Source organism: Erinaceus europaeus, chromosome 8, assembly GCF_950295315.1.
Source record: "Erinaceus europaeus chromosome 8, mEriEur2.1, whole genome shotgun sequence".
Taxonomy (NCBI): Eukaryota; Metazoa; Chordata; class Mammalia; order Eulipotyphla; family Erinaceidae; genus Erinaceus; species Erinaceus europaeus.
Window position 1 is genome coordinate 53,777,172 of NC_080169.1, and position 72,089 is coordinate 53,849,260.

Sequence of the window (72,089 nt, forward strand, 5' to 3'; positions counted from 1 at the left end):
TCTCAAATAGGTAGAATTTAATTTTTTAAAAGTTGACTATTGTCACTCTCACTCAAATAATTATTTGCCTGACCCTAAAAGCTTATCTGAGAAAAGATTACTCCCATGCAATCTGGCAGTGGGTAGGCCCTACAGTACTAGCCTATAGATCTGTTATCAAAACATCACTTTATAGGGAAATGTAAAATTACAAGAATATCGTTATCACGGTTGTACAGTTTGATATTTCCTCATGATAGATAATACACAACCCACTCCCCCACCACCACCAAGTTGTTATTGCTTTCCACTAAAGAATACTAAACTCTTTTTCTTTTTCTTCCTGGTAATAGTAACCTGGTAGCCCATCCACTCGGAGCCTATCATGGCCTCTCTGTAGAGCACGTGTGGACAACAAATTGCTACCTGTTGTACCTCTAAATCCGCCCCCTTCAATCCCCTCCAGGGCCCCCACTTCAGAGTCTTTGGATGTGCTGCAGTAGATCACACCAAATTAAAGTTTCATCTGACACTTTCCTTTGTTTCTCAAGTCCTACCTATGAATGAAATCATCCAGTATTAACATTTACTGGGAGTTTAAAAAAATCCTGAAGGCCATTCCTTTATATTTAAGAAAACAAAGATGAATGATTAATTTACCATGAAAGACCTACAAAATATCAAAATAAACAATTTGACTAGATACCAGAATGGCTCACTGACAACAAAGAACAAGGCTGCTCCCAAGGGAGCCATTCAGACGACAGTAGAACTTGTCTATGATCCCTTGTTTGAAGATTCTCTGCAGCCCTCAGAAAATTCTGAAAGAGCCAAAATTAAGCCTGAAGATTTTAACCAAGTAAGCCAGAAGGTGGCAGAATACTGACTGATAAAAATAGCACTTCAGAGAGTAAAAGCTCTTTTGTAAACCCCGTTCTAGGAAAACGAAACTAAAGTCTAGCCTGCAAACTTCCTTCATCCTCTCAGCCTCCCACCTGCCAGTTTTTCCGGCACACCCTTTTCTGAGACACACCCTGAAGTTTCTGAGCCAAGTACTGCCTGGAGTGAGATTGAAGCAGAAATAATTTTTCATAAAAGCTGGTATGAAGAAAATATTTTTCTTTGTCATCATTAAAGGAAGAGAAAACAGAGGCCGGATGTTTTCTACCATGAATTATCATAATTTCTTCTTATTTAAGTAGAAGAAAATTGCAAGACAACTTGGGTAAGTACACTAAATATCATTAGTGCTATTACTACTCTCTGTACCAGTATTTCATTGAATAGAAAGGAATCTTTTCAACTGAGAGTTGAAATATATCACAAAGCAAAGAATATTATTTTAAGACTTATTTCTAGACTGTTCGTGCTTTGCCAGGAGTCTACTATATATTGATTGAAAAGGGGATTTATAACAACCTTTAAAATTTATAATTGATAAAATTCCCCAGGGCATTAGCAGCATCTTCAGAAAGTGCATATAGTAAATAAATAAGTAAGCATAAGTTTTACATTAACCAGATATATTTTCTAACATCTACTGTAAGAAACTTCAAAATAATAAAACTCCCAAATAGTTTCTAAGATATTAATATCAGGTGATAAATAGTAACAGACACAGAGAGACAAAAAGAAACAGAAGACTACTACAGGAAGTCCTTGAAATATGAAAGCTTTATTACTTTTTCCTAGCAAAATGTTGATTGTGTGCCTGAGTTTTCCCCCAAAGCAAGAAAGAAGACAGTACAAGGCAGTGGGAGGTTATAATTCTGAATAAAACCTTGCTCTTCAGTTTCCTTTTCACAAACTGAAAAATATTAGAGTTAATACGTGTTTGTGAGCTCCATCCTGTATTAAATCGCTTCCCTTTTTATACTGATTATTAAGAAAATCAGAACAAATTTACCATATAGGCCACTTTCAAGTAAAGTACATGGAATTGAAAACAATTATCAAATTTTAGCTACAAGCTTTATTATATGGGTCATCATTTGTTCTTGTTCCTCTTATTTATTCTTCTGTGTATGATTGTGTTTCACTTTTTAAATTGCCAAAAAAATATTTTAACATAAAGGAGAGTATAAAGAAATCATTACTATGTGACTTCTTTATAAATAATAGGGAAGCAGAGATGTTAGATAGCAGTCATCCTTCTAGGATATGTTCTCCAAGCCTGACACTTTTTAATAAGATTTTTTGTTTGTTTGTTTTTAGAAATTATATTCATGTAATAATAAGCTAATCATTATTTTCCTAGTGAAATGACAGAGATAAAGAAATGAGTCCATTTTTTTCATTCTTTCTTTTTGAGGGAGAGAAAGAGTAAAGAGAGGGAAAGAGAGGAGAGACAGCACAGCATTGCTTTACCATCCACGGAGTTCCCCCTGTTCTAGCCATGGTGCTCTGACATGATCATTGGGCTCATACATGGTAAGACATACTTGCTACTGGGTGAGCTTCCCTCCAACCCCTCAATCTAATTTTTTACCTATGTCTTTTTTTTTTTCATTGCATATGTTAATTCAACTGTGCAGTGCCTTTTGTGGAATAGGTTGACCTTTTTTTTCTAAATTCTTTTGTCAAAAAATCAGCTTGACATCTGTTATAAAATGAGTTTTCTTTATGTGTGAAAATGTCATTCTAGTCTATTGTATTTCATACAATTGTTACTTTTATTTTTGGTCAGTGCTACCCTATTTCCACTTCTTTTTTATTTCTTTTTTTATTCCCTTTTTTTTTTCCCTTTTGTTTATTCCCTTTTGTTGCCCTTGTCATTTTATTGTTGTAGTTATTATTGATGTCATTGTTGTTGGATAGAACAGAAAGAAATGGAGAGAGGAGGAGAAGACAGAGAGAGGGAGAGAAAGATAGACACCTGAAGACCTGCTTCACAGCTTGTGAAGCAACTTCCCTGCAGGTGGGGAACCCAGGGTTCGAACCAGGATCCTTTCGCCAGTCTTTGTGCTTTGCACCACCTGCACTTAAGCTGCTGCACTACCGCTCAACTCCCCTTTTTTATTTCTTTATTGGGGAATTAATGGCTAATAGTTGACAACAAAACACAATAATTTGTACATGCATAACATTTCCCAGTTTTCCACATAACATTTTCCCAGTTTTCACCCCCCACTAAATCCTCCTCTGCCATCATGTTCCAGGACCAGAACCCTCCCCATCCCATCCTAGCATCTTTTCTTTTGGTGTAATAGACCAACTCCAATCCAAGTTCTGCTTAGTGTTTTCCCTTCTAATCTTGTTTTTCAACTTCTATAAGTGAGATCATTCCACATTCATCCTTCTCTTTCTGCCGTATTTCACTTAACATGATTTGTTCGAGCTCCACTCAAGATAGGCTGAAAATGGTGAAATCGCCATTTTTAATGCCTGAGTAGTATTCCTTTGTGTATTTAGACCACAACTTACTCAGCCACTCATCTGCTGTTAGACACTTGGGTTGCTGCCGGGTTTTGGCTATTACAAATTGTGTTGCTAAGAACATATGCATACACAGATCTTTTTGGATGGGTGTGTTTGGTTCCTTAGATATATCCCCAGGAGAGGAATTGCAGGATCATAGGGTAGGTCCACTTTTAGCCTTCTGAAGAGTTCTCCAGACTGCTCTCCCCAGGAGAGCTAAGCCAATTTACATTCTCACCAGCAGTGAAGGAGGGTTCCTTTGTCCCCATAACCTCTCCCGTTTCCATTTCTAAAGTACATCTTGAAATCTTTTCCATATTAACATGTCATTCCCCATATTATTATCACTAAATGATGCGACTGTTTGACCTAGAAGACTTGGAGCCTTTTATAGACAGGATTATCTCAATGTGGTTTTAATTTACATATCTCTAGTTATGAGTGAATTAGAGCATTTTTGCATATGTCTGTGAGCCATGTGTATCTCTTCTTTAGAGAACTGTCTATTCATATCTTCTCTCCACTTTTATATTGGGTTATTCTTTTTCTTATGAGCTGTATGGGTTCTTTATAAATGTTTAATATCAACCATTTGTCTGAAGTATGGTGTGCGAATATATTCTCCCAGTTGCTAGGTTTCCTGTTTATTCTACGGAGTTTTCTTTTGATGTATAGAAGCTTTTTAATTTGATATAGTCCCATTTTTTTCAGTCTTGTTTCTGTTTCCCTTGCTTATGGAGTGAAGTCTCCAAATAAATCTTTGTGTTAATGCCATGAAATGTTTCACCACTATGTTCTAAGTATTTTATACTTTCAGCTCTAATATCCATATCTTTTATCGATTTTGAGTTAATTGTAGTGTATGGTGTTTATTGGTGGTCTAGTTTCATTTTCTGCATGTGGTTGTCTAATTCTTCCAAGACCATTTGTTAAAGAAAACTTCTTTTCCCCAATGGGCAGATTTGGACCCTTTGTCATATATGAGGTATCTATATATGTGTGGGTTGAGTTCTGGACTATGTATCCTATTCCATTGGTCCATATGACTATTTTTGTTCCAATACCACACTGTTTTGATTACTACTGCTTTGTTGTATAACCTAAAGACAGATACTGTGACGCCTCCATTGTTCTTCTTTTTCCTTAGGAGTACTTTCAGTATTCATGTTTTTTTTTAATGTTCCACATAACGTTTTGAATAATCTGTTCAAATTTCCTTGAAATATGTCATTGGCATTTTAATAGGGATTGCGTTGAATCTATAGATTGCTTTTGGCAGAATTGCCATTTTAATGATATTTATTCTTCCAATGCATGAACAGAGGATGTTCTTCCATCTCTTTGTGACATCCTCTATTTCTTTTAGCAATGTCTTATAGTTTTCCTTGAAAAGCTCCTTTACATCATTTGTTAGATTTATTCCTAGGTATTTAATCTTTTGGGATTCAATTATAAATGGGATAGTTTCTTCCAGTGTCATTTCCTCTGACCCATATTTTACATAGAGAAATGCCTCAGACTTGTGGGTATTGATTTTGTAGCCTGCTACTTTACTGAATTTATTAATAATTTCCACTAATTTCTTGGCAGAGTTTCCAGGGTCCTCTAGGTATACCAACATATCATCTGCAAATAGTAAGAGTTTAACTTCAAACTTTCCAATTTGGATTTCTTTGATATCTCTTTCTTGTCTGATTGTGATGGCAAGGACTTCTAGGACTATGTTGAATAAAAGTGGTTAGGGTCGGCATCATTGTCTAGTTCCTGATTTCAATGGAAAAGTTTTCAATTTTTCCCCCACTGACTATGTTGTTAGCCATGGATTTATCATAGATAGCCTTTAGATGTTAAGAAGTTTTCCTTCCACCCTCAAGTTTCTTAAGGGTCTTTATCATAAGTGAATGTTGAACTTTGTTGAATGTTTTTTCTGCATCAATTGATAAAATCATGTGATTTTTTATCTTTCTTTTTGTTAATACAATGGGCTATATTAATTGATTTTCAGATGTTGAACCATCCCTGTTTCCTAGAGATGAATCCCACTTGATCTTGGTGGATTATTCTCCTAATATATTGTTGGATTCGATTAGCCAAGATTTTGTTGAGGATCTTTGCATCAGTGTTCATCAGGAATATAGGTCTTTAATTTCCTTTTTTGGTGGAGTCCTTTTCTGCTTTGGGGATCAGGACAAACTGACTTTTTGCTCTTGGTTTCATTAATCTTCCTAATGGTCTTTTCGTTTTCTATTTCATTGGTTTCTGCTTTGATTTTAACTATTTTCTGCCTCCTGCTGACTGGGGTATTTTTGTTGCTCCATTTCTAATTGGTTCAGGTGGGTTGTTAGGTGGTTTACTAGTGATTTATCCTGTTTATTAATGTGAGCCTGTATTGCTATGAACTACCCTCTCAGAACTAATTTTGCTGAATCCCACAGGGTCTGGTAACTGGCTTCTTCATTTACATTCGTATTGAGGCAGTTCTTAACTTATTTTTTGGTCTCTTCAATGACCCATATATTGTTCAGAAGTATAGTGTTTAATCTACGGGATTTGAGAAATTTCTTTTTTTTTTTTCCTTTTTTGGTTGATTTCTAGTTTCATGCCTTAATGGTTGGTCTAAGAGGATGAATTTTATAATTTTAATATTTACATATTTTGTTTAGACTGTCTTTGTGGCCCAGCATATGGTCAATCCTTGTGAATATTTCATGTGTACTTAAGAAGAATTTGTATGCATTACTTTTGTTATGAAAAGTTCTGTATCTATCTATTAGGTTCATTTCATCTATGGTTTCATTTAAGATCAGTATTTCTCTATTGATTTTATTTTTGTCCAGATGTTCTGTCTCTTGCTGTGAGTGGCATGTTAAAATATCCTACTAAAATTGTGTTGCTGTCAATATCTCCATTAAATTCAATAAGTGTTTGTTTTATATATTTGGATGCTTCTGAATTTGGGACATATATATTTATGATGGTTATATCTTTTTATTGAATTAATCCTTTAACCATTATGTAGTGTCTATCTCTGTCTCTGATTGCTTTCTTTACCTGAAAGTCTGTTTTATCAGAGAACGGAATAACTGTCTCCGCCCTTTTTTGTGAGTTACTAGCTTGGAACATCTTGCTCCAGCCTCTTATACTCAGTTTCTGTTAGTCTTTCCTTTGGATGTGTGTTTTCTGAAGACATATAATAGATGGACCCTGTTCTTTAATTCATTTAGCTATTCTGAATCTTTTGACAGGTGAATTTAGGTCATTCACATTTACAGTGATTCTTGATATATATATGGTTTACTTATGTCTATTCTGATTTTTGTTTTATTTTAAATTGTTGAATCTTTGTCCATTTGTTTCTGTCTGACCTTTTGCATGGATGAGTTTCTGTGATGACTTCCTCTCTGATTTTTCTTGTGCTTTCTGTAAATCTGTTTCCTGTTTTGTTTTGTGGTTACCATATGTGTAATAACTGGCATTGCATATCTAGAAAAGTCTTCTTTAAGTTGATCTTGATTAACAAACATTTGATAGAGCTTCTTTGCCCTTTAATTCCATCTCCCTATTTGCTTGTTGTTCATTCCTATTTTATTGTGTTCTTATTTTCAGTCTACTGCTATTAACTTCACTTAGAATGTATATTCCTCTACTCCTCCTTTCTTGTGGAATTCTATTCAGCAATTCTTGTAAGGTGGGGTTGGTTATGGCAAATTCCTTTAGTTTTTGAATATTTGAGAAAATTTTTATTTCTCCCTCATATCTGAAGCCACAAAAATTGTGGCTGGAATTCCCTCTCCTTTAGTACTTTGAATAAATATGTCATTACATTCTCACCTTGCCTCTAGGGTTTGTGAAAAGAAATCTGATGAAACTTTGATAACTCTGTTTTGTATATGACTTCTTTCCTTTCCTAGAAGCCTGCAAATTTTTTTCCTTGCCACTGAGTTTTGATAGTTTTACAATAATGTGCCTTGCTATTGGTCATTTTGAATTTATGAAACTGGGTGATCAGTCTGCCTCTTGAATAAGTATATTCTGAGGATTGCCTAGGTGAGGCAAATTCTCAGATAAAGTTTCTCTGAAAATTATCTCAGGTCCTTTGACCCAGTCTTCATCCTCAGATATTCCTAGCACTCTTACATTCAATCTTTTGATGAATTCTGTAATTTCACAGAGAGTCACTTCATTCTTTCTAAACCTTTCTTTTCAGTCATCTTTGAATTGAAATAGTGGATTAACTATATCTTCTAGATTGGATATTCTTTCTTCTGCATGTGTGAGTCTACTTCCTATGCCTTCCACCTGAGTTTGAATTGCACTCAAAGTATCTTTCACCCCCTGAAGTCCTGCTTGAAGTTTTTCTTTCATACTTCCTAGCTGCTCAGTGAACTCTGATTGAAGTTCTGCTTTCAAGCTTTTTAGTTTCTCGGCAAATTCTGTTCTGAGTTCCTCTTTGGTGTGTCTTAATTCCAAAGTAAAATTCTCTTTCAATTCTTGCTTAGATGGGTGGAGGGTAGATAGCATAATGGTAGATAGCATAAACACAGACTCTCATGCCTGAGGCTCCAAAATCCTAGGTTCAATCCCCCGCATCACCATAAGCCAGAACTGAACAGTGCTCTGGTTAAAAAATAAAAAAAGCTCTTGCTTAGATGCTTGGAGAATTCTTATATTGAGCTTTCTATAATCTGTCTCTGATAATCTCTCTTTATATGGAATTTCTTGGAGTTCCTTTCTTCTTACTTATAGTGGTGCCAGGGATTATCCTGGGACCTAGGTGCCAAAGGCATGAAAGTCTTTTTCATAACCATGGTGCTGTTTCCCTACCCTTTAATGATCTCGATGCTTTTTTTTTTCCTTCCTGTGCTGTTACAGCTCAAAACATTTCTTGTAAAATGGGTTTTAAAAGTGGTGATGAACTGCCATGGGTTATTTATTTGTTTGTTTGGTATAGGACCATACAAAGTTTATTGAATTATTTCACTCTATTTACAAATAAGATCACATAAATTAATTAAAAACACAATGGATACATTATACCTCTCCTTTAAAAACAAACTAGCTTTGATGAAAAGTCAATGTTTTCAAAAGTCTGTGTGGTTTTGTTTTTAACCCTCTGTTTAATCTCTTCAGAATACTCCCTTCTCTTTCTTTTTTATTGATTTATCATGGTTCAGAATTTCACAAATTATGTGTTATGGCTATGGTTTCATACCTATATATGTGTTCTTCTTCTAGCGTTTGCCCTTCTTCCGTAGCCAGTCAACAGCATCAGGTTGAGCCTGATGTAAAGTTTCGAGACCTCCTTTGAATCTGGAGAGGTGGCAGTCGTTGACTATGTGGGTCATAGTCTGTCTGTAGCCACAGGGGCAGTTCGGGTCGTCTCTGGCTCCCCAGTGATGGAACATAGCGGCGCACTGGCCATGGCCTGTTCGATAGCGATTGAGAGCCCAATCATAACGTGCTAGGTCAAAGCCGGGTTGTCTTGTAGGCAGATAACATCTGCATGATGCTGAATCGCCAATTGACCAATAAGAACGCGTTTGGCAAAGGACAGCCCCTCAACATTAAGTTGGAGGACTCGAAGAGCAGGACCAACAGCTTGAAAGCTGGCAGGAGCTGCTTGTTGCTGGCTTTGAAAGTGACTGGGATCCATGTGGATTCAGTCGGCTAGTTTCCCCAATGAATGGGTACTCATGAGATGCACCACGGGAAGGTCAATCCAATGCATCCCACTGGTTGAGGGAGAGCTCACTCAGGGAGTGAACCTTGTCATCTGCAAGGACCAGACTTGAAGCTGTCATAATCAAATGAGCACCACAGCTTTGGGGAAAGATCCATAGCTGTGATGTCGCTTGCTCTTTCTGTTTTTTGTTTCATCTGAAGAAAAAAAAAGGCACACTATCAGCATTTTAAATGACCAAATGGTTTCAAATGGTTTCCCGTTGAGTATATATCCCACAACAACCTCTTCTTCTCCTTCTTCTTCTTTTCCTGCTCCATCTCCTCCTCCTCCTCGTCCTTCTTTTTTTCCTCCAGGGTTATCACTGGGGATGAGTGCCAAACACTACAAGTCCACTGCTCCTGATAGCCATCTTTCTTCCTTCCTTCCTTCCTTCCTTTCTTCCTTCCTTCCTTCCTTTCTTTCTTTCTTTCTTTCTTTCTCTTTCTTTTTCTTTCTTTCATTCTTTCTTTCTTCTCTTCTGTTTCGGATAGAACAGAGAAAAATTGAGAGATGAGGGGGAGATAGAGAGGGAGAGAGACAGAGAGACACCTTAAGACTTGCTTCACTGCTTGTGAAGCAACCCCCTTGCAGGTGGGGAGTTGGGGGCCCAAACTGGGATCCTTGCACTTGATACTATGTATGCTTTAGCCCAGTGTGCCGCCGCTCAACCCCCTATCCCACAACTTCTTTAACCAGCACAAAGATCATTACAATTTTGTTCATGATAAATATTGTTTAACAATCTATTTTTAGTAATTTTGAATAGTTGCTATCTAATTAGATACAATTTATTAACAAGAGAGAAAGAGATTGAGAAACAAAACTATGTATCACTATAGTATATGTGCTACTCAGAATCGAACTCTGGACCTCATGCTTTAAGGTCCAATGTTTTATCCACTATGCCACCTCCTGGACCACCAGTATTTATATATATGACATTAACAAGGGAGCAACATTTTGTATTACTTTTCAACTCAGGAATGGTTGTTCATTCATTGCTTTACCATTTTCATTTGATTGCTTGTGTTTTCTTGTAGTTCATTGAACGTCTTCAAGAGGATCATTCTTCATTCTTTGCCATACAGTTCATAGATCTCCACATAGGGTTAGTTACTAGAGCCTCAAGTAGTCATCATTCAGTAGTTTTGTGTTCTTGTCTGTGCACCTGACAATGCAGATATTTTTTGCAGTCTTCACAGACTGACTTTGACAAAGAAAGCCCTCCATCAGTCAGTTTGTTCAAAAAGTCCATGTAGGCTGCCTGGTAGAGTCTGGAGTTTAGTTTTTTACTCGAGTCCCCAGATATATTTGCTATATTCTTGGGCCCATAGGACAAGCTGGCAACTAGGTTCATGAATTAGTCCAAGTCATAACATCATAGTGATGAATCTGAGACACATTGTATGCATGTGGGCAAACCTGGAACTTATCACCATCAGAGTTAGCCTATAGCCTGGGCCGACAGGTGAAGACCTAAAGGCTGGATCTTTGGGCTGAAGTCTGGTCCAGTGGTGGGTGAGCCATCTACCAGGGTTCCTGGAAATCACCCTAGAAATTGGGGCAGGACAGAGTCTGGAAAAATGAAAGCCAATCTTAAATCTAGGTCCACTGGGCAGGAGCGCAGTAGGTTAAGCTCAGGTGGCACAAAACACAAAACCAGCATAAGGATCTTAGTTTGAGCCCCTGGCTCCCCACCTGTAGGGGAGTCTCTTCACAAGCAGTGAAGCAAATCTGCAAGTGTCTATCTATCTTTTTCTCCCCCTCTCTGTCTTCCCCTCCTCTCTCCATTTCTCTCTGTCCTATCCAACAATGACGACATCAATAACAACAATAAAACAACAAGGGCAACAAAAATGGAATAAATATTTAAAAAATGAAAGGAAAAAAATTAAAAATCTAGGCCCACTGATCTTACTTAAGAAAAAAATTTTATATGTTAAAAGTGCTTATCATTTTTTTCTTTATTGGAGGAGTTAAATGATTCAAATTACAGTTGTTGTCACTTAGGTACAGTATCTCATCTCCTCATGATAGGTGTCTAATTGTCTGCAAGACATTCTCCACCAGCCTGGGTCCCCTTTCATCATCATAACCCAGAATCCCAATACCCCTGTGTCCCACCCCTTTCCTTCCCCAGAGTCCTTTGCTTTGGTGGTCATACTCAGTCCAAGTTTTACATTATGTTTTCCATTACTGTCTTTGTTTTTTAAGTTTCACCTATAAATGTGATCATCCACTATCTGTCCTTCTTTTTCTGACTCATCTCAATGTGATATCCTTGAGGTCCATCCACAATGTTACAAAGAAGATGACTTCATAGTTTTTATCAGCTGCATAATATTCCATTGTGTACATATACCATATGTTTCTTGTTCACTCATTTGTTGGGGGGCATCTGGGTTGCTTCCAGGTTTGGGTTATAAAAAATTGTACTGATATGAACATAGATGTGCATGGGTCTCTTTGGATGAATAAATCATTTCTTAAATAAATCTTTTTTAAAAATATCTATTTATTCTTTTAGAACAGAGAAAAATTGAGAGGGGAACAGAAGATAAAGAACAAGAGAGAAAAAGAGACATCTACAGCACTATTTCACTACGTTGGGAAACTTCATCCTACAGGTGGGCACCGTAGACTTGAACTTGGGTTACTGAATATGGTAAAATGTGTTCTCCTGGGTGTGCCACCACCAGACCCTGGAACAGAAAGCCTGGGTATATGGAGGTAGTCAGCACTGGAGAGTAGCAGAATACTGGGCTGCAAAGCCTTGCCTGAAGTTTGGGTCCTAGGGTCTGACTTGGCAGTAAGCCAGAGTAGGAGTCTAGGTCTTAAGGGCTTGGTCCATGGAAGAGTTGTTATTAGCATAATACTAGTTTCATAAATTAAACTATGAATTTTCCACCTTTTCCTGGTGTATAGAAGAAATAATATAGAATCAGTGTCAACTCTTCAGACATTAAGTAGAATTCACTACTGAATCTGTTTATGTATGGATATTTTTCTCTAGGGGAAGATTTTTTTCAAAATGGGCAAAAAAAGAAAGAAATCTCTGAAACACAGATAACATTTTTAAAATTCAATTTTCCTTTTTTCTTTTTTTTTTAATTAGGAGATTAATGGTTTATACTACTACTGTTAGCTCATGGGTACAATTTTTTATTTCACCAAGATAGGTATCTGCAAAACACTCACCCCAAAATTAGGGTCAATCATCATGTATCAGGACCTGAAAGCCACCACCTCCCCTCCCCCAGAGTTCTTTTATTTATTTATTTATTTAAGAAAGGAGACATTAACAAAATCATAGGATGGGGGCTACAACTCCACACAATTCCTGCCACCCAGTCTCTATATCCTGTCCCCTCCCCACTAGCTTTCCTATTCTCTATCCCTTTGGGAGCATGTACCCTGGGTCATTGTGGGTTGCAGAAGGTGGAAGGTCTGGCTTCTGTAATTGCTTCCCCGCTCAACATGTGTGTTGACTGGTCGGTCCATACTCCCAGTCTGCCTCTCTCTTTCCCTAGTAGGGCGGATCTCTGGGGAAGTGGAGCACCAGGACGCATTGGTGGGGTCTTCAGTCCAGGGAAGCCTAGCCGGCATCCTCGTGGCATCTGGAACCTGATGGCTGAAAAGAGAGTTAACATACAAAGTCAAACAAATTGTTGAAGAATCATGGACCCAAAGGATGGAATAGTGGAGATAAAGTGTTAGGGGGGTACTCAGTGCAAATTCTAGTGTACTTCTGCTTTCAGGTATATATTTGCCCTGGTTTATGGATACGTGTGGACATATGCTCTGTCTCCTGGAACCTGGTCTATATCTAGGTTTTGGGACTTTGTTAGGAAGTGAACCACCGGGGATGGAGTTAGAGAATACTATGAAAGGAAAGGTCTCACCCAAGTGATGAAGCTGAAGGGTTGTCATTCCACACCTGAAGTCTCTGGACACAGTCTGAAGTGAAGCATGCTGGGGTGGCACTCGTTGTGTTGATTAGGTTGCAATCAGCGAATGCAATATTATTTGATAAAAATTGGGAGAAACATATGGGAAAGTGGGCCCTACCCTAGGGTCCCAGAACTGGGGGAAGTTTAGGCTCTATAGTGGAAATGTGAGGTTCCTGCTGTCTTGGGGTTCAAGAAGACAATGGATAGTTATTGTTAACATCACATTATTTGGTAATTGGGTTAACTTTGAAAAGTCCCTTTGTTAGACATACAATCAATTTTCCCCCCTCATATTAATTAAATAGTGATATATATTGTTGTTTTCAACGGGTTAGGTTGTTTTCGCCGGGCTGGCTTCATGGGCGGGTAACAGACGACCAGGGATTCATGGTTGAGCTGTAGGCAGTATCTCTTTATTCATGCAGGACGCAGCACAATCTAAGACGAGCTAAGTTAAACTCAAAGTACAGTACAGTACTCTAAAACTCACAATGCTGTCTTTATATATACTTCCCAAGTAGGGTGGAAACAGGATGTGACATAGAGAGGGTGGAGAGAAAAGTGACTGGTGAAAATCAGGGTGTGACAAAGAAGGGATCAGGGTGTGACAAGGAGGGGGGGTGGAGCAAAAACATATCATGAAACAGTGGGGATTGAACCAATGCCCTGGAGAGAGGTGCTTTTTAACAGCGGTTATGTAAATAAAATGAAGTGGTTATGTAAATTGAATAGTGTTAAGCAGGGGGGATTTAAACCAAATGAAACAGAAGGGGTCTCATGCATACCAACAATATATGACTACAATTTAATAGGTGTGTACATAAACACCATTTCCACCACCAAAAGACTGTGTCCTATCTCACCCACCCACCCCCACCTCCCTGCTGGCCCAGGAAGCCGCAAGTCCATCCTTCCCCTCACCACAGGGTTTTTACTTTGGTGCCCTACTCTAGATTTAGTCAGATCCTGCTTTTAGTTTCCCTTTCTGATCTTCTTTCTCAACTTCTGTTGATGAGTGGGATCATCCTATACTCATCTTTATCTTTCTGACTTAGCTCACTTAACATAATTCCTTCTAGCTCCATCCAAGATGGGTCAGAGAAGTTGAGTTCATTGTTCTTAGTAGCTGCATAGTATTCCTCCCCCAGAGTTCTTTATTTGGTGTAGTACTCCAAAGGAGTCCAAGTTTTTCTTTGTTTTCCCTTTCTCTGTTTTTGTTTCTCAAGTTTTGCCCATGAGTGAGATCATCCCATACTCATCCTTCTCTTTCTGGCTTATCTCAATTAAAATTATTCCTTCCAGAACCATCCAGGATGAGATGAGGTTATGAAAGTAATCAAATTATCTATTCTATACTGAGCAATTTGTGGAAAATGGGAGGGTGGGTTGAAAATATTGTTTATCACATTTAATTTGTCATATTTATTTTTGTGTGTGAAGTTGTACATAGCACTCTCTTATTGTTCTTTTGATGTCTAAATACTTGAAAATATCTCTACTGTTTCTTTCTTTTTGCCTCCAGGGTTATTGCTAGGGCTTGGTGCCTGCACGACAAATCCACTGCTCCTGGAGGCCATTTTTTTCCCATTTTGTTGCCTTTGTTGTTGTCATTATTGTTGCCATTGATGTTGTTGTTGGATAGGGTGGAGAGAAATTGAGAGAGGAGGGGAGACAGAGAGGATGAGAGGAAGATAGACACCTGCAGACCTGCTTCACCACTTGTGAAGCGACCTCGCTGCAGGTGGGGAGCCGAGGCTTGAACCAGGATCCTTACTTGGGTCCTTGAACTTTGCACCATGTGTGCTTAACCCGCTGTGCTACTACCGCTGGACCCCCTACTGTTTCATTTCTGATTCTAGCCAATTGTGTTTTTTCTGTTTTATTCTTTATCAGTCTTACTAATAGTTTGTCATCTGTGCTGCTATTTTCAAAAAAGAAGATATTTGTGTTGCTGATTTTCTTCATTGTGTTCTTGTTTAGTTTGCTTTTGCACTTATTGTCACTATTCCCTTCAGTTGGCTTGCTTTAGGTTTACTTTTCAAAATATTTAATATGAGTTTAGGTTATTTTGAGATTTTTCTTCCTTTATAATGTATATATGTTTGTTTTGCTTTTTTGCATTGCCATGAGGGTTATACCTGGGACTCAGTGCCAGTACTGCTAGCACTATGAATCCACTGCTCCTGTTGTTTCTTTTAATTTTTTTTTATTTTAATGGACAAAAAGAAACTGAGGGGAGGAGATATGGAAAGGGAGATAGACAGAAAGACACCCGAAGACCTGCTTCACCACTCATGAAGCGTCCCCTGCAGGTAGGGAGCTCAGAGGACTCCAACCAGGTCCGTGTGAATGGTAATATGTATGCTTAATTGGTTGTACCACTGCCCAGCTCCCTGTCCCACAATTATTATTACTATTATTATTTATTATTTTAAATAATTTTATTCATAAAATGGAAATATTGACAAAACCATAGAATAAGAGGGGTACAATGCTCCTCACTGGAACTCTGTGTCCCATTCCCTCCCTTGAAAGCTTTCCTATTCTTTATCCCTCTGGAAATATGGACCCAGGATCATTATGGGGTGCAGAAGGTGGAAGATCTGGCTTCCCCACTGAATATGGGTGTTGGAAAGTCGAACCATACTCCAAGTCTGTCTCTCTCTTTCCCTAGTGGAGTAGGTAGGGTTCTGGAGAAGTGAAGTTCTGGGACACACTGGAGAAGTCATCTAACCAGATCAATCAGGATAAAATCATAGCAGCATCTGCAGCCCAATGGCTGAAAGGTGGTAAGATATAAAGCTGGACAAAATGTTTTATAAACAGGAACCAAAAAGTAGGAATAGAGCATGTGATAATAGGGATCTTAGGGTGGAGAGAAGCTAGGAAATCTGTTTTAGGTATGTTCCTAGAGGTCCATGACTTTAGTGATTTCTGCTTGAACTTGCTAGCTAACATACAGGTAGACTAAAAAATATTGTCTAGGAGTGGTGTGACAGTTGAGAGTAGGGCCAGAAAGCTAGATTAGGGTATAGAGTGAATGTGAAGAGAATATATAAGTACAATTGACTACCTATAATCTGATCCAGGGCCTATATATATTTACATTTAGCACAGGAGCCTGTCTAGCATCTGAGTCCCTATCAGTCTGAACTCACAATCCCTAATCACAGCTAGAATCATTCAAGGCTGCATTCATTTCAGGACCAGTCTTTGAGTGCCAGAGCAGGGCTCTTGAGACGTGAAGTTCTGGGACACACTAGAGAGGTCATCTAACCCGATTGGTCAGGATGGAATTATAGTAGCATCTGCAGTATGGCTGAAAGGCAGTAAGATAGAAAGCAGAACAAAATGTTTTATAAACAGGAACCAAAAATTAGGAATAGAGTAGATGACTACCCCTTTGGAGAGTGGGATACTCCCTATCATTGCTTCTTTATAGTGAAGGCATGATCCTGGAGAAGCCCACAAGAGGTCTTTTCTTCTTCTAGCGTTTGCCCTTCTTCCGTAGCCAGTCAACAGCATCAGGTTGAAAGCTGTCAGGAGCTGCTTGCTGCTGGCTTTGAAAGTGACTGGGATCCATGTGGATTCAGTTGGCTAGGAAGGATCGTCAGTTTCCCCAATGAATGGGTACTCATGGGATGCACCACGAGAAGGTTGATCCGATGCATCCCAACAAGAGGTCTTATGATGATGTTCCTGATGTAAGTGATCAGTGATGGTGGAGAGAGGGACCTATTAAAGGTATAGAAAACACTGACAAGACCATAGGATGAGAGGGGTAAAATTCCACACAGTTCCCCTAGATCACTTTTTAAACCACTAAGTCCCTAAGTGGTTCTACGCATATCCTTTGAATCAGCCATATGAAGCAATTGCAAATATGGCACCTGCCAGCAATGCAATGCTGTGGTTCTACTTGAGTCTTTCTCTCCCTCCCCTCCTGCTCCTGCTGTCCAAACCTATTACCAAACTTCACATGATCATGTATCTTCTTTACCAGAAATCCCAGCTGCTCTCTGGTAAAATTCATTAAGTTATTTTGTTGAAATACTTATTTTCTGGGAGAAAGATAGCTTTCCACATATAGGTCACCATAACTTCTGATTTACACTTTTTTTTTTTAATTTGATGTGATTCCACTGAGGGGACTCATGTCATATATTTGTGTCCATAAATTCATTTTTCCTTCTATGCTGTTTTTGTTCTCCCCTGTGTATTCTGTTGTTTAAAGATGTGATTTTCATTTATTTCATATGAGCTATATAAAAGAGGTGTCAAATGAAAGAGAGAGAAGTATAAATGGAAGCCAGAGCTCCATTCATCTTTATACATGGTCAGGAAGGTAAATGTTTATCTTGAGACTCATTTGAGAGGCAATATTCCTATGTACTATTTCATGGAAGTAGGCCCATATAACCTATTTGCCATAACTCCAGATTTATCTCTCCTGTTAATTTGAATTCTATGGTGATTCAATAGTAATAATTCAATAACATATTTCTCTAGTCATTTTCTCAGATAGAGATATAAAGGCAGAGAGTATATGAAAAATACCTTTCCTCTAACACCTTGTGAGATTCAGAGAAAGAGTGAAAGAGACCACAGCACTGAAACTTCCTTCAGTGCAGTGGGAGCTGAATTCAAGACTGGGTCATGCACATGGCAAAGTACCACACTATGTAAGTGAGCTCTTTCTCTGATCTTTCAGTTAATTTGAATTGTACATAAAGTTGACTACTACCACCCGATTTTGGTTTTTCTAATAATTGCCATATTCAGATAATCAAAATTACCTTGAACTTTTCAGATACTAGTTTGCTAAATCATAAATCCTTTCTTCCCTACCCAAAAATCAAATTTTATATATTGTTCTGTGGCAAATTAGTTTAACAGTAGTCTTTAAAAAATCTTTTGGTACAGGAGGTCACCCAGTGGATAAAGCATTGGATTCTCAAGCATGAGGTTATGAATTCAATTACCAGCAGCACATATACCAGAGTAATGTCTGGTGTTCTCCCTGCCTCTCTCTCTCTCTCTCCCTTCTATCTTTCTAGTAAATAAATTTAAAAATTTATATTTAAAAAAAATCTCTACCCAGCAAACTATCCCAAAAGCAATGGAACCAAATATCTCACAGATAAAATTTATTGGTTTATATTTTAACTTTATTGATTTTAAATTTAATTTTTTTAATTTTTTATATTGATTTACTTATTTTCCCTTTTGTTGCCCTTGTTGTAGTTATATTTGTTGTTGTTATTGATGTTGTTGTTAGATAGGACAGAAAGAAATGGAGAGAGGAGGGGAAGACAGAGAGGTGAAGAGAAAGATAGACATCTGCAGACCTGCTTAAAAAGGGGAAGTTGGGCTGTAGCGCAGTGGGTGAAGCGCAGGTGGTGCAAAGTGCATGGACCAGAATAAGGATCCCAGTTCGAGCCTCTGGCTCCCCACCTGCAGGGGAGTCGCTTCACAGGTGGTGAAGCTGGTCTGCAGGTATCTTTCCCCCATCTCTGTCTTCCCTTCCTCTCTCCATTTCTCTCTGTCCTATCTAACAATGATGACATCAATAACAACAATAATAACTACAACAATAAAAAACAGGGGCAACAAAAGGGAAAATAAATAAATATTTTAAAAAAGGAAATGACCCAGAATCACTTTCTCTTTAAGGAATTTATGCTTTTGAGCTTTCAGATTTTTTAATCTTTATTTATTTATTGGAAAGAGACAGCCAGAAATTGAGAGGGAAGGGGATGATAGAAAGGGAGAGAGACAGAGAGAGACATCTGCAGCCCTGCTTCACCACTCACAAAGCTTTTCCCTTTCAGGTGGGGACTGGGGGCTTGAACCTGGGTCCTTGAGCACTGTAACATGTATGCTCAACCAGGTGCACCACCAACCAGCCCAGAGCTTTCAAATTTTTATAAGACATTTATTTATTACCTAATTAAAAACTGTTTAAATTTTTATTTATAAAGTTCTAAATTATTTTTTCTTTCATTATATAAAGGTATAAGAATGGCAACACAGCAGAACCTACCAGAAAATACAGATGACTGGACAAAAGAGGATGTAAATTGGTGGTTAAAAAGTCAAAAAATTGACCAAACACACAGGGAAATTTTGGCTGCACAAGATGTGGATGGAGCAGTTTTGAAGTGGTTAACTAAAAAAGACCTTCTTGATATGGGGATAACACATGGACCAGCTATCCGAATACAAAATCTATTCAAAGAATTGCAGAAAATACCCCCTGAAGACCCTACTCAGACACGTAAGAGAAGAAAAAGTGGTAAAAATATCCCTAAAATACAGATTTTGATGCAAGATGAAAATGGAGAGACCTCAAAGCAAAAACAAAAAGATAAAGAAAAATTAGACACGACCAGTGTTTCCACAATGATTACAACTACTGAGGACTCTAAGTCACCCATAGAACTGACATGTATACCATATCCTTTTGATGAATTCAGTAGTCCGTATCGGTACAAATTGAATTTTAGTCTGCAGCCTGAAACAGGACCACTCAATCTCATTGATCCCATACATGAATTTAAAGCTTTCACCAACACAGAAACAGGCACAGAAATGGATGCTAAAATGAAATTTAGCAATGAGGTTTTCCGATTTGCTTCAGCTTGTATGAATTCACGTACCAATGGGACCATCCATTTTGGAGTCCAAGACAAACCCCATGGGAAAATTGTGGGTGTGAAATTAATCAGCGTCACCAAGGAAGGCCTTATTGACCACTTCAACCTTATGATCCAACAGTATTTTGAACACCATCAAGTCCAAAAAGCAAAGAAATGCATCAGAGAACCAAGATTTGTAGAAGTGTTGCTGCCTAATAGTACTCCATCTGAAAGATATGTTATTGAAGTAGATGTCATTCCAAAATACTCTGAATGTGAACGTGATTATTTCCAGATTAAAATGCAAAATTATGACAACAAAATATGGGAACAGAGTTCAAAAGTTTCAGTCTTTGTGCGAGATGGTGCCAGTTCTAAGGACATCATAAAAAAGAACTCAGACTTCAAAGAATTTAAATTAGATTTAAAAGTACTGGCAGAGTCTAGAAAAGAAGCAGAAGAAAAATCCAGAATAAAACCAAACAGAGGAGAAAATGAAGGACCCAAACTTGTTAGATTGTTGACAGGAAATAAGGACTTGTTAGATAATTCATATTATGACTCATACATTCTTGTGACAAATAAATGCGACTCAAATCAAATAAGCCACTTAGATTTCCTAAAGGAAATTCAGTGGTTTGCTGTGTTGGAGTTTGATCCTGAATCTGTGACCAAAGGAGTAGTCAAAGCTTATAAAGAAAGTCGAATAGCAAACCTTCACTTTCCAAGTCAATATGTGGAGGAAAAAACCACAACAAGTGAGAAGATTTTGAGTCTGAATCTTTATCATCAACCCAGCTGGATTTTCTGCAATGGTAGGTTAGATCTTGACAGTGATAAATATAAGCCCTTAGATGCAAGTTCCTGGCAAAGAGAAAGAGCTTCTGAAGTCAGGAAAATGATTTCATTTCTCACACGTGAGGACATAATGCCAAGAGGGAAGTTTTTGGTGGTATTTCTCTTACTTTCCTCAGTGGAAGACCCAAGAGACCCTCTCGTTGAGACCTTCTGTGCTTTCTACCAAGATCTCAAAGGAATGGAAAATATATTGTGTATTTGTGTACACTCACATATATTCCAGACATGGAAAGATCTACTTGAAGCAAGACTAGTGAAAAAGCAAGATGAATTATCAAGCCAATGTATTTCTTCTCTAAGTCTTGGAGAGATAAATGGTACTATTCTTAAGTTAAAATCTATGACTAAATCTTCAAAGAGATTTTTGCCGTCTATTGGTGCATCTACTGTCCTTCTGAAGAAGGAAGAAGAGATCATGACTGCTCTAGAAATTCTCTGTGAAAATGAATGTGAAGGGACACTCTTAGAGAAAGACAAAGAGAAATTACTTGAACTTAAAACATCAAAAGAGGAAGACTTCTACCGAGGTGGTAAAGTGTCATGGTGGAATTTCTTCTTTTCTTCTGAAAACTATTCTACACCTTTTGTCAAAAGGGATGAATATGAAAGGCTTGAATCAATGATTAAAAATGGAGCAGATTCTCCTAAACAAACATGTGTTAAAATTATTCATCTGTACCATCATCCAGGTTGTGGTGGGACTACCCTGGCTATGCATATTCTCTGGGAACTCAGGAAGAAGTTCAGATGTGCTGTGCTGAAAAACAAGACAGTGGATTTCTCTGAAATTGGAGAACAAGTGACTAATTTAATTACCTATGGGGCAGCAAACACTCAGGAATATTTACCTGTACTTCTACTTGTTGATGATTTTGAAGAACAAGATAACGTCTATCTTTTGCAAGCATCTATTCACACAGCTGTAGCAAACAAGTACATTCGATATGAGAAACCTTTAGTGATCATCTTAAATTGCATGAGATCACAGAATCCTGAAAAATGTTCAAAGATGCCAAACAGTATTGCATTAATACAACAACTAACTCCCAAAGAACAGAGAGCTTTTGAGCGAAAATTGAAAGAAATTGAAAAGCAGCATGAAAACTTTAAAGACTTTTATTCCTTCATGATTATGAAAACAAATTTTGATAAAAAGTACATAGAAAATGTGGTCAGGAATATCTTAAAAGGACAAAATATTTCCACCAAGGAAGCTCAGCTCTTTTCTTTCCTGGCTCTTCTTAACTCATATGTGCCTGAGACCACAATTTCATTATCACAGTGTGAAAATTTCCTAGGAATCACAAACAAGAAGGCTTTCTGGGGAACAGAAAAATTTGAAGATAAGATGGGCACTTACTCAACAATTCTGATAAAAACAGAGGTGGTGGAGTGTGGGACATACTGTGGAGTTCGAATTATTCACCCATTGATAGCTATTCGCTCACTAGAGGAATTAAATATAAGCTATCATTTGAATAAAAGTAAAATTACACTGGAGATGCTAAGAGAAAATTTCTTTTATGATACTGGCCTAGGGAAAGAAAAATTTTTCCAAGATATGCAAACACTGCTGCTCACAAGACAACGCAATGAACATGAAGGTGAAACAGAAACTTGGTTTTCCCCATTTATTGAAGCACTGCATAAAGATGAAGGGAATGCAGCAGTTAAAGATGTATTACTTGCAGGTATCCATCGATTCAATCCAAATGCTTTCCTTTGCCAAGCTTTAACAAGACATTTCTACATTAAAGAGAAAGACTTTAGCAATGCTTTACAGTGGGCAAACCAAGCAAAAAAGATAGAACCTAACAACTCTTACATCTCAGATACACTGGGTCAAGTATACAAAAGTAAAATAAGATGGTGGATAGATGATAATGGAAGAAACAGAAACATTTCGGTTGATGATCTTACTGATCTTTTGGAGTTAGCAGTGAATGCCTCAAATGCATTCAAAGAATCACAACAGCAAAGCGAACACAAAGAGTATGAGGCAAAGGAACGGTTTCATCAAAAGTCAAAACGGCGGTATGATACTCACAACATAGCTGGTTATCAAGGGGAGATAGAAGTTGGGCTCTACACAATCCAAATTCTCCAGCTCATTCCTTTCTTTGACCATAAAAATGAACTATATAAAAGAGATTTGATCAAGTTTATATCAGGAAATGGTGATATTCCTGGAGAACCAAACAATGAATATAAATTGGCTCTGAAGAATTTTATTTCTTATCTAACCAACTTGCAGTCTTCTTTGAAAAAGTGCTTTGATTTTTTTGACAATTATTTTGTCCTTTTCAAACCCAGGAATAATATTAAGCAAAATGAACAGGATAAAACTAGGAGAAAGGTAGCTGGATATTTTAAAAAGTATGCAGATGTGTTTGGTCCCTTAGAAGATTCTGGATCAAAGCTCAGTTTGCCACTTCAAGTAGAATTGTGTAGGAGAAGGCTAGAAGTTCTAAAAGCAGACAAGTTTTCTGGGCTCTTGGAATATCTTATCAAAAGCCAAGAACATGCTATAAACACCATGGAAGATATAGTGAACAAATATACTTTTCTCTTTGAACAATGCTCTTCCAGAATTCAGGCAAAAGAAAAACAAAATTTCATTTTGGCCAACATTGTTCTTTACTGTATTAAACCTACTTCCAAATTGGTGAAGCCAGTTAAAAATCTGAAAGATCAACTTCGAGAAGTCTTGCAACAAATAGGAACAACTCATCGATTTTCAGAACCATATTTTCTGGCTTCTCTCTTATTCTGGCCAGAAAACCAACAACTAGATCCAGATTCTAGACAAATGGAAAAGTATGCTCATTCATTGGAAATTTCTTTTAGGGGACAATACAGACATATGTTTCGTACAAAACAACCTATTGCATACTTCTTCCTTGGGAAAGGTAGCAAAATGAACAGACTTGTTCACAAAGGCAAAATTGATGAATGCTTTGGTAAGATACCTGATATTAATTCTGTATGGCAGAGTGGAGAAGTATGGAAGGAGAAAAAAGTTCAAGAACTTTTGCTTCGTTTAAAGGGGCGAGCTGAAAATAACTGTCTATGTATAGAATATGGAATTAATGAAAAAATCACAATACCCATCACCCCTGTTTTCTTGGGTCAGCTTAGAAGTGGCAGGAGCATAGAAAAATGTTCTTTTTATCTGGGATTTTCTATTGGAGGTCCACTTGCTTATGACATTAAGATTATTTAAGAGCCTAATCTTCCCCCTCCATGAATGTGATCTCAGTACCACCCATTTTTTAGATTCAGGACATGGGTTTCATATTTATAAATTTACAAATATATCCTATGACTTTTAACTTCCATGAATATAATATTGCTCTTTCTTCTTAAACATCACATGAGTCCTAAACAGACGATAGTGAATAACAAAGGGGTGAGAAATGTAGAATAGATGAACTATCATTCTTGTCTTAAATAGCATAATCAAGAACAAGATTAGAAGGAACTGTGGATGAAACTCAGAGGGGTAAATGTAATATATCAGCCCCACAGAACCCCACCACTTATACCAATTATACAGTCAAGCTGTAGATTGAGGTTAAATGTGTGCTTTCTTATCAAATGTGAACATTTGGAGGGGTAGTTGTGACTCTAAGACATTATAATGTTCAAGAAGCCATTTTATAGAAGAAAGGCAAGATTCTCTCAAACCGATGATCAACATTTATTCCTTCCATGTAGACTGGAAATGTCACTCAAGTGTTTCAAAGCAAAGGATCAATCAATTTTTCAAAAATCTAGATGTTAGTAGATCTTACAAAAGTAGGCTCAAAAATTAGTCTGACATTTGGAGGAAGTTGTGCAAAAGTAAAATTCATATGTATACCTAATGATATGGCAGACTGCTCAACAAGCAAACAAAATGGCGCTCAGACTCCAAGGCTACTGAATGAAAAGTATTCTAATTACAAAACTGGTGAATCCCTCATCCCAAGGGATCCCAACATACTGTCAAGATAAATATAGAAGTTATGCACTGAATAATCAAAGCCAGTGAGATGTGATCAAAAATGTAATTTTCCATAATGGAATTATGGATAAGAACAATTTCAGTGGTTATCAAAATACTTTATAACAACTGAATCAGACTGTATCCATCCTTATCTATATTAACATTGCAGAGAAAGAATCAGACACTAAAAGCTAGGAAGTGCATACATTACCCATGAGATAGTCTTTCCAAGTAATCCAGATGAATCTCATCAATCCTCTAGATTCTATTTCTAATTTAAAGAAAAAGATATTGGATATCCTGTAATGTAATTCCATGTATAAAGTGTAAGGATGGTGAAGGGCAGTTTATCTACAAGTTCCAACCTCAGTTAACAATTGATTCATGATTTATACCTGGTAGTTCATTATATTCTTCTCTTTTCTCTGGACACTGCTTTTGAAAGTTTCTGTTATGTTAGGCCCAGTCCTTAACAATACCATAAGTCAGAAATAAGTATTGCTTTGGTTTAAAAAAATCTGTAATAAAATCTGGTCAAACAAAAAAATGCTGTTTTTTGTCCTTATAATTCCATTTGAATCCTTTCCCAGCGGGAGAGGCTTTTTTCTTCTGTTCTTACATAAATCTAAACTCTTGGTATAAGAGAAAAGTCACATGGCCAAACACAATATCATTTTAAAAAATGAAAATGACCAACCACATTTTTCTCAGGACCATTTCCCACTCTGCCCCAGTTTTCATTCTAGCTATTTGTAGTGGAGTCCTCATGCCAGCTGATTCTTCTGAATTCCAGTTAATTCTGTTTAGGCAGATATACTGCTCTCACCCCCATGACCTATCTTGGCTGCACTTAAGATGGTCATAAATGCTTATTCTATCATAGATGGAGAGAAAAACTCACTTTCAGTCTTGAAAACAACATCCCACATGGTCAGGAAGACACAGGTCAAGTCTTCCCAGTGAACTTCTTGAAGGCCCTCCTCTCTGGGTTCTTATCATGGTTGGAAGGATTTTGCCCAAAGAATCTCTTAATAAACACTTTCTTCCTCAACTCTGGCACTGAGTAAACTGTGAGTCCAGCCAGCCTGACTTTTTCTTTTTTAATTAAAAGATTATGACACTGTGATGTCTCTGTCTCTCTCACTCTCTATCTCTTAATCTGATTCTCCATTTGAATGAAAGTTAGGTTCAGGAATATGTGAGGCCTCAGTAGAAAGAGACAGAGAGAATTCTGTGTAACTACTACATAACTGAGTACCAACTCTTCTGAGCATTTATCTCAGAGAGTTTAAAACATGTTTCAGCTTTATTCATAATGCTCCCAAACCAGAAACAACTCAGATGGTCCTCAACATAAAACCGTAAAACATATTGGCAATCAAATGGAACAAACTATTCATACGTTGAAGAGTTTGAACTTATTTTTGATTACTTAACAAGTGAAAAATAATGCAACCCCAGAAGACTGTGTAAGTAGTAATTTTATAACTGGGGAGATAACAATGGTTTCACAATAGACATTCTTACTTAAGGCTCAAATGCACCAGGTTCAATCCCCAGCACTACAATAATTCAGAACTCAACAGTGCTCTGGCTTTTTTTTTTTTTTCAAAAAAATGTGAAAATATACCCCTGTGACAACAAAAATCCTGTGACTCAACATTTTTTTTAAATAAATTGATACTGGAACAGGGGGTTAAGAATATTATATAATCCATACAAATCCTTTTTCTAAGATTTTATTTCTCTTCTTTAAAAATCTTTTCATTGTTATTATTATTGAATAGAGACAGAGAGAAATTGACATGGAGGAAAAGATAAAGAGGGAAAGAGACAGAGAGACACCTGTGAGATAGCATAGTGATTATGCAAAGAAACTCTTGTGCCTGAAGCTCCAAAGTCCCAAGTTCAATCCCCTGTACCACTATAAGCCAAAGCTGAGCAATGCTCTGGTAAAAATGGACAAACAAGAGCTTAAAAGTTAAGCTCTGCAGTCTGGGAGCTACTGCAGTGGATAGAACATTGCACTCTCAAAAGGAGGTCATCTGGGACTGCAACAAGGCAGGACTAGAATGACTTCAGGAACCCACCAAATCACCAAAGAGTGCAAATACATGTGGCTTGTGGACAGAGAGGAACCTAGGGAGAGATTAATTGAATGGTAACAGTCCAGCAGTTTAGCAGTTGAGGCACCATTCCCAATCTGTCTTACCAACAAAAAGACTGCTGAAGGGAGGAAAGGACTACCCTAAGACTCAACAAATGCAACTTTGAGTCTCCATTGCTACTGCCCTCAGAGGCTGGAGCAGCAGGGGGGAGGCCCTGTACTGACACCAGGGGACAGTGACCAGGAAACTCAGAAGATCTACACATTGGTGGCCTAGCAGTGGGGCTGTGTGATGGGAGCATTTACATGTTGTTTCCCTAGTGAGAACATAGTAAATAGTTGCCTCAGAAACTACAGACTATAAAAAGGACTTGTTTAGAAACTCACAGGGCCCAGCAGTGCTGCCCAGCTTGGCAGAGAAGCTGAAGTGAGCCTGGAGCTTTGGATCCTTGGGGTGTGAGAGTCTCTTTGCATAACCACTGTATTATCTCTCCACAACCCTGATTTGTCTCTTGGTCAGGAGTGAGGGATTAAGCTAAGAAGCCTACGTATACTTTAAAAGCCCTCAGGCTCCCATAGCCTACAGGGAAGAAAAAGAACAAAAGAGGCTTTTAACCCACTGTGTTCCACACAGGGATTAAAATAATATTGAAATAACTGTCAATTTCCACAACTGTAAACCTTTTAAGTACCTTACCTAAACACAAGTCAAACAATGCAAGAGTGAACATTAATTTGAAAAGTACTGAGAGAGGGACATCATAACATACTATATAAAGTGGTTAAACCAACAAGAAGAAATATAAGAGAATGAACCAGGACAAGAGTCCAGATAAAAGCCCCCCAAAGGTTGAAGCACAAAATAATGAGGTCAACATCCAAACATTAGTTACAGAAATAGTAACAGTAGTGAGTAAAGAGTTTGAAAGAATTGTCATCAGAAGTGCAGAAACAACAAATGAGATTCTGAAAGAAAACACAAATTATCTCAAGGTTATTAGAGAGCTGAAAGCTGAAATAGCTGAGCTAAAAACACAACTAGCTGAACAAGCTAAAACAGTATCAGAACAGGACAATAAACTAGATGAACTCCAGAAACCAGTAGAGGGGAGAGAGAATAGAGTAAATGAAGCTGAAGACAGAATTAGCAAGATCGAAGACAAATTAGAGACAACTAAAAATGAAGTGAGAGATCTCAAAAACAGATGAAGAGATATTGAAAAAAAAAACCAGACATATGGGATGATTTCAAAAGAAATAATATATGCGTTATTGGCTTACCGGAGGAAGAAAGAGAGGGAAGGGAAGAAAGTATTCTTCAGGACATAAAAGCTGAGAACTTCTCTAGTCTAGACAACATAAAAGACATAAAGGTTCAGGAAGCCCAGAGGGTCCCAAACAGAATTAACCCAGACTTAAAGACACCAAGACACATCATATTTAGAATGGAAAGTAATAAGGATAAAGAAAGGATCGTGAAGGCTGCAAAACAAAAACAAAGAGTCACCTACAGAGGAAAACCCATAAGGCTAGCAGCAGACTTCTCCACACAAACACTACAACAGAGAAGGGAATGGCAAGATATCTATTGAGTGCTCAATGAGAAAGGCTTTCAACCAAGACTACTGTATCCTGCTAGACTGTCATTAAGACTAGATGGAGGCATAAAAACCTTCTCAGACAAGCAACAGCTGAAAGAATCAACTATCACCAAGCCTGCCCTGAAAGAAGTTCTGAAAGGTCTCCTATAATTGTGCCGATGCAGTCACATCTGCCATGTTGTCCCCTCAGGCTACTGCTAGTTCCCGCAAGAGTTGGGACATTCTCAGAGTGCCTGTTCAGCCATGTTGTGCCCTCAGGGCATTGTCTATATCCCCGCGATATTTGGAGTGATTTGGTTACTCCTCCCCCCTCCCATTCTCATGAGAGTTATTATCCTTTCCTGGAGTGCTATGGTTACTCCTCCCCCTTCCCATTCTCATGAAAGCTACTTAAAAGCCCTTCTTCTTCCGCACCTTGCTCTCTTGCCAGCGCTTCACTCCGGTGTTCAGACGCAGGAAAGGTTACTGCGTGAGGCAGCCATTTTCGCTACCTCCACATGGCCCAACCTGCCTCTCTAGCACCCAACTCTGAGGTGCCAGCGCAAATAAAGATTTGTATTTCCTCTTCACTCTGGACCCCCTCTCTCTCTTCTCCACGGCCCACACACAACAACAAGACTTCTCCACACAAACACTACAGCAGAGAAGGGAATGGCAAGATATCTATTGAGTGCTCAATGAGAAAGGCTTTCAACCAAGACTACTGTATCCTGCTAGACTGTCATTCAGACTAGATGGAGGCATAAAATCCTTCTCAGACAAGCAACAGCTGAAAGAATCAACTATCACCAAGCCTGCCCTGAAAGAAGTTCTGAAAGGTCTCCTATCAACAGTCAGAACACCATAAATATGCCATATATCAGAACACCCTAAAAATCTACAAGCATGGCATTAAAATATCTTCAATCCGTGATATCAATAAATATCAATGGCCCGAATTCATCTATTAAAAGGCACAGAGTAGGAAGATAGATCAAAATACACAACCCACAATGTACTGTCTACAGGAAACTCACCTAACTCAGCAAGATAAACACAGACTAAAAGTGAAAGGATAGAAACTATCATACAAGCCAATGGCCCACAAAAAAAGAGCAGGAACAGCTATTCTCATATCTGACATGATAGACTTCAAAATAGATAAAATTAAAAAGATAGGAGTGGACACTACTTAATGCTCAGAGGATCAGTCAATCAAAAGCATTATATCAAAAAGATTGTTCATCACAACCAAGTAGGATTTATCCTAGGAATGCAAGGCTGGTTCAACATACATAAGCCAATCAATGTCATTCAACACATCAATAAAAGCAAAACCAAACACCACATAATTATCTCAACAGATACAGAGAAATCCTTTGACAAAATCCAACACCTATTCATGCTCAAAACACTACAAAAAATGGGAATAGATGGGAAATTCCTCAAGATAGTGGAATCCATATATAGCAAACCTACAGCCTACACCATACTCAATGGACAGAAGCTGAAAGCATTCCCCCTCAGATCATGGACTAGATAAGGATGTCCACTATCACTATTCAACATAGTATTGGAATACTCTTCAACATAGTATTGGAAGTTCTTCCCATAGCAACTAGGCAAGAGAAAGAAATCAAAGGAATACAGATTGGAAGGGAAGAAGTCAAGCTCTCACTATTTGTAGATGATATGATAGTATACATAGAAAAACCTAAAGAATCCAGCAGAAAACTACTTATTAGCCAATATAGCAAGGTGTGAGGCTACAGAATCAATGTACAAAAACTGCTTTATGCAAACTCTAAATCTGAAGAAGAAGACATCCAGAAATCACTCCCATTCACTGTTGCAGCAAAATCAATAAAATACTTAGGAATAAAGCTGACCAAAGAGTGAAAGACTTGTATACTGAAAACTATGAATCACTATTCAAGGAAATAGAAACTGATACCAAGAAATGGAAAGACATCCCATGCTCATGGATTGGAATAATTAATATCATCAAAATGAATATTCTCCCCAGAGCCATATACAAATTTAATGTGATACCCATAAAAGTTCCACAAAGCTTCTTTTAGAGAATAGAATAAAAACTACATTTATCTAGAACCAGAAAACACTTAAAATTGCCAAAACCATCTTGAGAAAAAGAAACAGAAATGGAGGCATCACACTACCAGATCTCAAACTGTATTATAAGGCCATCATCATTAAAACAGCCTGGTACTAGAACAAAAATAGACACACAGACCAGTGGAACAGAATTGAAAGCCCAAAACTACACCCCCACACATATGGACATCTAATCTTTGATAAGGGGGCCCAAAGATTAAATGGAGGAAGGAGGCTCTCTTCAAGAATTGGTGCTGGGAAAACTGGGTTGAAACATGGAGAAGAATGAAACTGAACCACCTTATCTCACCAGAAACAAAGATCAACTCTAAATGAATCAAGAACCTGGATGTTAGACCAGAAACTATCAAATACTTAGAGGAAAACATTGATGGAACACTTTCCCACCTAAACCTCAAGGACATCTTTGATGAAACAAACCCAATTGCAAGGAAGACTAAAGCAGAAACAAGCCAATGGAACTACATCAAATTGAAATGCTTCTGCACAGCCAAAGAAATTATCACACAAACAAAGATATACCAGTCATAGGATGGGAGAAGATCTTGCCATGCCATACATCAGACAAGATACTAATCACCAGATGATGATACAAAGAGCTCAGCAAACTTGGCAACAAAAAAGCAAATGACCCCATCCATAAATGGGCAGAGGATATGAACAGAACATTCACTCCAGAGGAGATACCAAAGGCTAACAAAAACATGAAAAATTGCTCCAGGTCACTGATTGTCAGATAAATTCAAATAAAGACAATATTGAGGTACCATCTCACCCCTGTGAGAATGTCATATATAAAAAAGGACAGCAGCAACAAATGCTGGAGAAGCTGTGGGGACAGAGGAACCCTTCTGCACTGCAGTTGGGCATGTAAATTTCTTCAGCCTCTCTGGAGAGGAGTCTGGAGAACTCTCATAAGACTAGACATGAACCTTCCATATGACCCAGTAATCCCTCTCCTAGGGATATACTCCAAGAACTCCATAATACTCGACCAAAAAGAAATGTGTACACCTATGTTCATAGCAGCACAATTCGTAATAAATAAAACCTGGAAGCATTCCAGGTGCCCAACAACAGATGAGTGGCTGAGAAAGTTGTGGTATATATATACACAATGGAATACTATGCATCTATTAAAAACAATGAACATACCTTTTCTGACCCATCTTGGATGGAGCAAGAAGGAATTATGTTAAGTGATTTATGTCAGAAAGATAAAGATAAGTATGGGATGGTCCCACTCATAAACAGAAGTTGAGCAAGAATAACAGAAAGGGAAACGCAAAGCAGGATTTCACAAAATTTGGAGTAGGGCAACAAAGAAAAACCCTGGGTTGGTGGTTGGGCAGTAGTGCAGCAGGTTAAGTGCATGTGGCACAAAGCGCAAGGACCAGTATAAGGACCCCAGTTTTAGCCCACAGCTCCCCACCTGCAGGGGAGTCACTTCACAGGTGGTGAAGCAGGTCTGCATGTGTCTATCTTTCTCTCCCCCTCTCTGACTTCCCCTCCTCTCTCCATTTCTCTCTGTCTTATCCAACAACAAATGACAACTACAAAAATAATAAACACAACAAGGTTACAACAACAAGGGCAACAAAAGGGGGAAAATGGCCTCTAGGAGCAGTGGATTCATAATTCAGTCACTGAACCCCAGCAATAACCCTGGAGGCAAAAAAAAAAAAAAACCCTGGGTTGAGGGTGAGGTTGATGTTCAGCTTCATGGGGTGGGGGGCAGGTATGGGCACAGTCTTTGGGTGGTGGGAATGGTGTCTATGTACATTCCTATCAATTTTTAGTCATATAAATCACTATTTAATTAATATGAGGGGGAAATTGATTGAATGTCTCTAACCTTTTAAAGCACAGACTGAGTCTATTTAATACATAGGCTGAGTCTTTCATATGTTAACTCTCTTAAAAGCTTAGACCAGGTAGATAAGGAGGAACCAGTGACACAGCTATATAAAAAAAATGTCAAAGGACATAAAATATGGCGATAGTGTGTATGATACAGGATTCCTAACAAAGGGATACTTCAAAGTTAACCCAATTTGCCAAATAATGTCATTATAGCAGTAACTATTGTCTTTTTTTGTTGTTGTTGTTCCTACAGGTCACTGAGGTTTTTTTATTTTGCACACACCATCACTGGGGATCTTGTCTGTGGACACCTCAGAGATCACAATATGGAGGTATGTGGCTCCAGACACTTGGTGGGAAGTCAAGTGAGAGAAACAATGATTTGGGTCAACCACATGATTACAGTTGGATTTCCAAAGGGTCCAGGTGGTCAAGCTTGGCTTCTGCTGAAGTTCTAAGGAAGCAGTGAAAACATAGGGATCGGAGCCAATCCTGGCAGGATTGGCTGAGGGCCTTGAGCTGCCCATTGACATCAGGAGCAGAGGTCTAAAAAGCTGACGAGTGTCTGAGGAGCTTGGGGCCTGCTGGCCCTGAGCTTACTTGGCAAGGGGGTTTCTGGAGTTCCTGCCGGCAAACTTAGCCTTGCTGTCCAGTTCCTCTTCAATCCTGAGGATCCGATTGTACTTGGCCAAGCGCTCAGATCGGCAAGGTGCGCCAGTCTTGATCTGCCCAGTGCAGAGCCCCACCACCAGGTCAGCAATGAAGGTGTCCTCAGTCTCCCCAGAGCGATGAGATACCATGACGCCCCACCCATTGGACTGGGCCAGTTTGCACGCCTGCAGAGATTCAGTCACAGAGCCAATCTGGTTCACTTTCAGCAGCAGGCAGTTGCAGGACTTCTCTTCTATAGCCTTGGCAATCCGCTTCGGGTTGGTCACTGTGAGGTCATCCCCTACCACCTGGATGCCTGCAGTGGCAGTGAAGTCCCGCCAAGCTTCCCAGTCATCCTGGTCGAAGGGATCTTCAATAGACACCACTGGGTAGTCACTGATGAAAGACTTGTACAGGTTGCCCAGCTCACTGGCTGAGATGTACCTGCTGGGATCATCGGGTGACTTGAAGTCCAGGTCATACTTTCCTGACTGGAAGAACTCAGAAGCAGCCACATCCATGCCGATGACAACCTTGTCGGCGTAGCCAGCCTTTGCGATGGCATTTTTCAGCAGCTCCAGGGCTTCTTTATTTTCCAGGATGTTGGGAGCAAATCCACCTTCATCCCCCACGTTGGTGGCATCCTTTCCATATTTCTCCTTGATGACATTCTTCAGGTTGTGGTAAACCTCTGCTCCAATATATATGGCTTCCTTGAAGTTTGCTGCCCCAGCAGGGAGGATCATAAACTCCTGCATGGCCAACTTGTTGCCAGCATGAGAGCCTCCGTTGATAACATTGAAAGCGGGAACTGGAAGAATGACTTCAGGGTTGCCAGCCAAATCAGCGATGTGGCGATACAGGGGCACTCCCTTCGCCACAGCACCAGCCTTGCAGACTGCCAGGGACACACCCAAAATGGCATTTGCCCCAAATTTAGATTTATTCTCTGTCCCATTCATCTCTATCATCAGCTTGTCAATCTTCTCCTGCTCCACAACATTCAGCTTCTTGCTAACCAGGGCAGGCGCAATAGTGTTATTGATGTGCTCAACAGCCTGTGAGACACCTTTCCCCATATAGCGGGTCTTGTCATTGTCCCGAAGCTCAAGTGCCTCATAGATGCCAGTCGAGGCACCACTGGGCACAGCAGCTCTGAAGAGACCTTTGTTGGTGTAGAGATCAACCTCCACAGTGGGGTTCCCCCTCGAGTCAAAGATCTCTCTGGCATGAATCTTGAGAATAGACATGATGAATGTCCCAGCCGCTGGATGTCGTTGCCCACGAAGGAAGCAGAGGGTGCTGCAGACGGCAAGAACGAGTGTTTAGCCAAGAGGTGTCAACTATTGTCTTTTTAAACCCTAAGAAAGCCGGAACCTCCTTTCTTCTATAGAGCCTATATTTCCACCAGTCCTGGAACCTCTAGGGTGGGGCTCACTTTTCTGAATGCTTCTCTCAGTTCATACCAAATGATATTGCATAAGCCAATCCTAACCTAATCAGTGCAACGAGTATCACCTCAGTATGCTTCTCATTAGACTGTGTCCAGAGATGTCAGGCATAGAATGTCAACCCTTCACCCTCATTACTTGGGTGAGACCTTTCCTTTCATTGTATTCACTAATTACATTCGAGGAGTCTCACTTCCTAACAAGGTCCCAACACCTAGATATACCTAGATGTACCAGGTCCCATGAGATAGAGCATATGTTCACACGTATCAATAAATTAGGGCAAAATATATCTGAAAACATAAGTACACAATAGTCTAAAGTGAGTCAGTATAAAGTTCATAATGAAATAGTGTCTACTTAGACTTAGATATCCTCCTCACGTAGTTCCCATTACAGTTCTCTCACTCACTCCAATGCTAGCTTCATCAAAGCAAGGACTGCAAAAGCTGAATAGGGGCAAGAGACTTTAATGATGACTCTTTTTTTTTTAATAATGGCATACTTTAATGATGACTCTTTTTTAAATTTGTTTTTTATTTAAGAAAGGATAAATTAACAAAACCATAGGGTAGGAGGGGTACAACTCCACACAATTCCTACCACCCAATCTCCATATCCCATCCCCTCCCCTGATAGCTATCCCATTCTCTATCCCTCTGGAAGCATGGACCCTGGGTCATTGTGGGTTGCAGAAGGTGGAAGGTCTGGCTTCTGTAATTGCTTCCCCACTTAACATGGGCATTGACTGGTCAATCCATATTCCCAGTCTGCCTCTCTCTTTCCCTAGTAGGGTGGGTCTCTGGGGAAGTGGAGCTCCAGGACACATTGGTGGGGTCTTCAGTCCAGAGAAGCTTAGCCGGCATCCTGATGGCATCTGGAACCTGGTGGCTGAAAAGAGAGTTAACATACAAAGCCAAACAAATGGTTGAGCAATCATGGACCCAAAGGTTGGAATAGTGGAGAGGAAGTGTTGGGGGGGGTATTCACTGCACACTCTAGTGCACTTCTGCTTTCAGGTATATATTTTGCACTTGTTTATGGATACATGTGAAATATGTTCTCGCTCACAGAACCTGGTGTATATCTAGGTTTTGGGACTTTGTTAGAAAGTGAACCACCTGGGATGGAATTAGACAATACTATGAATGGAAAGGTCTCACCCAAGTAATGAAGCTGAAGGGTTGTCATTCCATACCTGAAGTCTCTTGACACAGTCTGAGTTGAAGCATGTTGAGGTGGCAATCGTTGCATTGATTAGGTTGCGATCGGCAGATGCAATATTATTTGATATGGATTGGGAGAGGCATATGGGAAAGTGGGCCCTATCCTAAGGTTCCAGGATTCGGGGAAATATAGGCTGTATAGTGGAGATGTGAGGTTCCTGCTGTCTTAGGGTTCAAAAAGACAATCGATAGTTAATGTTATCATCACATTATTTGGTAATTGGGTTCACTTTGAAAAGTCCTTTTGTTAGGGTTTGCTGTATAGTACCCAGTATCTTGTATGTAGCTGTGCCATTGGTTGCCTCTGATCTACTTGGTCTAGGCTTTTGAGAGAGTCCGAATATCAAATACACAGCCTATATGTTAAGAAGACTCAGTCTGTGATTTAAAAACTTCGAGACATACAATTAATTTCCCCCCTCTCATATTAATTAACTAGTAATTTATATGACTACACTTTACTAGGAGTGTACATAAACACCATTCCCACCACCAAAAGACTGTGTCCCATCCCACCCACCCACCCCCTCCCCCCACAGGCCCAGGAAGCTGCATGTCTACCCCTCACCACAGGGTTTTTACTTTGGTGCCCTACTTTCAATTTAGTCAGATCCTGCTTTTAGTTTCCCTTTCAGATGTTCTTTCTCAACTTCTGTTGATGAGTGGGATCATCCCGTACTTATCTTTATCTTTCTGACTTAGCTCACTTAACATAATTCCTTCTAGTTCTGTCCAAGATGGGTCAGAGAAGGTGGGTTCATTGTTCATGATAATGATGACTCTTAAGTCACTATCAGGCCACCCCATCAGCTGGGGCCCTATTTGGGGAGTCCTGAGTTTCCCAAAAAGACATCATGGTCTTAGACCTCAAATAAATCCCTCTCTCCATTGTTACCGGTCATTTCTATCAGGAACAACAAAATAGACCCCTTTGTGGGCCCCCATAGGCCCTTGCCCTCAACTTGGATCAACAACAGTAGAGAATGTTTCATCCTGCAAGGCAGGATGGACAACATACTCTATGCTAAACCTGAGGAAGATGGGTCCTGATATTAGGGCTGTTTTGAATATCCCTACTTATAACCACAGAATGTGAGCTCAGATCTACAGGGATGCAGAGGTCACATAGGCTCTTAAGCAGAATATGGGCCCCAAATCACATCAAATCAATGGGGTTTATAGTCAACAATATTTATACACCTTTCCCATGTTTGGGAGCTATTCTCTTCCCTGATCCAGCATTCTAGTTCTTCTGCCAGCCATGACACTACCTCCCAGACAATAATTAGGATCCACCTGCATGTCAGATTTCAAGCTCAAGAAAAAATTAAAAACACTAGTATAGCCAAAGGCCCTTTGGAATATAACTAAAGTAGGCCTACTAGCTATCTACAAACTTAGGATCTCCCAATTCTTAATCTGCACTATCCCAGTCCATGACTGTTGGGCATTAAGCCAGCCCCCTTGCTCATTTTGCATTGCTAATAGTATGGCCTATTTACATAATCATTGTTTTGCCTGAAAGATCCCCATCTATTGATCTATCTTCTTTCTACCACAAGATTTGCCCTGCCTGGAGGGTAACACCACTTAAAACCATGGCAACAGTTCCTAAGGAAGTTTGCAGCATGCCTTTTTCCTTTCTCCACCCCCTTTTCCTAGCCATTTCTGTTTCCAACTTGCCACTTCCAGTTTTTGTCCTATAAAAGTCACTTCTGTTTCTGATTTCTCTCCTTTTCCATATACTGACCTGGAGGAGGACTGGAGTGCAGACAGGGAGGTGGGCACCGGCCACTGCAGTTTGGAGCCAAGTGGAGCTTAACCCACTGTGCTCACACCCAACTCTGGGGCTCCCACAGGAATAAAGAATTGTATTACCAGGCCACCACGAGTTCCTGGTCTCTCTCCCATGACACAAGCCTGGCATCTGGTTGGTCAACAATTTGTTTGGCTTTTTATGTTAACTCTCTTTTCAGCCACCAGGTTCCAGATTAGCATGATGCCGACCAGACTTCCCTGGACAGACAACCCCACCAATGTGTCCTGGAGCTCTGCTTACACAGAGCCTTTCCTCACAAGGGAAAGAAAAAGACAGGCTGGGAATATGGATCGACCTGTCAATGTCCATGTTCAGCAGGGAAGCAACTACAAAATCCAGACCTTCCACCTTCTGCATCCCACAATGACCTTGAGCCCATAGTCCCAGAGGGTTAAAGAATAGGAAAACTATCAGGGGAGGGGATGGGATATGGAGATCTGGTGGTGGGAATTGTCTGAAGTTGTACCCCTCTTATCCTATAGTTTAGTCAATGTTTCCTTTTTATAAATAAAAATTAAATAAAAAAAGAAAAGAAATGATGGAGCTAAGTGAGGTGATAGATAAAATAGAATTATTGGACATTTTCGGAATCATTCACCCCAAGAAACTGAAATACACATTCTACTCAAGTCTACAAGGGTAATTCTCAAGGATAGACCATATGTTAGGACACAAAGACAGCATCAGCAAATTCAAGAGCACTGAAATCATCCCAAGCATCTTCTCAGACCACAGTGGAATTAAACTTACACTTAACAATTAACAAAAGATTGGTAAGAGTCCCAAAATGTGGAAGCTCAACAGTACACTAGTTAACAACTACTGGGTCAAAGAGAAAATAAAGGAAGAAATCAAAATGTTTCGAGACTTCAATGAAAATGCAGACACAAGCTATCAACATATTTGGGACACAGCTAAGGCAGTACTGAGAAGGAAGTTCATATCCATACAAGCACACATTAGGAAACAAGAAAAAGGACAAATAGCCTGATTGCACATCTTAAATACATAGAAGAACAATGGAACCCTAAAGCAATCAGACGGACAGAAATAACTAAAGATAGGGCAGAAATAAATAACATTGAAAATAAGAAAACCATACAAAAGATCAACGAAAATAAATGTTGGTTTTTGGAAAGAGTGAACAAATCAACAAATCTTTATCTAGATTCACAAAACAAAAAAGGGAGAAGACCCAAATAAATCAGATCATAAATGAAAGAGGAGATATCACAATAGACACCACTGAAATTAATAAATTAATTAATAAATTAATTCATAAATGAAAGAGGAGATATCACAACAGACACCACTGAAATCATATGAGGCTTCTATGAACAACTATATGCTACCAAGCTAGAGAAATTGGAAGAAATGGACAATTTCCTAGATACCTATGAACTTCCAAAATTAAATAAAGAGGAATTAGATAATATGAACAGACCCATCACAGCTAATGAAATTTAAACATTTATCGAAAACCTTGCCAAAAATAAAAGTCCTGGACCAGATGGTTTTACAAATGAATACTATAAAACCTTCAAAGAAGAGTTAATACCTCTACTTTTAAAAGTCTTCCAGAAGAATGGAGACACTAGAATAATCCCTTCTAGCCTCTACGAAGCCCACACCACTTTGATACCAAGAGCAGACAGGGACACAACCAAAAAAGTAAACTACAGACCAATATCTCTGATGAACATAGATGCTAAAATATTGAACAAAATTCTAGCCAACTGGACACAGCAGTATACTAAAAAGATTGTTCATCATGACCAAGTGGGGTTTATCCCAGGAATGCAAAGTGGGGTTTATCCCAGGTTTAATATACTTAAATCAATCATCGTGATCCACCACATCAACAAAAGCAAGACCAAAAAACACATGGTCATATCAGTAGATGCAGAGAAAGCCTTTGACAAAATACAACATCCCTTTATGATCAAAACACTACAAAAAATGGAAATAGATGGAAAATTCCTGAAGATAGTGGAGTTTATATGGAGCAAACTTACAGCCAACATCATACTCAAATGGTGAAAAACTAGAAGCATTTCCCCTCAGATCAGGTACTACACAGAGCTGTCCACTATCACCATTACTATTCAACATAGTGTTGGAGATTCTTGCCATAGCAATCAGGCAGGAGCAAGCAATTAAAGGCATATAGATTGGAAGAGAAGAAGTCAAGCTCTCCCTATTTGCAGATGACATGATAGTATACATAGCAATACCTAAGGAATCCAGCAAGAAGCTTTTGGAAATCATCAGGCTACAATACAGTAAGGTTCAGGCTACAAAATTAACATACAAAAGTTAGTGGCATTCCTCTATACAAACACTAAGTTAGAAGAAGGTGAAATCCAGAAATCAATTCTTTTTACTATAGCAACAAAAACAATAAAATATCTAGGAATAAATCTAACCAAAGTAGTGAAAGACTTGTATACTAAAAATTATGAATCACTACTCAAGGAAATTGAAAAAGACGCTAAGAAGTAGAAAGATATTCCATGTTCATGGGCTGGAAGAATTAACATCATCAAAATGAATATACTACCCAGAGCCATCTACAAATTGATTGCTATCCCCATCAAGATCCCTAACAAATTTTTAGGAGAATAGAGCAAATGCTACAAATGTTTCTCTGTAACCAGAAAAGACCTAGAATGTCGAAAACAATCTTGAGAAGAAAGAACAGAACTGGAGGCTTCACACACCCAGATTTCAAATTGTATTAATAGGGCCATTGTCACCAAAACTGCTTGGTACTGGAACATGAATAGACACACTTACCAGTGGAATAGAATTGAGAGCCTAGAAGTAAGCTCCCATAACTATGGACATCTAATTTTGACAAAGGTGCCCAGACTATTCAATGGGAAAAGCAGAGTCTCTTCAACAAATGGTGTTGGAAAAAAAGGGTTGAAACATGTAGAAGAATGAAACTGAACCAGTATCTTTCACCAAACACAAAAGTAAATTCCAAGTGGATCAAGGACTTGGATGTTAGAGCAGAAACTATCAGATACTTAGAGGAAAATATTGGCAGAACTCTTTTCTGCATAAATTTTAAAGACATTTTCAATGAAATGAATCCAATTACAAAGACTAGGCAAGCATACACCTATGGGACTACATCAAATCAAAAAGCTTCTGCACAGCAAAAGAAACCACTACCCAAATCAAGAGACCCCTCACAGAATGGGAGATCTTTACATGGCATGCATCAGACAAGAGGCTAATAACCAAAATATATAAAGAGCTTGCCAAACTTAACAACAAGAAAACAAATGACCCCATCAAAAAATGGAGAGATTACATGGACAGAATATACACCACAGAAGAGATCCAAAAGGCCGAGAAACACATAAAAAAATGCTCCAAGTCTTTGATTGTCAGAGAAATGCAAATAAAGACAACAATGAGATACCACTTCACTCCTGTGAGAATGTCATACATCAGAAAAGTTAACAGCAGCAAATGCAGGAGAGATTGTGGGGTCAAAGGAACCCTCCTACACTGCTAGTGGGAATGTAAATGGGCCCAACCTCTGTGGAGAACAGTCTGGAGAACTCTCAGAAGGCTAGAAATGGACCTACACTGTGATCCTGCAAAATTCCTCTTTTGGGGATATATCCTAAGAAACCCAACACATGCATCCAAAAAGATCTGTGTACACATATGTTCTTAGCAGCACAATTTGTCATAACCAAAACCTGGAAGCAACCCAGGTGTCCAACAACAGATGAATGGCTGAACAAGTTGTGGTATATATACACAATGGAATATTACTCAGCTATAAAAAATAGTGACTTCACAGTTTTCAGTCAATCTTGGATGGACCTTGAAAAATTCATGTTAAGTGAAATAAGTCAGAAATAGAAGGATGAATATGGAATGATCTCACTCTAAGGCAGAAGTTGAAAAACAAGATCAGAAGAGAAAACAAGTAGAACCTGAATTGGCGTTGGTGTATTACTCCAAAGTAGAAGACTCTGGGTTTGATGGAGGGAAGAATACAGGTCCAAAAAGGATGACAGAGGACCTAGTGGGGGTTGTAGTCTTATGTGGAAAACTTGGGAAATGTTATGTATGTACAAACTATTATATTTACTGTTGAATGTAAAACATTAATTCCCCAGCCTCACCACTCCTGAAGCTTTCTCCCTGCTGACAGGGACTAGGGGCTTGAAGCTGAGTCTTTGTGCACTAAGATGTGCTCTTAACCACATGTGCCACCACCAGGCCCCTCATACAAATTCTTGAATTGGTAACAGAAAAATGGAACACAGGTTATCGGCTGCCTAGGGTTAAGTCTAAATTTGGGGGAATTGGAGCGAAAAGTTAGCTGTGGTTATAAAAGAATAGTAGGAGTAATCCTTTCAGGAATTGATTTTCTATATTTTGAATCAATGTCTATATCCTATATTGATTTCATGCTGCAGTTTTCTAAGAGGTAGGGATGAAACTTAGTAGTGGATACTCTGAACATATTGTTTCTTTTTTTTTTTTTTTTTTTCTTTTCCTCCTCCAGGGTTATTGCTGGGCTTGGTGCCTGCACCATGAATCCACCGCTCCTGGAGGCCATTTTTCCCCCCTTTTGTTGCCCTTGTTGTAGCTTCGTTGTGGTTATTATTATTGCCCTTGTTGATGCAATTCGTTGTTGGATAGGACAGAGAGAAATGGAGAGAGGAGGGTAAGACAGAGGAGGAGAGAAAGATAGACACCTGCAGACCTGCTTCACTGCCTGTGAAGTGACTCCCCTGCAGGTGGGGAACCGGGACCCTTACACGGGTCCCTGCGCTTTGCGCCACATGCGCTTAACCCACTGCACCACCGCCCGACCCCCGAACATATTGTTTCTTTACGACTATACATAATGATAAACTTTTCCTTCAAGTATAGGAGACCTGCTGGTAGGGCTCCTACCCTGGCATGCATGTGGCCTACATTCAAGCTCCAGCAGTTCTGGTGCTGTGCTGCTCTTCCTCTCTCTTCTGTTTCTTTCTCTCTATCTGAAAAAGTTAGGCTAGAATGGTGAAATTGTTCAATAATAAGGCCTATGAAAGGCCAAAACATCTATTTATTTATTTATTTATTTATTTATTTATGTATTCATTATTTGCCACCAAGATTTTTCCTGGAGCTTAGTCCCTGCCCTATGAATCCACTGAGAGCTCAGTAGCCATTTTTTCCTTTGTCCTTTTTTTTTTTTTTCAATTGATAGAACAGAAGGAAACTGAGAGGGACATTGGAAGAATAGAAGAGAGAAAAACAGAGTTACCTGCAATACTGCTTTACCACTTGTAAAGCTCCCCCTTTGCTGGTAAGGACCAGGGCTTTGCCCCTGAGTTCTGATGCTTATAATGTGTGCATTCAACTGAGTGTGCCCCCACTCTGCCCCTTAAACCTAAAATGCAGGGCAAGCTCTGGAAGGCCTACCCTGTCTACCCCATGCCCACCACTCCACTGGCCACCAGAAAAGTTTCATAGAGGAGGAGGAGACCAGGCAGCGGTGGGCTTGAGCGCGCAGAGTGACCACTCTGGACACTATGGCAGGGATAGTGTGTTTACTGAAGAAAAAGGCAGGTTTTATAAGGGGTAAAAAGAAGCCAGGTGCTGGGGCAGGGTGCCAAGGCAACGAGCCGAATAGGGGCAAGAACCAATCAGATACGATTAGAGTCTAGCTTCCTTCTAACAACTCCGGCTCTTGACTTCCCTTTAGCCAGGGCATGGGACTTAAGAATGAGGAAGGGGCTCTTCAGGTTTATCCACATTCCATTGAGAATATCAGGTTTATCCAGACCACGTGGAGGGGGAATGGTTGCAGCCTCTGGGTTGAACATGATGGAGGTCAGGGAGAGGTGAGTAGGCTTATAGGTGAATGCCTTCCATCTTCACAGAGAGGTTCCAGCCAGGCTCAACCCACTGTGTCCCCACACCAAAACATCTTTTAAAGCTATTGGGAAGTCTCTGATTAGTTTAATCCAACAACTTTAAAAACAAATAAATTAATAATCTCATGCATATTTATTTGTATTTACAAAGTTATTCACATATATTTCTTCATATATAATTTGATATTATTTTATTTATTTATTTATTTATTTTTTGTTTTTGCCTCCAGGGTTATTGCTGGGGTTCAGTGCCTGCACTCTAAATCCACTGTTCCTGGAGGCCATTTTTTCCCATTTTTGCTACCATTGTTGTTATTGCTGTTGGATAGGACAGAGAAATGGAGAGAGGAGGGGAAGACAGAGAGGGGGAGAGAAAGACAGACACCTCAGACCTACTTCACTGCTTGTGAAGAGACTCCCCTGCAGGTGGGGAGCCGGGGGCTCAAACCTGAATCCTTACGCCAGACCTTGTGCTTCATTCCATGTGTGCTTAACCCACTGCACTAACTAATTTGACACTATTTTACATTATTTCCAGAAGGTAGAAATCACAGTTCAGCACATAAATACATACACACCCATACTTTTTTAACAACAAAAAAAAAATATGCCACTTTTTATACTTAATTTTATCTATATTATTTCCTAAGGAAATTTGTAATTATGTCATTCTTGGATAAAATGGAATTTCAATCAAAAGAAAATAATGTGGATAAAACAGAAGTAGTAGTAAAAATAGAACATTTCACTACGAAGGTACAAGAACCATGAATTTGTGTGCATTTGACAACATAAAGACAAAACAAGATGTTAACAAACTGTAATCATAGAAGAATTTTTGTTGTTGTTATTGTTGGGCTTAAAATATTTTTTACTGTGCTGGTGTGAGTGTCTGGGGGGGAGTACAGGTCCTAGAAAAGGATGACAGAGGACCTTGTGGGGGGGTGTTGTTATGTGGAAAACTGAGAAATGTTATGCATGTACAAACTACTGTATTTAGTGTCGACTGTAAAACATTAATCCCCCAACAAAGGGAAAAAATATTTTGTGTGTGGTAATCTTGGTTTACAAGGATATGTTTTAGAGGTACAATTTCATACCTCCTCAGTATGCCCGCCACCAAAATGTCAATATCCCTCTATTGGCTTGCTTCCATCCTTACCACTCTCTGCCCTTTCCCTCTCCTGACCTATGAGTTTAAAAGTTTGTTTATTTTTGACATGGTTTTCTTGCTGCTTCCTTCTCCTTCTCCTTCTCCTCCTCCTCTTCACTATATCCCATATATGATTAAACTCATCTGGCATTTGTCCTTCTCCTAAACTATTTCATTTAATAAGATCCCCTTCAGTTCCATCTATACTGTAGCAAAAAGCAATATTTCATTGTTTCTCACATATGAATTGCATTCCATTGTGTATATATACCACTACTCATTGTTAGTAGGCACATTGTTTCCATATCCTGATTATTATAAATACTGTAATAGCCCCGCTTCCCCAGGGAGAGAGACATGGATCAACCTGCCAATGCCCATGTTCAGTGGGGAAGCAATTACAGAAGCCAGACCTTCCACTTTCTGCACCCCATAATGACCTGGGTCCATACTCCCAGAGAAGGTTAAAGAATAGGAAAGCTATCAGGGAGGGGATGGGATAGGAGTTCTGGTGGTGGGAACTATGTGGAATTGTACCCCTCTTATCCTATAGTATTACCAGTGTTTCCATTTTATAAATAAAATTTTTGAAAAAAGAAAAATAATACTGCAGTAAACACATTAACATATAAACACATATATAGGCACTTATCTTTTCGGAAAAGTATTTTTTGTCTTCTTCAGTTAGAAACCTGTAAGTGGAACAGTTGGACCATGTAGTAGTACTGTTTTTAACTTTTTTGAGAAACCCTCGTACTGTTTTCCACAGGGCTTGAACATTCCCACCAACACTGTACAAGAGTGTTTCTCCACAGCCTTTCCATCATTGGTCTCTGGCCTCTTATTCTGGATATTTTCAAAGGTCTGAGTTGATAACTTATTGTCATTTTGATGTATTTTCCTAATTATAACTTATAATGAAGGTTTTTTTTTCATGTACCTGTGGCCATTTGCATGTGTTCTTTGATGAAGTGGCTATCCAGATCTTGTCCCCATATTTTGAGGATTGTTTGGGCTTTCCTACTGTCATTGTCAAGTTTTCTGAGTTCTTTATATATTAGATAATATATAACATATGGATATTAGCCCTTTGACAGATGTATAATGTGTCACTAACCCTCCCCCAGTCATACAAGTCCCCACCCCAGTCCTTGACTCCCCAGGTCCCTATACCACTCCCAAGGTCAAAATATAAATCTTCATTTTGCTCCATTGACTCTAAAATCTGTATCAGTTTAGATTATCTGAATAACCATAATATGAAATGCATAGTACGAAATTTGATCTCTTCTCTTGTTTATCTGAATGATATTACCCCCATATTATTGAGGGCTTAATGGTTTGCAGTATATTTATTAACACATCTGTACAGATTTTCATCTCTCTGTAGTTTAGGTCTACAGAACATTCCCACCCTTAGCATAGAACCTTCTTCATCACCGACCAGTCAACGCCCATGTTCAGCGGGGAAGCAATTACAGAAGCCAGACCTTCCACCTTCTGCAACCCACAACGACCCTGGGTCCATGCTCCCAGAGGGATATGGGAGTGCTATCAGGGGAGGGGATGGGATATGGAAATTGGGTGGTGGGAATTGTGTGGAGTTGTACCCCTCCCACCCTACGGATTTGTTAATTTATACTTTCTTAAAAAAATTAAAATTAAAAAAAAGTTATATTGAACAACAAAAAAAGAACCTTTTCCATTATCATATATTAAAACCCTAAGACCCTTTTCACTGCTTCCCAACCCTTACTTCCCCAGAGTCTGTAGCTTTGATACAATACATCCCATCCAGTCTATATTTCATTTTTTGTTTTCCCCTTCTATCCCCATGTCTCAAATTCCACCTATAAGTTAGATCATCTTACAGTAACTATCCTGCTTTTTTTTTTTTTTTTGGCTTATCTCACTTACCATAATGCCGTTCAGTTCCATCCAAGTTAATGGTATTTTTTTTGACTGTACAACCAAACTGAAAAGAACCCAAAGTAGTAGTGGGTAATTTTAGAGTGTGATTGTGTTTCATATGTATTAAAATACGACAAAAGGAATAATTTCCCTTTCTTCAAAGTCTTAGTATGTAGAAAATTTGAACAACTATCTTAGTATTATAATTCCATGGGTATAAACTGAATCCTACAAAAGCAAACAAGACAAGACAGAGACTATATACCCTTTCAAGTGAACATTAAAATATTATAGAAAACTAGGACAGCTTAACTTTCTTTTTTTATATCTTTTTTTCTTTTTTTATATTTATTTTATTTATTCCCTTTTGTTGCCCTTGTTGTTTTATTGTTGTAGTTATTATTGTTGTTGTCGTTGTTGGATAGGACAGAGAGAAATGGAGAGAGGAGGGGAAGACAGAGAGGAGGAGAGAAAGATAGAAACCTGCAGACCTGCTTCACCGCCTGTGAAGGGACTCCCCTGCAGGTGGGGAGCCGGGGTTCGAACCGGGATCCTTATGCCGGTTCTTGTGCTTTGCTCCACCTGCGCTTAACCCACTGTGCTACAGCCCGACTCCCAGCTTAACTTTCAAAAGAAGTCTCAACAAATTTCAACCTATGATCACACAGATCACAGTCTGTTACTACAACACAATTAAATTTGAAAACAACACTAAGTGAACACTTTATGTACTAACATACATTTGGAAACCTTTAAACATAAATTAACTGCCCAGAAGTGGCATACCTAGTAAAGCACACACATTACCATGTGTAGGACCCGGGTTTGATCCCCTATTCCCCACCTAAAGGGGTACATTTTACTAATAGTTGAAGCAGGTAACTTTCTCCCTCTCTGTCCTACCCCCTTCCCCTCTCCGTTTCTGTCTTACCAAATATAAAATAAAAAGAAGAAAAAACGCCTGCTTGGAGCAGTGGATTTGTCATGCAAGCATTAAGACCCAGTGACAACCCTGGTGACAATATATATATATATATATATATATATATTTTTTTTTTTTTTTTTTCCTTTCTCTTAAACTAAGAAGTTCCTGTCTAATTCAATTTGTAAAACTCTGCAGTTGGGTAAATTTATACTCTACCTCAGCTAGTAGCAGTAATCCAGAGAAACCACTAGATGTCAGGGTTACTTTATATTTAGTCTCATTTGCTAGCACTGCAAAGTCAAATTACAAAGATGTAAGGAATTAAAGGATTCAGGTACAGATCTCTAACCTTTTAAATTTGACTCAAGTATCTAATAATGAGGCGGAAATAGCTTGCATAGTCAATATTTTGATGCATTTATAAATGTATGTTTTTATCACACAATACTTGTCTAAATCCTTGTTTCAGTTTTGTTTCATATGATTCTACAGGACTTTCAAGAGACAAGGGCAAGACAGAAAGCATTTCCTGTAACCTTGGGGGAAAAACCCCTAAATTTAGTCTTTTATTCATGTATGTACATAAAAGAATTTTCTTTCTCAGGGGAGTTAAGGGGGTACAGAAACTTTGGTGGTGGGTACAAGTATGAAACTACACCCTTGAAATCAATCTCCTAATTCTGTTAACCAATATTAAGTGGCTATGGAGAAAAATATTTCCTCTTATAAATATAGCCCAGTGATAAAAGCAGTGCTCCTATTTAAAGAGATTTGAGAATCCATATGCTAACTACCTGCCTCTTTAAAAACTGACAAATACGGAACTGTTCTATTTTTAAAAGACTGCAGGGAAGGAAATGATCAGTCAGGAAGTTCTTCCTGTCTAATATCAGTCCCTTCTGATGAAGTTCAATACCATTTCCTCTAGTGTAAGCTTTTCCAATGAGAATGAAGGAATGAAATACCCACCATGCAGAGACTAGCCCTGCACATCCTTTAATTTGTATAACTGGGTTCTCATGCAAATTAATAGTATTTTTATTTTATTTATTACTTTATGCTATTTTAGATAAAGAAAGAATTGATAGGAATGCTTTAAAATTGAATTGAGGAGAACCTGTATACTACTATGCTTTGAGCTTTATATTAATGGGCACTAAAGAGAGGGACATAAAAATAAGAGGGATCCAATTCTCTAATCCTCCCTTAACTGGAAGTAATTGGATAACTGGAGTTGGGTAAATTTATACTCTACCTCAGCTTGTAGCAGTAATCCAGAGGAACCACTAGGTGACAGTGTTACTTTATATTTAGTCTCATTTGTTAGCACCGTAGAGTCAAATTACAAAGATGTAATTTCTAAGTGTATAAAATTAAAAGTTCAAGTACAGATCTATAACCTTTTTAATTTGACTCAAGTATGTAATAATGAGAAAAATAATAATTTGTATATCAGTATCTTGATGCATTTATAAATGTATGTTTTTATCACACAATACTTACCTAAATCTCTGATATTTTTTATGAGTTAGTTTCATATGGTGTGAGTCCATATATGATGAAATGGAGTACTCAGGTCTAAGTAGTCACAGTCAGTAAAGATCATTAACTGTGAAAATTACTTCCAAAGAAAGCTTTAAAATCTACTACAGCTGAAGCCCTGAAATACAGCAGTGGATTAAGCTCTCAAGGATCTGGCTCAAGGATTCCAGCACAAGGACCAGCTCAAAAATCCCAGTTTGAACCTCCAGCGCCCCAACTGCGGGGAGAGGAGGGTCACCTCATAGGCAGTGAAGCAGGTCTGCAGGTGTCTATCTTTTCCCTCTCTGTCTTCCCCTCCTCTCTCAATTTCTCTCTGTCCTATCTAACAACGAGGACAGCAATAACAACAACGATGGGCAACAAAAGGGGGGGATAGCCTTCAGGAACAGTGGATTCCTAGTGGGAAGTGCTAATGCGAAGTGCAAGCCCCAGCAATAACCCTGGAAGGGGAAAAAAAAAAAAAAGCTAGTTCTTGCTCAGTGACCTGCTTGTATATCCACCACTCAGAGTTAAGATCAGCTCTCTGCAGAGTTGGTGCTGTGTGACAACTTTGGTTATGGAAAATGGCCATGCAGCACAGAGGCTCAGCTTCAAGAGTTTCTTCTCATATTGCCTCTGTCAGTTTAATGCTATACTAGTATTTTTTTTATACGTATTACACTTTATTGTGCATCCCATTATACAATTTATTTCCTCTGTGTTTTTATTACAGTGCACTATTGAATAAACATTTAAAAACACTTTTAAATATTATAAATGATCCAAAGGTTATAGTAAACTATCTAAAGATTGCTGAGAAACCCATTATCAGTACAGCACATTATGCCCAAATTTTCAGTAAGGGATAGGTTCTTGTTTGTTGACAAATTTGTTTATGAACCAGACTTCAGGAATAGAAACTAGTTACTAGGTGAGGAATACCTGAAAGCCAGAAAGGGGTGACAAGATATCTATATTGTGTTAAGCAAGGCTTTCAATCAAGAATACTCTGTCCCCAGAGGCTTTCCTTCAAATTAGGTAAAAAGGTAAAGCCAGCCTCAGAAAACAAACAGCTCACACACACACACACACACACACACACACACACACACACACACACACACACATATGCTTAAGATCCAAGTAAAAATGTTTTGTTTGGCGCGCCCATTTGTTTGTTTGTTGTTTTTATTTGTTTTATTTGTTGTCAGCAGGTTATCACTGGGGCTCGATGTCTGCAAAGAATCCACCACTACTGGTAGCCATTTTTTTCCTTCCCTCCACCTCCCCTCTATCTTTTATTTGATAGGATAGAAAGTAGTTTAGAGGTGAAGGAGAGATAGAAAGCAAGAGGCAGGGGGGTTCCAGGAAGATGGCGGACTGAGAAGCTACTAGTGGCTTGAACTCCAACCACATCAACTGGAAACAGTAGGATTTTCTGCCTTTAGTAGGCCAGTCAATAAGGAGTCCTAGCGGTGACACCAAGGAGGTGACTATAACTTAATTTGGGTTAAAAAAAAGGGAAATTTTTTTTTTAATTATTATTCCCAAAGCGCACCACTTCCCCTTCCCCCCCCATAACCAGTCCCTGGGGACCAGCTCCTAGCAGGCTCCCCTGCTGAGCTTCTTTCTTTACCAAGATTCTTGTCCCACTAGGGGGTATCATTCATTCTAAGTCTATTCCCTTCTGAAACCTTTGGCCTTTTTTCTTTCTAAGTAGCCAACCAGCTGCCTCTCCTCAGGCAGCTCCCCTCCCCTCCCCCACATAGCTAATTAAATAATAAAAATAAATAAATAAATAACTCTTTCCTTTCACTGCTCTTTTATTACTGTTCTTTATCTTATCTTTTTCTTTTCTCTTTCTCTCTCTTTTTTTTCTTTTTCTCATTCTTGTCATCCTTTCTTCCTTAATCCTGCAGCTTTCTGAATTCACTGATACACGTTTGGGAATTATTTGGGGGAAGATATCTGACTCAGAGTGGACTCTCTCTGCGTGTATCTCTGCTCAACTTCCCTTCCTCCTTTAGATACCTCTAGAATATACAGTGGATAGTAGATTTGCATAACTGTCTATTCCTGCTATCCTTGTCTAGTCCTGAGGGTTTGTTTTTTTTCTTTCTTAACAATCAGCTACCTCTGCTCAGGAGGCTTCAGGCAATCTGGGACAGGGTTTTTTACCCTGCTCTATTTTATTATTAATATTATATAAAGGCATATCTCTTCCACCCCCTTTAGGTTGATCAGAATTAACTCTTAGGGTATTTTCATTGCTAGGGTAGTGGGCATCTTATCTATTGTGAGAGGAACTTGTCTCATTACTCCTACCTCCTCTACAGACTCTCCCCTTCTTCCTCCTCCTAGCTAATTAAAATAAATAAATAAATAAAATAAAAAATAATCAAAAAAACTTTCCTTTCACTGCTCTTTAATTACAGTTCTTTTTCTTCTCTTTTCTCATTTCTTGTTTCTCTCTCTCTTTTTTTTTATCTTGTCATATACTTCTTCTTTCCTTCTTCTTTGCCTTTCTGAATTTGTGAATTATTTTGGGGAAGAACTCCGGCTCAGAGTGGACTCTATGTGTGTATCTCTGTTCTACTTTCCTTTCTCCTCTTGCTACCCCTAGAATATACAGTGGATAGTAGATTTGCATAACTGTCTATTCTTGCTATCCCTTCTTTCTTTTCTCTTTCTTATTCACTTGGACTTGGTTGCTATTTTTTCATGGACTGGAGACATAGTTTGGCTAACTGGTAGTGATTAAACTGCTTCAATACTTGCTTCAGTTGCTACTGTAATTCCTGAGGTTGGTGAGTGCATTTGTCATAAAGGTATTTAGTACAGTGTTGCTTGTACTCAAGACACAACAACTGAGGAACAAGAGAGCATAAAAATAAGAAACACATATCAAAAAAGTGGGTAGATCAAAACAAACAAAACTGCTACTCCAATGAATGAAGACAAGAGCCCAGGAGAAACTACAAATCAGCCAGAAGTAACCATAGATAAGAAAAGTATGCAAGCAATAATAAACTTAATCACAGAAATGAAAACAACATTGGAGGAAAGGAATGGCAGTATTAGGGAAACAACAGTTGAGACCCCCAAGGAAAATCCTGATTATCTTGAGGCAATTAGAGAACTGAAAGCTGAAATAGCTGAACTGAGGAAAGAAGCTGAGGGAAGGGAAAGCAGACTAACAGAAGCAGAAAACAGAATTAGTCAGACAGAGGATGAGTTAGAGAAAACTAAGAAAGAGGTAAAAGAGCTCAAAAAGAGATTGAGAGACACTGAAAACAACAACAGAGACATATGGAATGATCTCAAAAGAAGTAACATTCATATAATTGGCCTGCCAGAGGAAGAAAGAGAGGAAGGGGAAGGAAACATTCTAGAGGAAATAATAGAAGAAAACTTCCAAGACCTGAATAACAGAAAGGACATCAAGATTCAAGAGCCCAGAGAGTTCCAAACAGAATCAACCCAGACGTGAAGACACCAAGACACTTCATAGTCACAATGAGAAGGAGTAAGGATAAAGAAAGGATCCTAAAGGCTGCAAGAGAGAAACAAAAAGTCACATACAGGAGAAAACCCATAAGATTATCAGCAGACTTCTCCAGAAGTCTTCTAAAAGCCAGAAGAGAATGGCAAGATATCTATCGAGCCCTGAATGAAAAAGGGTTTCAACCAAGGATAATATATGCTGCTAGACTTTCAACTTTCAAACTAGATGGAGGGATCAAAACCTTCTTAGACAAACAACAGTTAAAGGAGGCAACCATCACCAAACTGGCCCTGAAAGAGGCTCTAAAAGACCTCTTATAAACAAGAACATCAGTATAATACTTGCAATATATCAGAGTAAACAAAAATTTTTTTGAACAATGGCACTAAAATACATTAAATCCATAATATCAATAAATGTCAATGGCTTAAACTCACCCATCAAAAGGCACAGAGTGGGGGGATGGATCAGAAAACATAACCCAACCATATGCTGCCTGCAAGAATCCCATTGGTCACAACAAGATAAACACAGACTTAAAGTGAAAGGATGGAAAACTATCATACAGGCTAACAAATCATAATAAAGGGCAGGAACAGCCATTCTCATCTCAGACACAATAGATTTTAAATTAAATAAAGTAATAAAAGATAGGCAAGGACATTACATAATGACTAGAGGATCAATCAGCCAAGAAGACATAACAATTATTAACATCTATGCACCCAATGTGGGACCATCTAAATACGTCAAGCACTTACTGAAAGAATTTCAAAAATACATCAATAGTAATACAATAATAGTGGGAGACTTCAATACCCCACCCTCACACTTAGACACATCAAAAAAGCAGAGAATCAACAAAGATACAAGAGAATTGAATGAAGAGATTGACAGACTAGACCTCTTGGACATTTTCAGAGTCCTTCATCCCAAAAAACTGGAATACACCTTCTTTTCTAATCCACATAACACATACTCAAGGATAGACCACATGTTAGGCCACAAAGACAGCATCAATAAATTCAAGAGCATTGAAATCATCCCAAGCATCTTCTCAGACCACAGTGGAGTAAAACTAACATTTAACAAGAAACAGAAAATTATTAAAAGTCACAGAATTTGGAAACAAACAATATACTCCTTAAGAACCACTGGATCAGAGAGTCACTCAAGCAGGAAATTCAAATGTTCTTGGAAACAAATGAGAATGAAGACACAACCTATCAAAATATTTGGGACACAGCTAAAGCAGTACTGAGAGGGAAACTTATAGCCATACAATCACATATTAAACAACAAGAAACAGCTCAAATGAACGACCTTACTGCACACCTCAAGGACTTAGAGGAAGAGGAACAAAGGAACCCTAAAGAAACCAGAAGGACAAAAATCACTAAAATTAGAGTAGAAATAAACAACATCGAAAATAAAAGAACCATACAAAAAAATCAATGAAGCTTGGTTCTTCTGTTTAAAGATTAAACAAAATTGACAAACCCCTAGCCAGACTCACCAAACAAAAAAGAGAAACGACTCAAATTAATAGAATTGTAAACGAAGGAGGAGATATCACAACTGACACCACAGAAATCCAGAGAATCCTGCAAAACTTCTATGAAGAACTATACGCCACCAAGCTAGAGAATCTGGAAGAAATGGAACAATTCCGAGAAACATATGCCCTTCCAAAACTGAACCAAGAAGAACTACAAAATCTAAATGCACCAATCACAGACAAAGAAGTTGAAACCATTATTAAGAATGTCCCCAACAACAAAAGTCCTGGGCCAGATGGCTTCACAAACGAATTCTACAAAACTTTCAGGAAACAGTTAGTACCCATACTTCTTAAGATTTTCCATAAGATTGAAGAAACAGGAATACTCCCTTCCACCTTCTATGAAACCAACATCACCCTGATACCAAAAGCTGATAGGGACAGAACAAAAAAGGGAAACTACAGACCAATATCTCTGATGAACATAGATGCCAAAATATTAAACAAGATCTTGGCCAACCGGATACAGCAACACATCAAAAAGATTGTTCATCATGACCAAGTGGGATTCATACCAGGAATGCAAGGCTGGTTCAACATCCGTAAGTCAATCAATGTCATTCACCACATCAATAAAAGCAAAGCCAAAAACCACATGATTATCTCAATAGATGCAGAGAAAGCCTTTGACAAAATCCAGCACCCATTCATGCTTAAAACTCTACAAAAAATGGAAATAGATGGGAAATTCCTCAAGATAGTGGAGTCTATATATAGCAAACCTACAGCCAACATGATACTCAATGGACAGAAGCTGAAAGCATTCCCCCTCAGATCGGGGACTAGACAGGGCTGTCCACTGTCACCATTACTCTTCAACATAGTATTGGAAGTTCTTGCCATAGCAATCAGGCAAGAGAAAGAAATCAAAGGAATACAGATTGGAAGGGAAGAAGTCAAGCTCTCACTATTTGCAGATGATATGATAGAAAAACCTAAAGAATCCAGCAAAAAACTACTGGAAGTTATTAGGCAATATAGCAAGGTGTCAGGCTACAAAATCATGACATTTCTTTATATAAACACTAAATCTGGAGAAGAAGAAGACATCCAGAAATCACTCCCATTCACTGTTTCAGCAAAATCAATCAAATACCTAGGAATAAAGCTGACCAAAGAAGTGAAAGACTTGTATACTGGAAACTATGAGTCGCTATTCAAAGAAATAGAAAATGATACCAAGAAATGGAAAGATATCCCTTGCTCATGGATTGGAAGAATAAATATCATCAAAATGAATATTCTCCCCAGAGCCATATTTCATGCAATACCCATTAAAGTTAAACCAAGCTTCTTTAAGAGAATAGAACAAACACTACAATCATTTATCTGGAACCAGAAAACACCTAGAATTGCCAAAACCATCTTGAGGAAAAGAAACAGAAATGGAGGCATCACACTCCCAGACCTTAAACTATATTATAAAGCCATCATCATCAAAATAGCATGGTACTGGAACAAAAATAGACACACAGACCAGTGGAACAGAATTGAAAGCCCAGAAATAAATCCCCACACCTATGGGCATCTCATCTTTGATAAGGGGGCCCAAAGGATTAAATGGAAAAAGGAGGCTCTCTTCAATAAATGGTGCTGGGAAAATTCTATTGTAACATGCAGAAGAATGAAATTGAACCACTTTTTCTCACCAGAAACAAAAATTAACTCCAAATGGATCAAAGACCTGGATGTCAGACCAGAAACAATCAAATACTTAGAGGAAAACATTGGTAAAACACTTTCCCATCTACACCCCAAGAACATCTTTGATGAATCAAACCCAATTGCAAGGAAGACTAAAGCAGAAACAAACCAATGGGAATACATCAAGTTGAAAAGCTTCTGCACTTCCAAAGAAACTATTAAACAAACAGAGAGACCCCTCACAGAATGGGAGAAGATCTTCACATGCCATACATTAGACAAGAAACTAATCATCAAAATATATAAAGAGCTCAGCAAACTTAGCACCAAAAAAGCAAATGACCCCATCCAAAAATGGGTAGAGGATATGAACAAAACATTCACCTCAGAAGAGATCCAAAAGGCTAACAAACATATGAAAAACTGCTCTAGGTCACTGATTGTCAGAGAAATGCAAATTAAGACAACACTAAGATACCACCTCACTCCTGTAAGAATGGCATACATCAAAAAGGACAGCAGGAACAAATGCTGGAGAGGCTGTGAGGACATAGGAACCCTTTTGTATTGCTGGTTGGAATGTAAATTGGTACAGCCTCTGTGGAGAGCAGTCTGGAAAACTCTCAGAAGGCTAGACATGGACCTTCCATATGATCCAGTAATTCCTCTCCTGGGGTTATACCCCAAAGACTCCATAACACCCAACCAAAAAGAGGTGTGTACTCCTATGTTCATAGCAGCACAATTCATAATAGCTAAAACCTGGAAGCAACCCAGGTGCCCAACAACAGATGAGTGGCTGAGAAAGCTGTGGTATATATACACAATGGAATACCATGCAGCTATCAAGAACAATGAACCCACCTTCTCTGACCCATCTTGGACAGAACTAGAAGGAATTATGTTAAGTGAACTAAGTCAGAAAGATAAAGATGAGTATGGGATGATCCCACTCATCAACAGAAGTTGAGAAAGAACATCTGAAAGGGAAAGTAAAAGCAGGACCTGACCAAATTGTAAGTAGGGCATCAAAGTAAAAACCCTGTGGTGAGGGGTAGACATGCAGCTTCCTGGGCCATTGGGGGGTGGGAGTGGGTGGGAGGGATGGGTCACAGTCTTTTGGTGGTGGGAATGGTGTTTATGTACACTTCTAGTAAAGTGTAGTCATATAAATCACTAGTTAATTAATATGAGAGGGGGGAAATTAATTGTATGTCTCAAAGTTTTTAAAACACAGACTGAGTCTTCTTAACATATAGGCTGTGTAATTGATATGCGGACTCCCTCAAAAGCCTAGACCAAGTAGATCAGAAGCAACCAATGGCACAGCTACATACAAGATACTGGGTACTATATAGCAAACCCTAACAAAAGGGCTTTTTAGAGTTAACCCAATTACCAAATAATGTGATGATAACATTAACTATCCATTGTCTTTTTGAACCGTAAGACAGCAGGAACCTCACATCTCCACTATAGAGCCTCTGCCCCCCTCCCCCAGTCCTGGAACCTTTGGATAGGGCCCACTTTCCCATATGCCTCTCCCAAGCCATATCAAATAATATTGCATCTGCCGATTGCAACCTAATCAACACAACGATTGCCACCTCAACATGCTTCACCTCAGACTGTGTCAAGAGACTTCAGGTGTGGAATGACAACCCTTCAGCTTCATTACTCGGGTGAGACCTTTCCATTCATAGTATTGTCTAATTCCATCCCAGGTGGTTCACTTTCTAACAAAGTCCCAAAACCTAGATATACACCAGGTTCTGTGAGAGAGAACATATGTTCACAAGTATCCATAAACAAAATATATACCTGAAAGCAGAAGTACACTAGAGTTTGCAGTGAGTACCCCCCTAACACTTCCTGTCCACTATTCCAACCTTTGGGTCCATGATTGCTCAACAATTTGTTTGGCTTTGTATGTTAACTCTCTTTTCGGTCACCAGGTTCCAGATGCCATCAGGATGCCGGCCAGGCTTCCCTGGACTGAAGACCCCACCAATATGTCCTGGAGCTCTGCTTCCCCAGAGACCCACCCTACTAGGGAAAGAGAGAGGCAGACTGGGAGTATGGACTGACCAGTCAATGCCCATGTTCAGCGGGAAAACAATTACAGAAGCCAGACCTTCCACCCTCTGCAACCCACAATGACCCTGGGTCCATGCTCCCAGAAGGACAGAGAATGGGAAAGCTATCAGGGTAGGGGGTGAGATATGGAGATTGGGTGGTGGGAATTGTGTGGAGTTCTACCACTCCTACCCTATGGTTTTGTTAATTTATCCTTTCTTAATTACATTTAAAAAATAAATAAATAAAAAGAATTTTAAAATGCTAAAAAAAAAAAAAGCGAGAGGCAGAGGCAAAGAAAGAGAAAGTTGGAGAGAGAGAGAGTTGGAGAAAGACACAGAGAGAGATACCTGATTGCTTCACAATTCATGAAACTTTCCTCCTGGAGGTGGGGACCAAGGGATTGAACTTGGTTCCTTGTGCATGGTAACAGGTACTTGTGACCACTGAAATCCTTCATCACCACCTTGGCCCTTCTGTCTGATTTTATTGTTGATTTGTAGGTGTACTCTTTATGTATTCTCTCTCTCTCTGTCTGTCTCATAGAAAAGAGAGAAATTGAGAGGAAGTGGGGAGAAAGAGAAGGAGAGAGACAGAGACACCTGCAGCATTGTTTAACTGTTCATAACACTTGAGACTGGGGGCTTGAACCTGGTCCCTTGTATATTACAATGTTTACTCAAACAGGTGTGCCACTACCCATCTCCTTTTTGTGTATTCTCTAAGTCTTTTTTGCTATTTGTATTATATTTTTCAGAACCTGTGGCTTAGCATTTTATTTTATTTCATTAGTGTGTCCTTAGGTAACATTTTTTTAGATTCACAAAGTCCAATTTTTACTTTATTCTTTTGTATTTAGTGTATTCTCTCCTCTCTGAAAGGAGGAATTCTTGCTGATGCATAGTCTCAAAAATATTCTTCTATATTTTTCTTAAAGAAATTTTCTGGGTTTTGGTTTTTTGATTCAGATCTAAAATTAGTCTCAATTAATTTCTGTATATAAAGTGAAGTAGGGACTAAAGCTCATATATATATATATATATATATATATATTTAATCAGCTGTTCCAACACTATTCACTGGCATAAATGTATAAAGCTCCGTTGCTTTCCTTTATCTATAATAATATTCTCTGTTTCATTCCAGATATTGTCTTGTCTTTTCTTTTTTTACTTAACTAACCTGTCCAGGTGATTATAAATTTTATTAACCTTTTCAAAATTATTCACTTCTATTCAATTTCTCCTTGCTTTCTTTTTCTTTTTCCTTTTCTTATGTCTGCTCTTTTTCATGTCCTTCTGTATGTTAGACAAATATATTATATACCATTGAAGTCTTTGTAACATCTGGTTTACCTTGTTTGATTTATTATTTAGTCATTTTTATATTTTTATTGTGTATTGTTTATTGTCTAGTAATTTCTGTTATCAATTGGACATTGTAGAGGATATATTGTAAACCCTGATTTCTGTCATTTCCTTTTAACAGCACTGACTTTTGTTCTAGCTGGCAGTTAAATTACCGGCTGATCACTTGAACTTTGTAGCTGTTTATTTGTTTCCAGAGTACTGTTCACCCCTGGCTTATGGTGATGCAGGGAATTGAACCCATGACTTCAGAGGCTCAGGCATGAAAGTCCTTTGCATAATCATTTTGTTATTTGCCCCACTCCCCATCCCCCATCTCTGCCCTTAGTTAAGGATTTAAAAGAAAAGTATAAGCAATGCTGGGGCCTTCTCCATCTGTGGATACTCTCATTCTAGGATTTTACCCCTCATTTCCCAGTCACTGTGTTAACCCCAGACTTCATATTCCAAATTCTTGGGTCACTACAGCTGAATTTCTATTTGTGTTCTAGCTGTCCTGTACCAACTGGACTCTAGAATACCCTTAGAGAATTCATAATCATATCGACTGTAGTCATTGTGTTTCCTTAATGAAAGAATTAAACCCCTCTAGTTTCTGCCTAGTAAAGTTGCTGTTTGAATACATTAAAATAACTGCCTTCTAATATTTTCTCCGGAGTTTATCACTGTTTCCTATGAGGATACTGAAGTACAAGCTACCAGCCATGACCAGAACCAGAATCCATTTAAACAATTTATTGAAATAAGTGTTGTCTTGGGTGGGGAGGTATTTTACTGGTTATGCAAAAAAAGACCTGTTGAGGCACCGAAGATCCAAGGTTCAATTCCCAGCACCACCACCTTAAGTCAAAGCTTAGCAGTGCTCTGATAAAATAAAGAAACAAAATAAAAATAAAATAAATGTTTTCCCCTTCAGTTGTAGCTAATATTGCAGCAGCTTGAAATACTGGGCTTAGCCTTTCATCTTTAAATCACTAGTTTTGCAATTTTTATTCACCACTACTTTACTAAAATAGATTCTGAAGAGACAAGTGCTCACCTTCTTTAGAACAATCTGAATTAAAATGCTGTCAGCTTTCATTTCATTTACTATGTGCCAATGGTGAGAAATTTAGGAGTTTAGCCTTCTAAAAGTCTCTCATCTCAAAAGATGTGAGTTTACTGTCCACATGGTCTCCCAGTTTTACAAATAATCCTTTGAAAGCATCCCCATAACTAGCCCTTTATGCAAATAAGGGAAATTTCTGTTTTAACTAGTTTTACTGTATATATTGAACAAATTAAGGGAAAGAAAGCTAGGTGAAGGAATTTAGTCATCTGGGACATGTGTAAGGTGCTTTAGAGATTCCTGGTGGGAATGGCCCATACCATAAAAGTTCCGGGTGGGTGCCACGCCACACAGGAATCAATTGTAGCCTGCCCCTGAGAGCAAGCCAGAGAGCTAACAAATTCAGTGTGTATTGAAATCCTTCATCAACACTCCTTCTGCAGGGCCTGCCCTCTCTGCTGGGTCACTGACCTTTATAAGTGCACAGTCATGGCCACCGCCTGACAGGCATAAAAAGAAAGACAGACAATGGCCGAGAAGGAGACATGCACAGAGGGGGAAAATGCACTCATTCAAGGGATTTACTGGTCAGAGATGTCATGTCCTATGTCCAACACAAGAATGCCAATGGCAATGTTTAAACCATGCATATCCGGCTGAATAAATATGAAATCATTAGTATCAACATAAAAATATCCCTGAGAATTATGATCAGTTTTGTGGCAGCAAAAAAGCACTATAGAAAGTTGCTCTTGGCTATACAGTTTTTCACCAAGTTCTAAAAGCTTTAGATCATTAAAATTGATTAGAGTGTCATACAGCCTGATTTCAAAGGCATTCCAAACTCCAGAGACAGCATCACAAGTGGTTTGGAAGAATGGAAAGAAAGAAAGAAAGAAAGAAAGAAAGAAAGAAAGAAAGAAAGAAAGAAAGAAAGAAAGAAAGAAAGAAAGAAAGAAAAAAAAAAAAAGAAAGAAAGGAAGAAAGAAAGAAAAGAAGGAAGGAAGGAAAAAAGGAAAGAAAGAAAGGAATTTGTGTCCTGAGTTTGTCACAAAGTATTCATATAACCTTTGGCCACTTGCTGCAAACCATCATTTTCCAACTACATTATCACATATGCATTCTCACAGTATTGTTGTTCATTTCTCTGATATTTTAGGATTCCTATGTTAGTTATTGTTCCTTTCTATTATCAGACAGTATGTACAACTTTTTACTCAGGAAGTTTAAAACTCATGTTGACATGGGGTGATTTTTTTAAATGAGGCCCCTCCAACACAAAATGTTCCCTAAATTCAATAACATAGTCTATGATATTTTACATACTGGAATTCCAAGTGAACCTTTATTTATTTATTTACTTATTTACTTATTATCAGGAGTTCATTACTGAGGAGGTGGGGGAAGGACTATTGAAAGAACTCATTCTCAAAGATGTTCCTTCAGCTCCCAAAAGTCTATAATCCTTGTAATGAAAAAATAATGCATAAATGTGTATTTTTTTACTATTAAACATTTTTAGAGGCACCTAGAAAATGGTATATCAAGTGATATTAAATCACAAGTCTTTTTTTATCAGTTCTTGACCAAGATACTATTCTGATAAATTTTTTTTTAAAAGAAATGTTACTGTAGGCGCATATGGAGAGACAAATATGCTTTGAGTATAGTTTGGGAGGGGACATTGTCCTAGATTGTGTATACTCCCCTCCCCACTGTAACACACTGCCAGAAAGAGTCTTGGTTCTATCCACCTCTCAGGGTCTTATGTCTTATCTTCTCATCTGGCAACATCAGTCTAAGAGGATCTTAAAAATGGCTTCTCCAGGGTCCAGCTGTAGTGCAGCGGGTTGAAGTGCACGTGGCGGGGGCATAAGGATCCCAGTTTGAGCCCCGGGCTCCCCACCTGCAGGGGAGTCACTTCACGGATGGTGAAGCAGGTCTGCAGGTGTCTGTCTTTCTCTTCCCCTCTCTGTCTTCCCCTCTTCTCTCCATTTCTCTCTGTCCTATCCAACAACGACGATATCAATAACAACAACAATAATAACTACAACAATAAAACAATAAGGGCAACAAAAGGGAATAAATAAGTAAATAAGTATATTTTTAAAAAGCAATAAATAAATATATAGGCTTCTCCCCTGGCTTTCTACCTCTAAGTACCTAACAACCCACTTCATTTCTGCAGATAAGTCTGATTTATTAGTTGTTTGGGTGAAAAAAACTCTAACTTAGCAAAGTCCATTTTAAAGTGGAAATAGAAGTTAGATGGTGGTTCACCCAGTAGAAGTTCACCCAGTAGAAGGTATGTGCAAAGACCTGAGTTCATGTCCCTGGTCCCCATCTTCCGGGGATGGGGGTAGTAGCTGCAGGAGCAGGGGAACAGTGGTGCAGGTGTCTCTCCTTTCCTCTTTTTCATCAGAGATAAATAGAGAAATGGTCACCAGGAATGGCAGAGCAATACAGGCATTAAGCCCCAGTGATAAGCCTGGGGGCAAAAACAAAAAAATAAAAAGTGTAAACAACTATTCATCACCACAAAGAATGAGCTCTCTAACAGAAGTGGCTGATTATGTGTTAAAAGTGGGGGGAAAAAAAGTCCATCATTTGGAAGAGAATGCCTTGTTAATCACTAAGCCTGTGTGATTGGAATAAGTGTTCTAGGCACTTCATGAGAAACACAGAAATTGCAATAGCTGTATTTACTATATATAGTTCTTAAACACAAAGGTATTAGACTACCTTCTCACAATTATTATTTGATTGTATAAAAACTCACAGATCATTCATTTAACCTAAAATATCACTTAATCACTTTGCTGAACAGATCACAGAGTTAGTTGTACCTTTTATATTATTTTTAGTTTTTTTTAATTTCTCTATTCCTTTAAAAACATTTTTTTTCTTGCTGGGAGATGAATGCTAGAATTTTAAGGGAAGTGAGTACACTCAACCCACCCACTTCATCAAGAGAAACCTTCCTGTGTGAGGTGGGATTTGAGTCATATTAATTTGTCCCAGACCACACCAAAATTAAGCTGTTCAAGTCTGAAACATTCCATGAATTCAGTTGCGAGGAGGAATTTGTTCAGCCATGTTATGGATTCATATTTCTCTCCTCTCCCAAGAAGGTCTGGGTGTCCTTATAAGGGAGAAGGCCTCTGTTTCCCACAGTGTGGAGAGCTAAATAAATACTCTCTCACAGTCAATGCAGAGGTAACTTTTTTTAGTGGATTAAAAAAAAGCAGTTCTGAGAGTCCATCACTGTTTCAGCATCCCCATTCAGAGAGGGAGCTTTTGTCTCTCTCTCAGTGGGAGCTGCCATTTTAATGGGGCCTCCAGCAGGGCCTAGTTTGATGATGTGAAGTAGGCCTGGAAGAGTCTAGGAATTTTTTTAATTTCGATTTTGGTTAATTTAACCATACTGGCTTTCAGATGAACTGAAATTTAAAAGTAAACCCACAGTAAATGTTCCTCAGAAGCTGCTACCAGGTAATTTCAGCAATTCTTCACTTCTGAAACTCTTACAAGTGAAAACTAGTTCCTTGAAGTTCTAGTAGGCATTACACACCACACACACACACACACACACACACACACACACACACACTCTGTTTGCAAAATGAAAACTAGGTTATGAGTAAATACATACACAACAGGACACCAAAAAGCATTCCTAAGTGTTAGATGAAAACATTTTCCAGAAATTGCTGACTGATGATGCCAAGCCAGAACGAGGATAGCTTTGTGGTAATTCTAGGGTTTCCCTTTGGTATGAGTCAGTTATACAAAGGTACATGGAGTACTCTGCCACCACCCCCAGACTCACAATGCCAGAGGGTTCTTCCACTAGGTGTCTCCAGCCTCCCACAGCACACTTTCTAGATTAAACTGTTATTCTCACAGTAGTAACTAAACTGAACCTCCAGAGGCAAAATGCCCCATAGGCTACTTACTATAAACCTTGGCACTGGACAAGCTCTCCCCGAGGCTCAGTGGCTCCAGCATTACACACTGACTGTGCTAGGCAGTTGCATGCCCAGATGTCAACCACCGGAATGTGTTTTATGTTCCCAAGTCTCTGCCCCACTGGCCTTAGGGGAAAGCACTTCTCTGGCCTTCTCTGGCATTGGGCTGCAGCAGCTAGGGAACTATGTACGATCGTCTTACAGTGAGCTGTTCATCCTCCCAGGAATTGTTGGCTTGCACTAACTGCATCAGGATTCACAAACTGAGCTAGTTTTTATTAGTTTGCTCCAATTGCAAGTCAGCTAGAGATGTTCCTGCCTGCAGATGTAATCATTGATCTATAAAAGGATAACATCTTCTACGGTGGTAAGTGCTTGGATAATGACTGAAAAAAATTGTTTTACCACTGCCTTTTCTGAACTTGTCATAGAGAATGAGAACAGCAGATTCCAGAGTCCAGGTAACATAGATGAATGAGGGGTTAAAATGGGGGTACTGTAAACACAGTTTATACACAGTTCATTTTTGGAGAATGCACATAAAACAAGCATCCACTTACAAAACTCAGTCTTGATAACAGGTATGGTTTAATGTAAAGAAAAAAAACAAACTAAAACTACAAATCTATTGCTTTCTTATTTTAGAAAAAACTCAATTTTAAAATGTTAGAGGGATTGGATGGTGGTGCACAGGGTATGACATATTTTAAGACGCAGGATATGAATTCAAGTCCCAGGTTCCCATCTGGAGGAAGAAAGCTTCACCAACCATGGAACAGTGCAGCATATGTTTCTCCTTCTCTCTTCCTTACTCTCTCCTCTCTCTGTTTCTCTCTGTCTCTATCAGAAAAGGAAAAAGAAAAAGGGAAAAATGGTCAATGGAAACTGTGGAATCATCTTATAGGCACCAAACTCTGGTGATAAAACTGGTGGCAATAAATAAATGAATGTTAGTATTTATAAATAAGCATTATTCCTACTCCCCAGTAATGATCACTTACAAATTTATGAATATCCTTCCTATCTTTTCATATCCACAGATATGTATGTGTTACCTGTGTGTGTGTAAATGAAACATTTAACATCTATAGAGAGATGATTTATTCTTTTCAGTGGGATATTACTTACAATATTTTGTTGTTTGTTTTGCATAAAGACAGAGAGAAATTGAAAGGGAAGGGAGGAAATAAAAAGGGAGAGAACCTATGTCACTGTTTCATCACTTATGAAACTTCCTAGCTACAAATGGGGATGGAGGCTTGACCTTAGGTCCTTCTGCATTGTGATGTGTGCACTCAACCTGTTATGCCACCACCAGGCCCCTTAATCAAATTATCTTGGTTTTTACTTTTTTTTAACCAGACACTGCTCAGCTCTGGCTGGCAGTAATATGAGGGAACAAGCCAGAGACCTTGGAGCCTCAGGCATGAAAGTCTCATTGCATAACCATTATGCTTTCTTTCCCATTCTTTAGCAATATTATAGCAATATTCTGTATCTTTCTTTTCAAGCAGAAATATTTATTATGGAGAACCTTTCATGCCAGTATATATGCACAAAATATTTACACTCTTTTTTCTTTTTTTATTTGTCTATTTTTTAATTTTTTATTTATAAAAAGGAAACATTGACAAAACCATAGGATAAGAGTGATACAGCTTTGCACAATTACCACCTCCAGACCTCCATATACCATCTCCTCCCCTGATAGCTTTCCTGTTCTTTAATCCTCTGGGAGTATGGGCCCAAGATCATTGTGGGATGCAAAACGTTGAAGGTCTGGCTTCTGTAATTGCTTCCCCACTGAAAATGAGTGTTGACAGGTTGATCCATACTCCCAGCCTGTCTCTCTCTTTCCCTAGTGGGAAGGGCTCTTGGGAAGAGGAGCTCCAAGGCACATTGGTGGGGTTGTCTGTCCAGGGAAGTCTGGTCGACATCCTGCTAGCATCTGGAACCTGGTGGCTGAAAAAGAGAGTTAATATATAAAGCCAAACAAATTGTTGAACAATCATGGGCCTAAAGGCCGGAATAGTGCAGATGAAGTGTTGGGGGTCCTCCATTTTGTAGATAGCTAGTAAGCATATTTTAGTTATATTTCAAAGGGCCTGTAGTTATACTACTGGTTTTTGTGTGTTTTTTGTTTGTTTGTTGTTGTTGTTGCTTTGCCTTAGCCTGAAATCTGATATGCAGGTGGGTCCTAATTATTGTCTGGAGAGATGATGTCATGGCTGGGAAAAGGACCAGAAAGCTGGATCAGGGAAGAGAGTAGCTCCCTAATATGGGAAAGGGATATAAATATTACTTTAAACCCCATCAATTTGATGTGATCTGGGGCCCATAATTAGCTTAGGAGCCTGTGTGACCTCTACATCCCTCTAGATTTGAGCTCACATTCTGTGGTCATGAGTAGGAACATTCCATGTTGGCCCAGTATCGACCCATCTTCCTCAGGTGTAGCATAGAGTATGTTGTCCATCCTCCCTTCAGAAGATGGAACATTCTCTACCATTATTGATGCAGGTTGAGGGCAAGGTCCTAAGGGGGCCCACAAAGGGGTATGTTTTGTTGTTCCTAATAGAAATGACCAGTAACAATGGAGAGAGGGATTTATTTGAGTTGTAGACTCATCAAGTCTATTTGGGAATCTCAGGACTCCCCGATTAGGGCTCCAGCTGGTATTTACACTCTTTTTAGTAATGTGAACTTTATTGATGCATTACTGACTGGCCCAAAGTGTCTTTTTTTTTTTTTTTTTTTTGCCTCCAGTGCTGGGGCTCCGTGCCTGCACTACGAATCCACTGCTCCTAGAGACAATTTTTCCTGTTTGTTGCCCTTGTTGCTGTAGTTATTGTTGTTATTGTTGTCATAGTTGTTGCTGTTGTTGGATAGGAAAGAGAGAATGGAGAGAGGAGGGGGAGACAGACAGGAGGAGAGAAAGATAGACACCTGTAGACCTGCTTCACTGCTTTCGAAGCGACCCCCTGCAGAGGGGGAGCTGGGGGCTTGAACTGAGATCCTTACACTGGTCCTTGAGCTTTGCGCCTGTGTGCTTAACCTGCTGTGCTACCACCCAGCTCCCCTCTAAGTGTCAATTTTTTAAGTTGCATTTTAGTATATAATTAAATACTTTTCACAGTTATGAAACACTTTGTTCTCACATTATTTTCATGTAACATATTTACAGATATATAAAGCCCTAGCTTTGTAAATAAAATGTGTTTTTAGAGAAGGAGGACCTCAAATAGATGCACCCGGTTAAGCACATACATAACCTAATGTGCAAGGACTTGAATTCAATTCCTTGGTCTCCATCTGCGGGGGAGGGAGGAGGGACTTCATAAGCAGTGAAGCAGTGCTTTCTCCCTCTCTCTCTCTTTTTTCAGGTAAATTAAACTTTTATTGAAAACAAAACATGTTAGGGAAAGAGAGAGAGAGAGAAGAGAAAGAAGGAAGGAAGGAAGGAAGGAAGGAAGGAAGGAAGGAAGGAAGGAAGGAGACTGAGAGCTGACTTACATGCTGCTCACATAGTAATCCCAGAAAAAGAGCCAGAGAGCAACTTACATAGTTGCTGTCTGGGCCAAAAAGAGACCTCTCTTTCTCCCTCTCTATCTGTCTCTCCTTGCCCTATTAATTTCTTTCTGTCCTATCAAATAAACAGAAAGGGAAAGAGGAAAATGGGAAACAAATGACCACCATGAGCAGTGGATTTATTTTGCTGTCACTGAGCCCCAGCAATAACTCTGATGGCAAAAATAAATACAGTAGTAAAAGTAAAAATGGGTATGGAATTGGATTCACATATAGCTGTGGCATAAACATGAGAAAGAGAAGAATAATCACAGCATTTTCTGCAGGTAAAAAGACTGCAGTGGTTGCTATAAACTATTGCCATATTAAGGTGTATTATTCAAGACCTGAAATAAAAAATTAAAATGCATTTTCCTTCAGTTTGATCTCTCTTCTACTGTATATTCTTTATGAATATCTCTTAATATTCTTATTAGCTGGGTTCAGATTCATCCTTTTATCTATTTAATTACTGATATATACAGGGATATAATAGCCTTCAGTGCAGCAGGAAAAGGACATGATCATTTATATCCACACCAATGGCTACTTTCTTCCTCCTCCTCCTTCTCCTCCTTCTCCTCCTCCTCCTCTTCTTCTTTGTTCTTCCTTTCTCTCTCTCTCTCTCTCTCTCTCTCTGTTCCTTTTCTCTCTCCTCTTCCCCTTTCCTTTTCTTCCTCTCCTTTCTTTCTTTCCTTCTTTTTCTCCCTTTGTTTCCAGGGCTTTATTGTTTCATGCTTAGCTTTTCTTTTTTTTCAGATAAATAGATAGAGATAAATAAATAAATAAATAAATAAATGGAAAACGTGAAAGACAACAGAACATCTAAGTTCTCCCCATCACAGTGTGGACAAGACTCAAAATTTGATTGTGTGTATGACAAAGCAGACACCCTTCAAGATGAACTATCTTTCCAGCCTCATTAAAATCTTTTTTCATAGATATATAAATGACTTTTTTTTTTTTGTCATCACTGGGTCTTTATCATTCCATTCTGACTTTTTTTTTATTAGACAGAGACTGAGAGGCAGAGGAAAAGATGCCATATTGAAGTATTTTTTAGAGTAGTGGGGCCTAGGCTTGAGCCTGAGTTGTGTACATGACAATGCAGTGGTACTATCCAAGTGAGATACTTACTGTGTCCCTGTAAATTACACACTACCATGTGAAGCTCCAGCAATGCCCTGGCAGGAAAAAAAGAATACTGTTTACACATGAAGACATATATATTAACAGTAGTTCTTCAGAAGTAACTTAAAAGGTTTTGTCTTAAGGATTAATAACCAAAATACATAAAGAGCTCAGTAGACAAAACAAACAAAAAAGCAAACCCATTGGAAAAATAGGGCCAATGCATGGACTTCCAGAGGACCAACAGATATAATGAGAAGGTGGTCAAACTTACTGATCATCAGAGAAACGTAAATAAAGATGATAATGAGGAGACGGCAAGCAGTAGCACACCGGGTTAAGCATACATAGTGTGAAGCACAAGGACCCACACAAAGATCCCGGTTGGAGCCCTCTGCTCCCCACCTGCAGGAGAGTCACCTCACAAGCAGTGAAGTAGGTCTGCAAGTGTCTATATTTCTCTCTTCCTCTCTATCTCCCCCTCTCTTCTCAATTTTTCTCTGTTCTATCCAATAAAAATGGAAAAAATGACCTCCAGAGGCAGTGGACTTGTAGTGCTGGCACCAAGCCCTAGTAATAACCCTGGAGGCAAAATAAATAAATAAATAATAAATAAATAACAATGAGGTAACTTTTTAAAAAAATTTTTTTATTTAAGAAAGGATTAGTGAACAAAAACATAAGGTAGGAGGGGTACCACTCCACACAATTCCCACCACCCAATCCCCATAACCCACCCCCTCCCATGGTAGCTTTCCCATTCTCTAGCCCTCTGAGAGCATGGACCCAGGGTCGTTGAGGGTTGCAGAAGGTAGAAGGTCTGGCTTCTGTAATTGCTTCCCCGCTGAACATGGGCGTTGACTGGTCGGTCCATACCCCCAGTCTGCCTCTCTCTTTCCCTAGTAAGGTGTGTCTCTGGGGAAGCTGAGCTCCAGGACACATTGGTGGGATCTTCAATCCAGGGAAGCCTAGCCAGCATCCTGGTGGCATCTCAACCTGGTGATTGAAAAGAGAGTTAACATATGAAGCCAAACAATTTGTTGAGCAATCATGGATCCCAAGCTTGGAATAGTGGAGAGGAAGTGTTAGGGAGGTACTCACTGCAAACTCTAGTGTACTTCTGCTTTCAGGTATATATTTTGCAGTAGTTTATGGATACGTGTGAACATAAGCTCTCTCTCACAGAAACTGGTGTATATCTAGGTTATGGGACTTTGTTAGAAAGTGAACCACCTGAGATGAAATTAGAGTGTACTATAAAAGGAAAGGTCTCACCCGAGTAATGAAGCTGAAGGGTTGTCATTCCACACGTGAAGTCTCTGGATACAGTCTGAGGTGAAGCGTGTTGAGGTGGCAATCGTTGCTTTGGTTAGGTTGTGATCGGTGGATGCAATATTATTTGATTTGGATTGGGAGATGCATACGGGAAAGTGGGCCCTATCCAAGGGTTCCAGGACTGGGGGAAGTAGGGGCTCTATAGTGAAGATGTGAGGTTCCTGCTGTCTTAGGGTTCAAAAAGACCATCGATAGTTAATATTATCATCACATTATTTGTTAATTGGGTTAACTTTGAAAAGTCCCTTTGTTATGGTTTGCTGTACAGTACCCAGTATCTTGTATATAGCTGTGCTATTGGATGCTTCTAATCTACTTGGTCTAGGCTTTTGAGAGAGTCCGCATATCAAATACATAGCCTATATATTAAAAAGATTCAGTTTGTCTTTTGAGAAACTTTGAGACATACAATTGATTTCCCCCTCTCATATTAATTAGCTACTGATTTATATGTCTACATTTTGCTAGGAGTGTACATAAACACCATTCCCACCACCAAAGGACTGTGACCCATCCCTCCGGCCCACTCCCACCCCCCACTGGCCCAGGAAGCTACATGTCTACCCCTCACCATTGGGTTTTTACTTTGGTGCCCTACTTACAATTTGATCAGGTCCTGCTTTTAGTTTCCCTTTCAGATCTTCTAAGTCAGCTTCTGTTGATGAGTGGGATCATCCCATACTCATCTTTATCTTTCTGACTTAGTTCACTTAACATAATTCCTTCTAGCTCTGTCCAAGATGGGTCAGAGAAGGTGGGTTCATTGTTCTTGATAGCTGCATGGTATTCCATTGTGTATATATACCACAGCTTTCTCAGCCACTCATCTGGTGTTGGGCACCTGGGTTGCTTCCAGGTTTTAGCTATTATGAATTGTGCTGCTATGAACATAGGAGTACACACCTCTTTTTGGTTGGGTGTTATGGAGTCCTTGGGGTATAACCCCAGGAGAGGAATTGCTGGGTCATATGGAAGGTCCATGTCTAGCCTTCTGAGAGTTTTCCAGACTGCTCTCCACAGAGGTTGTACCAGTTTACATTCCCACCAGCAATGTAAAAGGGTTCCTCTGTCCCCACATCCTCTCCAGCATTTGTTGCTGCTGTCCTTTTTGATGTATGCCATTCTTACAGGAGTGAGGTGGTATCTTAGTGTTGTCTTAATTTGCATTTCTCTGACAATCAGTGACCTAGAGCAGTTTTTCATATGTTTGTTAGCCTTTTGGATCTCCTCTGTGGTGAATGTTTTGTTCATTTCCTCTGCCCATTTTTGGATGGGGTCATTTGCTTTTTTGGTGCTAAGTTTGCTGAGCTCTTTATATATTTTGGTGATTAGTTTCTTGTCTGATGTCTGGCATGTGAAGATCTTCTCCCATTCTGTGAGGGGTCTCTCTGTTTGTTTAATAGCTTCTTTGGATGTGCAGAAGCTTTTCAATTTGATGTAGTCCCATTGGTTTGTTTCTGCTTTAGTCTTCCTTGCAATTGGGTTTGATTCATCAAAGATGTCCTTGAGGTGTATGTGGGAAAGTGTTTTACCAATGTTTTCCTCTAAGTATTTGATTGTTTCTGGTCTGACATCTAGGTCTTTGATCCATTTGGAGTTGATTTTTGTTTCTGGTGAGATAAAGTGGTTCAATTTCATTCTTCTGCATGTTTCAACCCAGTTTTCCCAGCACCATTTATTGAAGAGAGCCTCCTTTTTCCATTTAATCCTTTGGGTCCCCTTATCAAAGATTAGACGCCCATAGGTGTTGGGATTTACTTCTGGGCTTTCAATTCTGTTCCACTGGTCTGTGTGCCTATTTTTGTTCCAGTACCATGCTGTTTTGATGATGATGGCTTTATAATATAGTTTAAGGTCTGGGAGTGTGATGCCTCCATTTCTGTTTCTTTTCCTTAAGATGGTTTTGGCAATTCTAGGTGTTTTCAGGATCCAGATAAATGATTGTAGTGTTTGTTCTATTCTCTTAAAGAAGCTTGGTGGAACTTTGATGGGTATTGCATTAAATTTGTATATGGCTCTGGGGAGAATATTCATTTTGATGATATTTATTCTTCCAATCCATGAGCATGGGATATCTTTCCATTTCTTGGTA

General features: G+C 38.9%; 2 protein-coding genes across 5 annotated transcripts; one reads left to right on the top strand and one right to left on the bottom strand.

Annotated features, from left to right (window-relative positions):
- The first annotated feature begins 930 nt into the window (after positions 1–930).
- SAMD9 (sterile alpha motif domain containing 9) lies at positions 931–25,509 on the top strand. Of its 4 annotated transcripts, none has more exons than XM_060196226.1 (4): positions 931–1,204; positions 2,291–2,409; positions 11,646–11,745; positions 19,082–25,509. In XM_060196226.1, the coding sequence occupies exons 2-4, from the start codon at positions 2,407–2,409 to the stop codon at positions 23,785–23,787; spliced, it is 4,809 nt and encodes a 1,602-aa protein (XP_060052209.1). In that variant the 5' UTR covers positions 931–1,204; positions 2,291–2,406; the 3' UTR covers positions 23,788–25,509. The 4 variants fall into 4 exon arrangements, with proteins under 4 accessions (XP_060052209.1, XP_060052210.1, XP_007522554.1 ...); XM_060196227.1 differs by lacking the exon at positions 2,291–2,409 and adding an exon at positions 10,159–10,226; XM_007522492.3 differs by lacking the exon at positions 2,291–2,409.
- Positions 25,510–32,486: 6,977 nt separating this feature from the next.
- On the bottom strand, positions 32,487–34,224 carry LOC103113034 (alpha-enolase-like). Its single transcript, XM_060196230.1, has one exon. It carries the CDS (start codon positions 34,137–34,139, stop codon positions 32,835–32,837), a length of 1,305 nt encoding a protein of 434 aa, XP_060052213.1. The 5' UTR covers positions 34,140–34,224; the 3' UTR covers positions 32,487–32,834.
- Between the last annotated feature and the right edge of the window lie 37,865 nt (positions 34,225–72,089).

Coding starts and splice junctions, on each gene's coding strand:
- SAMD9 (XM_060196226.1), top strand. Junction 11,746..19,081: donor TGGGAAACTTCATCCTACAG/GTGGGCACCGTA, acceptor CATTATATAAAG/GTATAAGAATGGCAACACAG.
- LOC103113034 (XM_060196230.1), bottom strand. CDS start 34,139: ATGTCTATTCTCAAGATTCATGCCAGAGAGATCTTTGACTCGAGGGGG.